A 64,614-nucleotide genomic window follows, 5' to 3' on the forward strand; every position below is an offset into this window, starting at 1 on the left:
TCAACGATGTGCAACATGTTACCTTGAGGGTATTTCTTCGTGCTGTGTCGTGTCTCCTTTACGAGAGGTTTGATATGAGTAAGTTGAACTCCCACGAGTTGTTGCTTCTGATGGCTTACCTTAACCCTGAGCGGACTGAGAAAGTGACCTTTAATGCTCCTGCTATAGTTTGTGCTAGCCTCGCTTTGATGGCCTCCTCTAATACTAGATTCCTGAGTTGTGGTGCTATCGCCACTCGGCTAGCTGAAAAGCTAGCTTCTTTTGAGCCTTCCTCCGAGTACGTTCCTTTAGCCACCCCGGTGCCTGCCATGGATAGAGATTATTTCCTCGACCTGAAATGGTTGAGAATCTTGGCGGATGGTAGCCTAGCATGGAGGGTGTGGGGCATGAGCTGGATGAGGATACCGGCTCCTGAGCACCTCCCACCGACTGAGTCGTTAGATGCGGTAGTGGTAGCTGCCGATTCTGATGAGGAGGATGAGGATGCACCTCCGGCGAGACAGACATACCTCATCGATGATGCGATCCTTCAGGTTATGCCTGAGCCGAGGAAGGGGGAGAATGTGAGAGCTGCGGAGGACAGACCCAGGATAGGGAGGGGACCACTCCGTGTGAGAGAGAGGATGGCTGAGACCCAGCCACAGCCGGCAGCACCACCACAGCACCCGTTTCCTTGTTACCCTTACCTTGATACCCCGGAGACACGAGATAGTTATCTGACTGAGAGGGTGTCTTCTACCTTGACGCTCCGGAACATGCATGAGATGGCGTATTCTCAGGGTATTGGAACATCGGGACCACATCCAGTTTGGTGGAGGGGAGTCGGAGATTACAGCGGGGTTTTCCACTCTTACGGGGTGGATGCGTCCACATGGGGAGCACCTCAGACATATCCCTACGGTGGTTTGACACCTTGGTATGTAAGGCCAGATGCTGGAGCCGGTGGTGATGCGGGTGTTGGTACGTCAGGAGCAGGCACCTCAGGTGGTGGTGGATACGAGTATGATGCCATGGATAAGCAGCAGCAGCAGGAGTGATACTCCTTTCTTTCTCTTTTGATTATGGATGTTGGTTATGTTGGATATTAGTTGTTCTCTTTTCGTACTTTCTATGTTCGGATTGTATTGGTGGCCATAAGGCCGTATTTGCTTTCTTAGACTTGTTTGCAGGATTTATGGTCGGATTATCATCCGACTCGTGGTTATGCGATAGTATATTTATATAGTTTGTGTAGTGTTAAGGGAGTTTTCGGGGCATTTTGACCTGTGGACACTCGACCGAGTGCCCCTCACTCGATCGAGTAGCTTCAGGTATGGCAGCTAAAGAGTAATCTGATTTTGGGCTACTCGATCGAGTAGCTAAGATACTCGATCGAGTAGGGCCAGCTCGACCGAGTGCCTAACCCACTCGATCGAGTGGCACAGTTACAAGAACTTTTCCAAAATAAATTGTTTGATTATTTCTATTTTTGCATGTTTGGATACTTCTAATGGTTATTGAAGGTTAGTAACATGTTTGGGTCGACTTATTAGTTATGCTTGGGTCCATACTCGACTTATAAATGATGTTTTCTGGGAATAAATGTGACATAAAGGTTTCTTTTATTGCTTTCACTAGCAAGCCTAACTTATTTATTATCGAAAAGACTTGTTACTTATTGCGCAGAATTTCTATAACTACATCACGTACAATTGATATGTGCATGTCTTTTATGATTTTTTTGATAATTAGTCTCGTAAGGTAGCAGATGTATATATAGGACTATGTTCGCCGTGATTAATGAGTAATGTCGACAAGGTGCGGTTTGTGTTAGAAGATTTATTTGATGGTGAACTTCGGGGACGAAGTTCCTTTTTAGGGGGGAAGAGTAATGTCGCGAAATAAAAGGCCGATATTATAATAATTTTTGTTGTATATTATAATAATTTTGTTGCTTATTTGTAATGTTTGCTATTACCTCTGTTATATTGCTAGCATGAAGTGGTATTTGTTTTAATCGTTTAATGAGTAATTTGTATGTTTAAGTAAAAGTTGAGTAACTTACAATGACAAGATAGTCATAAAGAGATAAGTATGTCGAGAACGGTAATAAAATGTTTGAATTACGCAGTGTAATAGGATCGTTGTGTGACATGTTTAATGTTGGTAGTTGTGTGTAAGTGAAAGTATAATCTCGTAGCTGCGTGGCTAAATGCTTGGAGTAATAGTATAGTCGTTGGTCGTGTTGGTGCATGTTGTGAGTTGGTAATTCAAGTTGTGAGTTGTAGAAGTTGGTGTATGTGGTGTGTCGGATATGATGATGATGACGTAGGGAGTAATGCTTCTAGAGAATAGTGACCTGTGTCGGAAAAACAGTGATGTTGGCCTTGGTTCCTTGTCTTATGGGTGGGGGGGATGAGTTGAACTTCGGGGACGAAGTTCTTTTTAAGGGGGGAAGACTGTAATACCCGTCCTTTTAGAGACCCGTTGTTGACCAACGTTGACCAACCTTTGGGGACAGGCAATAGCCCTTAGTGATGCGTGTCGGAGTTACTTGGTGTCTTGATCACCTTTAGAAGTGAGTGATACTCGATAGAGTAGAGGCTACTCGATCGAGTAGGGGCCACTCGATCGAGTAAGTGGGTTACTCGATCGAGTAGCGTCTTTTCAGCAAGGGTTTATAATCGTGTTTTGTTAAAACCGCAAATCATTTCCGCCTCATTCCTTCAGATCTATAGGTCGCCTCCTTCCCTTCCCTTCACCAAATACCTTCCACGGGAACCTTTGAGGATGTTAGTGCCTTGGGGATGCGTTGCTTGAGTCGGGTAGCGGTCTTAACGCCGTTGTGAGATGCGTAGGTACGTCACCGTCATCATCTTTGTCTTTGTTGTTCCTTGTAGGGTTGTGTTGGTAGTAATAGGCTCGTATACTGTTTGTATAGGGATTGCTTGGTTTATGTCGTATGGTTGATCGAGGAATCGCTGCTTTTGGTTAAAGGTAGGTTCGCCTACTCAGTTTCTGCTGATTGTCTAGTGAGTCGGTTGTTGTGCCATTGTTGTATTGTTGTTGTGACCGTGTGGTTGAGTATACATGGTAGTCGGTTGGTGTATGCTGTTCTGTTGGTTGTCGTTGTATTGCAGTTGTGTGTGATTGATTGTCTCTAGTTCTCGAGGTGCGTCCTCGGCTGAGTGGAGTCACTTGCGGGATTGGCTTCACGCCCTAATTTCGCCCTCCGTGGAACCCGCCACGGGAGGGGATGTGCACATTAATGGGACAGGGTTATCGCTCGGTATGATGAGCGGGGATTTGGTGGGTACGGCTGTGGTCCCCCACTGGCAGGGCTGGTTCAGTGGACAGTCGGTGATGGAGATTGATTGGAGTGGGCGTGCTTGCGTGTGTGTTTGGATGTGTTTGTGTTATGTGACGGTTGATTGTTGTGTCTTACCTCAGTTAATGATCGTGTCTGGTTGTCTTGTTTGTCTTATGTGTCTGTCGTGATCCCTTATGGTGAGCAATCCGTCTTAGCAGGTGCTGTCTTGGATGCTAGCTGGAGTCCGGGTTGGGAAGAGTCCTCACGAGTATTGTCAGAAGTAGTTCTATAGCTTCGACGAGATGTACCTTTGTTTTAATAGTTTAGGTGTAACGCTTGTAACATAACTGTAATTGTTCTTCTATCGACTTTTGATGATTACTTACCTCGGGTAACCGAGATGGTGATGCCCTTATATGCTAAGGAAGGTCTGGTTAAGACTCCTCGGTATATGGGGGTGTCACAGATACCGTCAAGATTAAGTTGAGGAGTGAGGGTCGTGTATTCGCCACCATTGTCGGAGTAAAAGCGACGGATGGGTTTATTAAAATATTTTTCGACTATGGCGCGAAATGTATTAAACGTGGTTTTAGTGTCAGATTTTCGTTTTAGTGGATAAAGCCAAATATAATGCATAAAATGGTCGACAAAGATGACATAATAGTTAAAGGCATTGGTGGAAAGGACTGGTGAGGTCCAAACGTCGGAGAAAATTAAGTCAAGAGACGTAGTATTGTGTAGCGTGGATTAACCAAAAGGAAGCTTGTGACTTTTATTCAAATTGCAAGAAATATAGGGCTCAGAATTAGAAATACGTAATTTAAACTTGGAATTAATAAGATTAAAATTTTTTGAAGACGGGTGGCCAAGATGGTGATGCCACGAAGCTTGAGTCGGAGAAGTGGCGAGATTGGTGTGCGGAGTGGGGTGCGTCCAAATGTATGAGCCATCAATAAGTTAACCCTGAAGAAGGACCGCTCCCGTCTGAAATTGCTTAACATAAAAAGAGGTAGATTAGAATACCGCATAAACATGATTATCATTACAGAATTGGGAAATAGATAATAGATTGCAAGAAATAGCGGGAACCCTTAAAACATTTGTAAACGATAAGAAGACATGAGAAGAGGGAATAGAAAATGAACCGGAGTGAGTAATTTGAAGAGCGAAGCCATCACCTATGACGAGATCATCAGGGCCGTTATAAGGTTGTGGAGGGAGAGATTATTAAGGTCATTAGTGATGTGGTGCGAAGCGCCACTGTCGACTGTCCATGAGCGTGTCGGAACATGGGTGGAATGAGAGGCGGTATGGGCTTGTGGTGGAGGCCACGAGGTTTACGGGTTGGAAACACGAAGGTGGGGTATTTGGTCTGGATATCGTGGCAATCAGATGCGACATGACCCACTATATCGCAATAGTGACAGCGACCCTTAAAGGGTTTCGAGTAGGCGGATTGGGCAGTAGTGGTATTGGTATTGGTCGATTTTTTATTGTAGTTGGTGTTGCGATTGGGGTAGGAGTTACGGTTGTTATTGTTATGGTGGCAATAGTAGGCAGCATTAGCAGAGGGGTTAAAGGTAGCAGGTTGAGAGTCGTTTAAGGCGGAGCTCATGTTGGATGAGCTTTTCATGTAAAACTTCGAACGATATCAGAGTATCGCGTGCACGGATAGCCTCGCTTACTGAGCGATACTTGGCGAAGTTGAGGCCATTAAGGACTTTAGCGGTTATGTCATCAACATCCATTGGATGTTGAAGTTGGGCGAGGTCATCGGTACATGATTTTATAGCAGTCATGTAGTCGGTAATAGACATATCATCAGTGTGAGAGATGTGGTCAAGACGGTCTTTGATTTGAAGATGGTGACCACGAGAGGAATTGGCAAAGGCTTTGGATAGGGTAGACCAAGCATCATGAGAGGTTTGGCCATTAGCAATAAGGGCTGCTGTGGATGGGGTGAGGGTACCGGCGAGAGCACCGAGTGCATCAATTGATCATGACGGTACCATGTCGTGTAGGCGCGGTTGGGTTGAGTCGTGGGCTGAGTTTCTGGTGGAGTGGGGTCAACCGTGAGAGTGTTGGGCGGGGCGGGATTTGTTCCATCGAGATAGAAAAATAGGGCAAGGCCATTGAGGATAACTCGAACTTGGAACCGCCATTAACGGAACGTGATTGAGTCCTTGAGTTGGATGCAGTTGGCAAAGGTGACAATGTTGAGGGGGTTGGCGGGTTGGGCGGGGTTGGCAATTTGGAGTTGGTTAGCCATCGAGGGAGATTGGTCGGAGAAGGGTTGTGAACGTGATGTATCACTTTTATATACACTTTTATAACTCCTTTCATGTTGGTTTTGATGCCGTTTCTGTGCTTATTATGCCATTTATATGCCTTTTATAGTGAAATGTCGATATTGCCGCTACTTTATGTTTTAATGCAGAAATGACGCATTATGAGGTGAATCAAGTAAAGATGAGCATTGTGGATATGGCATAGCGGAATACACAAGGCATGGCACGAGAAACGAGGAGACTTGAAGATAAAAAAGAGAAGTTAAGACGAAGATAGAGCTGAGGACCTGATTCCTCGATCGAGTAGCCATAGGCTCGATCGAGTAAGTGTCCTCGATCGAGGATCCTTCTCTCTGGCAATTTTCCGTGTTTTCCTAAAACACGTCTTTTTTTATACTATATATCCTAAACTCGGGAAAGTTATTAGGTTACGCTTTTATTTACTTTAGAACTCGAAATACTCTAAGTTGTTAGTCGGCTAGCATTGAGATCTCTAATCTTCCATCTTTAATTATTGTTAAGGTACTTTAATCTTTCCTCATTAATTAATAATATAGTTCATGTTCTTATTTATTGTCTTTAATTATGCCTTTGTCAATTGTTATTCTTGTTAGTCTTATCAATATGAGTAGCTAAATTATTTATCTAGGTTAAAAGGGGAATTATTAATTGATTGTTAGTAATATCGTATAAACTATCGTTTGATTATTGTTCTTATTCTAGTTATTTGATTTAAAGGCTGAATTTATAATTAGTGTAGCGAATTAATACTTTCACCGACTGGGTTAGAATTAATATAGGCTGCGATAATCAAATAGGTTGAGTTTAATTATAGCAATTGCATGTTAAACCGAATCTAAAGAGCATAATAGAATTAATCAATCTTGTGACCTTAGATAGTTTGATTGACCTAACAATTGATAAAGATATACCCCGTATAATTGACCTAGTCAACCGGTATCCTAGACTTCTTAATATGATTATTATTCAACTTTATTTCACTTGCAATTAGATTGCTAGAAAACAAACCAAACAAACCCCCAGGAAATTGTTACTTTAAGACGATCTAAATATTAGCAAATTGAATATTACCGCCTCCCTCTGGATTCAATACTTGTCGTACCACTAGCTATTTTGTTAGTACTGAGATAGGATTTATTTGAGCTAGGTGATATGACTTTAGCCTTATCAAATTTGGCGTCGTTGCCGGGGAGGCAACAATTTTCTTGTTTGTTTTTGTTTATTTTGTCTTTTGTCTCAAGGAACTTTAGTTCCTTGAGACCGTTCTCACACTTTTCTCTTAGTTTCGTTTATGCCCAGGTCAACTAGGTCCGAGATTTTACCAATAGATCCCGTGCCAAAGAAGAATTTTCGCTACAGACGAAAGTTTCAGAAAAAGAAGTGGGTCAAGTAGAAGACTTGAGTATACTTGACGTTGAGACAGAGCATTCAGTTACTTCAGAAAATCCGTCCTGCGAAGAGGATAATACTTCTTGACTTTGATATTCCAGTTCCTGCGATACTTACCATCATGCCTACTTTAGAAAGTCATTCCGAGCCTACTTTGGCTTCCATCCCTAAAGGATTCAAGCTCCCTACAACTGAAAATGGTACTTTTGAGATTCGGCCATCTTACATCAATTTGGTGGAACGAAATCTATTTGGAGGAGGAGCTAATGAAGACCCTGCAAAACATATGAAAAAATTCACTAACTACTGTTGTTCAATCCCTTTATCTGCTGGGGTGACTCAAGATCAAGTCAAACAGGTGATCTTTCCTTTTTCCCTAAGAGATGGTACTGCGGAGTGGTTGCGAGATTTGGATATGGAGGATCATGGAGTTACTGACTAGAATACTCTAGCTCTTGTTTTTTTCAAGAGATATTTTCCACCGCAGAAGACCAATGCTTTGAGGAGTCAAATCACCAGTTTCAAACAAGGCCCCACTGAGGACTTGAATGGGGCATGGGTTCGGTTCAAGAGATTAGTTCGTTCAGTTCCTCATCATGGTTTTCAAAAGTGATTTCTTTGCAACCGATTTTATAAAGGGTTGTATGATGAACATCGTGCTTTGCTAGATTCTTCAGCTAGCGGGGGGTTTCAGGACAACACCAATGATGACAATGCCTGGAAGTTGATTGATCAGATTGCTACCCATACCGCTAACTATGGAAACCCAAGAGGCAGTACAAGGGGTAGTGGGTCAGATAGTGGTATTGCGGCGCAGTTGGAGATTTTAACTGCCGAAATTGCTGAGTTGAAGACTACCCAATCCTTGGGTAATAAGCAAGTGGTTCATGCTATGAGTCATCAGGAGGAGTCTTGTGCACAATGTGGTATGGATGGTCATAATGAAGCTGGGTGTTTGAGCACATTGGAGCAGGTTAATGCCTTCTAATCCTATCGGCAAGGTAACCCTTTCTCTAATTTCTATAATGAGAAGACGAAGGAGCATCCTTTTCTTCAGTGGTCTAGTCAGAATGTGCAAAATCCACGACCGCAACAAACTCATAAAAATCCATATATTGTTCCTCAAAACCGTGGTAATCAACCACAAGGAGGTTATCAAAGGCAGAATCAAGGAGGTCCACAGTACAATAATCAATATCAACAACATCCTCAAAGCTCCTCAACAAAATCATCAACAAGATCCAAGTAATGATATGGCAGAGATGAAGGCTATGTTACAACAAACTCTGATGTTGCAACAAAAGCAATCGGCTCAAATAGCCGAGTTAGTGGCTCATAATAAGATGTTGGATATACAAGTTGCCCAACTAGCGGTTACTAATCCTTCAAAACAGCCCAGAAATTTACCTCCTCAAGGTAAGCAAGCTTATGAGCAAGCTAATGTCATTGAATTGAGGAGTGGCACCACATATCAAAATCCGGAGTTGCCAAGTAATGAAGATAAATTGCCCACTAATGGAGATGATGTACTCTATATGCATCCTAAAGGATTGGGTAATTTGGATCTAAGTGACGATGAAAAAGAAGTTGACGAAAGTGAAACACGAGATGAGAGTAAAAGCGAGAAAAGCAAAAAGAACGGATCTGATAAAGATCCTCGATCGAGTAGTCACGGGCTCGATCGAGGAACCACTGTGCTCGATCGAGTGCTCCCCAGGCTCGATCGAGGCACCACTGCTGCAGATGACGGTGTTTCAAAAGTTGTTTCTAAAGAAAAGGAAGCCGAGCCGATTACTATTGCACTACCTTTTCCGCATTGTCAACAAAAATCTAAGCTGGACAAGCAGTTTGGAAGGTTTATGGAGGTAGTAAAGAACTTACAAGTGAGTGTTCCTTTTACTGAGTTGATCATTCAAGTGCCTACTTATGTGAAGTTTATGAAGGAGATATTGACGTGGAAGAGGTCCTTTGATGAAGTGGAAATGGTTGCATTCACTCAAAAGTGCATCGCTGTGTTACAAGCTATTTCTCCATCTAAGCTAAAGGATCCAGGGAGTTTTTCTATCCCTTGTCATATCGGTCATCTTGCTTTTAGTAAAGCTCTTTGTGATTTAGGAGCTAGTGTCAGTGTCATGTCTTACTCTATCTGTAAAAGTTAAATATGGGTCAAATGAGTGTTACTAATATGACCTAACAAATGGTTGACCGATCTATTAAACACTCATTGGGTGTTTTGGAGGATGTTCCAGTTAGAGTTGGGAAATTCTTTATTCTCGTTGACTTTGTTGTCTTATACATGGCTGAGGACACCCAAATTCCTATCATCTTGGGTAGACCATTCTTTCACACTGCTTTACTTATCAGGCAATCACGGGAAAGAAGTCCAATAAGACTCGGACACGACTTTACTTATCAGGCAAGCAACCTAAACCCTATTAAGGTTTAGGCCCTATATATAGACAAGGAGAAGAAGGAGAAAGATTCATTCAAAACCAACGTGCAAACATAGAGCATTGTGCTAGCTAGATTTCCATCGCTACCTCTCTTGTAATCGTCCTTACATTAAACTGCTAGTGCAATCATTGGAAGGGTATTGTCCCTTTCCGCGGTCGTTTCCCACATTGGGTTTTCCGCGTCACCAAATCTCTTGTGTTAATTCTTATTTGCATCTTTTCATTCATACTCAGCATTCATACAAACGATATAATTCATATACAACAAATAAGACCGCTTTGACCTAATTTAACCTAATTCGGTAGAAAAATACCAAAACAGGTAACTCGAGTTACTCCTATTTACTCTGAACATTTCTACTCGCCTTCCATATTTATTGGTCTTTTTTCTTTTTATTTATTTATAAAGCCTAACTACTAACTATCCATTTTCTTGTACTCTGTATATGACATTTTGTTGTTATAGGATACTCCCTCCATCCCGGTCAACGGTCATTAATTCATTATACAAATGTTGGAAAAAAGTTTGATCCTCTCTCCGTTCACGTCACCTTCATTTGGATACGTATTTTATCGGATACGATACAACACTAAGATACTTTATTTTGGACCAAAATATTGAAAATTTGGCACAAAATAGTCGTATCAGATACTCCAATACGTATTTTGTCGGACACGAGTAAACGAGCCTGAGTAACATAGGATTAACATAACCGAAACGAAGGGAATACGAGATAAGATTGGCAATTTCCATATCATATTCCACATTCACGGATCACGCCTCTTCAGCAAAGTCAGATTGGCCCTCTCTGTCCATCTCATTTGCCATTAAGAGATGGTACGACTTCCCCAAATAGATTCCATCCTTCTCTAGTTCAACAGAATACGTCACATATATACTCGGATCCTAAGAATTTGGTCTTGGTCAAAAGGTAGAAAGACATATTCTACCTTCACAAAGTCCCAACCTGTACCCTCGAGACTCGGGAGTCATGGAAATCAGCAACCAACAATGCACACTGGCACTCCTCCTAGAAGTGATAAACCGAGGTTGTGTGCCCGTGTCACCGTGTGGGCAGGTCAACCGAGGTTGTGTATGCACGCCCGGTGGTCCGCACACAAGCATGTGACTAGATCACTTTGGCTTAGAGGACTCGAAGTGTAAACAGTTGAATCGAGCTAGGATTTGTAAGAGGCTAAGAGCCGCTACTGAACAATCATGGAAGTTCGGAAACAATTTGAACTAACTTCATGCCTCCCTCCATAAAACAACTTAAAAATCAATCACAAGAGCTATAATGAGTAACCTAAAAGTTTGGAAGATGATTTATGAACCTTGAAATTGAAAGGTACACTGAGTAACCTAAAAATGAAGGCAGAAAAATCGATGAGAAATCGATGAAAATGTCGAAATGCCTACAAACAGTTTGTTCAACTGTCGGGAATTAGTGTAACAGACTAAACCAGTAATTGCTAACTGCCTCGCTGTCGCAAGTTCATTACACACATACACATAAGACACATAACAGCTTTGATCCATTGTGGAAATCCTTAACAATGGCTTGTCATGAATCAATACAGTACATAATATGAGATTCTAGCATACTAAATTTATTTGCACATGAACTACTGGTGCGTCGGGAAATTGATCAACATGTGCAGGCGAAAAAGGGCCAGATCTATAGTTATCAAGGCTTTGGCACCGCCGTCTTTAAGCCATTTTTACCAAGTAAAAACCGTGTTCCTTTCACTAATTCCTCCTTAATCATAAACAAGATGGCAGCAGCAACAACACTTTGTACAATTTTTGTGCGCATCCCTTTGTAAAATCCACCTAATCCTTCATTATGAATCATCTTCATGATCGCATCTAATGTTCCTGAGAACATTAAAAACATCAATGATAATAGCATAATAGCATAACATGCTACACGATCAAGGATATAGTAGGCTCTAGAAACAGGTTGGTGCAGATCTGACCAGAAGTTCTCAATTTCGATTTCAAGAAGATCAATGGTCATAAAAATAGTAAAATGTGCAGTGCAGCAACATGCACCGTGCTACTTAAAGTTAGTCACTGCCAGTGAGAACCACTCTTTCTAGTTTTAGATTATAGATTGAAAATGTGATAGCCTCAAATCACCATAAGTCCATAAGCTTCACCTCACTACAAGAAAGACTAATTTAGGCTCAGCCACTATCACTAAAATGACAGCGTCTCAAATCACAGTGAAATCTGAGAGCACTTTAGCAATAAATAGCTAAAACCTTACGGTTCACATAGAGATGCGTTACTTTCTGCATCGTGACAAAGCTTTGGTTTTATACTGTCCTTTATACTCCGTGATGTTTAAGGCTTTGTTGTCCTTTTTTTGACTTTGAAGTATTCGGAGTTCGGCTTTCAAAGCTCACCTAGGACAGTCTTACAACCATACAAGTATGCATCACAAATACACTCATAACTAATAGACAGTAGATACGGGAAAATAAAAAGAAAAGAAGCAACAGTTAGGGAGAGAGAAAACTATATATCCTCTTTCAGCTTAAATAGGCTAACATGATCTCCGAAAATTATCGACGCCGGTAGACTTTCATATAATTTAAGCCCTTCCATGACTAGTTGGTTACCCAGGTAAAAGTCAAACGACATAACTAAAGTTGGAAATTCAGTCATTTTTGAAATCGAGTGTACATAAAAGAGTGGAAACTGAAGTATTACAAACCTTCGTAATGATGCTTCTTGTCTGCTCCAGCAACTTGTTTCGCCTGAAGCCTAGACTGCAAAAAAAGAAGGTACAATTAGAGAACATGCTGGCCTAAGTTTGATAGGATCATGTAAGGTCAACAAGAGTTAAATTTATGTTTTGTCACTCATAACAGAACAGCACAGGTAAATTCAAGTTTCTCCTTTTTTGTAAAAGTTCACTTCACAGGTAACTACTTGTTAAAGAAACACAAATTCTCATTTGTGACGGACAAAATCCGTCACAAGCTTGTAACGTGAGACAAAGGGGCAAGTGGAAGGGGCAAGTGGGAGAGGGTTGTGAGAGGTCACAAGCTTGTGACCGTTACAAGCAAGACGGGCTGGAATAAAAAATTGACGATCTCCCACGAGAAATATATATAGCTCCTTACATCTTAATTTTGAATTCACAGCTGTAATTGAATTTATAGCTTCAAGCCTTCAATATCCAACAATCAGGTCCACCAGATTTTTTTTAGAAGAAAAATAGGAATCTATCTTGGAGGATTCCTTGAAAACTTATTCTTAGTAAGATGAAGTCAATACCTTGACGACCAAAAGTGGATATGTCACAACAGTGGCTCCAAGCTTTGCCACAGCCCCAAGTAAGAAAATCTACGAACCAAAGAGAAACTAAATTCAGAATTTAGGTGGAAAGTTGCTGTTTACAACTTTGATACCAAGACAAATGCCAACCTCTAATGCAGTTACACTATTGCTACCGGTCTTTTTCATTGCACGTCTTTCCTTTACTTTTTTCAACAGGGTTTCATACAGCATAAACTGCATGGAAGGATTGCTTACCTGCAGGTACATGTGCACACAACACCACCTTAATTATAACAATAAAATGCTCAATATACTATCAACCCTTAGCCAACATATGTAAAATATTCAAGTACCATTATTAATGTTGGAATCACCCCTTTCCAAAAGCCCAAAAATCCAGCTTCACTGTAAAGTTCTTGCACCTACAAATTTTATGAATGAAAAATAAAGTATGTGGAGACCATATCATAGCACTAAATGAACAAGCTTGCCGCAAAAGCAAGGCGACCATATAAATTTTGTTAGCGCTTAGCATACCTACGAATCCCATGATATCCAGGGTTTCATGATCCACATAGATTCACTAGTCTATTATCCATCGCTCTTCTTATTTCCTCTTTCTTAATTATTTTTTATTTGAAACTGGAATGACACCAAGTGTCGCCTAAATACAATGTCTTTACTAGTCTTTTACGCTGATAATAGGAATTGCTTGTGGTTACAACTTGCATCCATGCCACCCTATGTTTATGGAGACCAATTATATACCACTCAAGGACTCAACGAGGTCTGAATAATACAGTACAAGATCGAGCATAACTTGGTGAAGAATATATACAAATAGATAACTAATATGAGGTCATGGAATAAGGAACATGCTCAATGACAAATGAAAAACAGTAAATAAGAACAAGACATTTTATGACTGGAGGGAAGTAATGAGACATGGATACTACATACTGCATTGCTAGTTCCATATGGAGGTGGCTCAATGGCTGCTATAATTTCTTCAGGAGTCTTTGAAGCTTGTCGATGGTGGTTCTTTTTGGAGGACTTGGTATGCGTCTGTAAAAAGTAAAGAAGACAGAAAAATAAGCGTTCCAAAAACAGGAACTACTCATTCTATTTTCCACGCACACCATTCAACATATGCGCAGAGCAGCCAGGTTACGCTTTATGAATGCTGTTAAAGAACAAGCTTCAATGGTATGTACCAATGCTGAACAATACAGGATGACATCATGCAATCATATGTTGTCATTCTATAGAGAAGAGATACAGTTCAATCTAATCAAAATTGTTCAACAGATGATACCAGCATGAATTATCTGGTTGATTGAAGAACTTGAGAAAACAAACCAATCACCTCAACTAAGAAATGTTGGAAAGACCCATTTCTGACCACTCACCTCACTCAATTCATACTATGCTAGGAGCCAGGGTGGTGTAGCTGCTCTATCCAATATTTCGTATCATTCCAGACTTATGATCTCTATTAGTCCAAATGTTGGACAGTTAAACTCATGGACACAATCCAGTATAATGTAAGAATGTAAATTCAAACATCACACCACTAGTTATCTGTAATATTGAATGGCGGGTGTTCATCTCATTTTGTACATGTATTGTGCTGACAAATCCGATTCTTTTACAGTCACCAACTCATAAGTCATAATTATTATTCATGTCGACAATATGCATATTAGCTACTAAGAACTTCACTGTCTTGCTTTGAATGTCGAACATATCTTTATTTGTAATAGATAGTGAAGAAAGAGGTTAATAAGAACGGGAGTAGGAAGCAACAACATTAAAGCCTTACACCCTATTCCTAAAATGATTTGCGGAGTGGGAAGGTTGACCCAAGAAAAAGTATGACTCTGTACGTAATTGTAGAAAATCTACCTTGATGCATGTCCAGAGAATTGTTGATTATTAATTCAAAGTTAACTAAATAAACCCGAAATTTTGAGTAGAAAAAAAAGGCCAATTGGTTTGCTACTGACGCATCTCAATATGAGGTGTTCAAAGAAATAGAAGTGTCATGCTACGGTGATAAGCAGATAAGCTAACATTTATGATTTATTCATTCAATTAGACAGTAAAACCGTAGAATTGATGTCCTTTAAAATACCTGCATGCGAGTGACGATTACCCATATAGGATTAGTAAGCAGCACATTTACACACCTAAAGCAACAAGGGAAGAAAACATACTTGATGTTAGTATGTGACTACATATATAAGCAAATTTAATAACACCCAAAAACACCGGCAAGAGGTTCTATGAACAAGGATCATATGTAGTAAGACTTTTCATAGCATACTACTATAATGCTATATATAGAAATCATGCTACGTACGTATTCACAGGAAAATGAACTGGTACACAAGATTCATAGGGGAAAATTGAAAGAAAAAAAAAAAAACTAGACCAGATTGAGCAGCAATCACTGCCAATACTTCGTCCTACAAAGTGGAACCTATGCAACAACAAAGCAATGAAATCTGAAAAGTATAAATCTCAAATGCAGACCTTCAAATTTTACTCTTAGACCAATGAACAACACCGGAAAAGCAAAAAGTTGATTATAATTATGAGTATAATTGACCTTCAAATTTTCAAACCTATAAGTTTAACTTGACTTTTGTATTATGTTTCACCCCCCATTTGCTTTTCACTCTTCTTTTTCTATATTTTCGCATTTTGAGGTGTGAGATCACTAGGGCTGAGCAAAATTATACGATACGGTTTTATCATACGTATTCGATACGCTATACGGATTTAATTATACGGATTTCCGGATATCCGATACAAATTTCCGGATATCCGATACGGTTCTTTAAAAACCGTATCGGATAAGGATCGGCAAAATATGAAACCGGATATACGGTATCCGATACGGTTGCCTTTTTTCTAGAATAAAATATTAAAATATATACAAAAATCACAAAATATAAAATATGTTGGTGTTTAAACCTTATTAGTATTAAACTTTATCAGTTATTTACCTTTATAACTCTTTAAAACACTTTTAAGTTACGAAAAAACCAACAACCACACTTAGAAAAGAAAAAAAAATATATTAAATTACATAAGTGAGGCTGAAAACCGGATAACGGTTTCCGGATATACGGAAAAACCGGATATACGGTTTCCGGATATACGTAAAAACCGTATCGGATAAGGATACTAAAAAAGGAGATTTAAAAAACCGGATATCCGATACGGTTTCCGGTTTTGCTCACCCCTAGCGATCACCCAGGGATGGTTCTAAAAGATGATTCATGTCAGCCGACCCCAAATCATTTTGGGATTAAGGCTCTGATGTTGGTGTTGTTGGTGTTTTGTTGTTGTTGTAAGTGACATGAACAGTAATAAAGAGTGAAGATCTAAACAGATAACAAACAGGTAATCACCCAGATAAAGCAGCCACGACCAATGATGAGAGCATGCCCACTGATCCGTCCCCTTGTCCTCTCTTCCTGCGGTCAAGAGCAATGGCTTCAGCCTTATCCCTGAATATTTGATAGAAATAATAGTAAACACCCTGTATCATAAGCACTAGGATCAAAAGACGATTCAGACAAATAGAAGGACAAAATGCAAAAACATCTTATAATAAGATATAGAACACTGTCAATTCAGGAAATTCAAGGTTCCAATTGACTAACTCGCCACCACCATCCCCTTCTTCTAGTGAGGGAGAGGGGCAAGTGAACTACATATGGAGCTAGACTCCAGAAGTCCAGAGTACCGAAACATTGTATCACCAACGTCAATTGCACATAAGAAGTAGGGACATAAGCGTATATTGTATTGGACTTGTACCATCAGTCTCAGATCTCAAAGCACATTATGCTTCTCCATATATGATATGTGCTGTAGTTAAAGAGGTCATCATATTCTTTCTTAATCTAACCAGTTACAATAAGTAATCATTTTCTCGCACGACATAGGAAAAGAGCATAGGCAGACAGATAATAGTACTAGTACAGTAACAACATAACCCAAGTGCCTCGCAGAATCCCACAAATTGCTGAGTAAAACAATGGATCAGATATACCCAACCTTAGCCATGTCTCTAGAAGACAGAGGCTGTACTAATAGTACATTTCAATAAAAATAATTCAGTCACATGAGCCAGATGAAAATCTAGGCAAAGCTTCAAGATTCCTCAAATCTAGGAATATCTTTTTATTACTAAACCTCACATGCAAATCTAGTTCTAGTAATTTTCTCGGCATTATAATGACTCCCAAGGTTACTTTCAAATTCAATGAACTGATAAGGCTAACTTTAGTTCTCTAATGAAATACAGCTCAAGTACAAATTGTTCAATGCTAACTAAGCTTCTCTAGCAGTTGGAAACTTGGAAATAAATAGTGCACAGATGATACGATAAACTAGGCTTCTTTAGCCGTTGGAAATAAACAGTGGACAAATAATACGATAAGCTAAGCTGCATTATAACAAATCAGCATCAAATTGTTCAAGGTAAACAATAACACCATAAAATGGCCACTTTCAAAACAACACATTACCTGAGAAGCAACGGTGCCGACTAATGACGGAGCTAAACCTTTATACAACCTCCCCCATCCTTCATGTTTCACTACCTACCGATCATTCCACAACCAAAAATATGTTCTCTGTCAAACACCAACCACTTAATTGCACAATATGTACCTCATTATAAATACATATGATTCAAACAAATAATACAAGTATTTACAATGGACAAATTACCTTAGACATGTGTTGAAGAGTTCCAAGTTTATTATTCTCTTTGTTTGTTTCTCGATCTGTTTGCTGCCTAGCATTAACCTAATTCCATTATCAATATAATTAAATCAGCAAATTAAACTGATGTTCCTCAAATTAATAAAAAAATCACTAAACTTACAAACAAAAGTTGATCAGAACATTAACCCAATTTCATTTCAATAACAATAAACTTCAAAATTAGGCTCTAATTAATCAGATTAATCTCAAATTACCCTCTCAAAAGGTCAATACAGGAGAAGAAATTACAATGTCTTTTTTTAAGTAATGCGATTAAATACCTAAAATCATTCTAGTTTTTAATATAAATAAACCAGGAAAGAAGCTAATATTACATCACAGCTCAAGTCAGTCTTAAAATTAACTAAAGTACACAAAAAAATCAATAAAAGAGAATCGATTACAGTTTGTAAGAGATTAGTAAGAAGTTGATAAACATAATTTCATTTCAGTATAATTAAACCAGAAAATTAAGCTAATACCACATCACACCTCAAATTAATCTTAAAATCACCAAAGGTAAATAACAAAAAGTCAATAAATTACAGAATGTATAAATTCATCAACCTGATTTCATTTTTAATATAATTGAACCAGAAAATTAAGCTAAAATCACATTACATTCCAAATTAATCTCAAAATCACCAAAATGACAAAAAATTAAAGTTAATGAAAATAATAATTCACCGTATCTACTACGTAAGGGAAAACTAAAAAGATCATTAACCTAATATCATTCAATACAATTAAACCATGAAATTAAGCACATTGCACCTCGAATTAATCTCAAAAAAATACAAAAAAAAGTCAATAATGGAGAAATTACGAGATCATTAACCTAATATAATTTCAATCTAATTAAACCAGATAAAAAATTAAGCTAATATCACATTTACACTTCAAACTAATCTCAAAATCACAAAAAAAATAAAAATAAAAATAAAAAGTTGAAGAGATTACGGTTTGTAAGGGATAAGTGAGAAGCTGAGCGATAATACCACCGCCGGCGCCGGCAAGGCCGTTGATCAAAGCGTCAGACATCGCCGTAGATGGCGGCGATAGCGGCGGAGATCGAGTTTTAGAGAGAGAAAGAGGGTGGTAGAGAGAGAAAGTAGAAGATCTTGACTTTGGAAGTAGCGCGGGGGAAGGTTGTTTTTATCAGAAGGTGAGAGTAGTGTGTAGTAACATTTCGTTGTTTGATTGAGGAGTGGGTTTGGTTGCGTGAGTTACACGATAGTGTGTGATGGGGAGATTGGAGGCGCGTGTTTGATACGGGCGAGTGAGGGAGTAATGTTGATGGCGGTTGTTTTATGAGATGTTGGAATATGCTGACTAAAGTACCCTTGGGTGTAATAAACGTGTTATGCTTCAATTACGTGAATGCGGCTTATTTTATGTTCATTCGCATTAGAGTTGTCATTCTTTCATCGCATTTGATGAGTGTGACTTCTTGTTTCATTAATCACCAAGACTACCCAAATATTTATGTAAGGTGAATACACAAATTTATCGTAAAATGAAATCGTTTAGTAACCCTTTTTATCCATTAATAGGTGGTTGTATTTGACTTCATTTTACACCTGCTCCGTATATAGTATAAAACCGTTTTCACTAGACTAACTTTCAAAACTAATGCGACTAATTTTATGCACCAAATTTTATTTAAGAAAGCATCTCAATGGTTTCTTTCTGAGACTGTTGCAATTTTTATAAAATAAATAAAGCAAAGTAGCTTTACCATTGGAGTGAGGAAAGATTGATGTAGCTTTTATGAAAGATTGAAATTTCCAAGCATGTTGCTTGGTTTTAAAAAATAAAAATAAAATAAAAAGTAAAATTTATAATTGGAGGAAAATTTTATTGTAGGACCCATAAAGCTATAAAGTGTTATAGCCAACCATTGGAACGATATGTAGTCGAAGAGCAAAATAGCTTAAAAAACCGTATTGGCAAATCAAGCTACAACGTGTTGTAGCTGTCCATTGGAGATGCTCTAACAATATCTTGATTTAAGACAGTCCTCATAGCCGAATTTAAAAAAAGGGAAATGAAAAAAAGGTTGTGGGAGATCTTAATTGATGTTTATGTGCATTAAATGGTGAGTGATTAGTTGTTTCGTTAAAACTAACTCTAAATCTGACAGATGGTACGTATATGTGAATTTTTATTTTTATTTTTTGTGACGACGGAACGCGCAGTCGCTACCTTCGGTGTGCACTGGGTAAATCTTCGGGTATATGTGATAGCCTGTAAAACATGCATACCAGGTAAGGGTGACATGGACTAAGACCATAAACACTCCACACAATTGTTTTTGGGAAGACTTGAACCTGAATTTCCTGGTAATTTCACCCAAGTTTTAACCACTAAACTTCACCCAAGTTTTATACAACTGGTTGTATATACAACTTATTCAATGTAATTGAGCTTTGTTATAAAGTTATCGAGCTCTACTAACAAAATTATCGAGTTATGATACAAAGTTATTGAGTTTAACAGAATAATTATTAAGCTCAATAACTTCGTAAAATAGCTCAATAACTTGTAAAATAGCTCAGCAACTTTGTGTAAGCGCTCAACAACTTTGAGGCGGTTGTACAATGCAACTATACAACTGGTTGTAGGATAGTATTTGTGGGGCATATGTGAATGTTTAATGATGAAAACTACGAGAGTTTATCATTTTGTAGAGCAAAAAGGTAATTGGGTTATTTCATAACAATAATCCATCATATTGGTGGTCTGCAATAATCACTCCATCTTATCAATAATCCCAATTAAATCCAACCTAAACATCATACCTTCTAATAACGAACCAGCTGATATTTTATGATGTTTATGTGTATCAAATAAACCAAGTTCTTGATTTATCACTTGAAAATATTATATATAAACTTCACATATACTAGTTAGGTTGTCCAAAAACTATCAAATATTTCCAACATAAATTTCAAAAAATATTAGTTGGTTCGTTATTAGAAGGTATGGTGCTTAGGTTAGATTTAATTGGGATTATTGATAGGATGGACTGATTATTGCAGACTAGCAATAAGATGGATTATTGTTATGAAATAACCCTTATTTATTTCCTATTGGTTTATGATTGAGTTTCGTTTACACTAAGTGTAACACCCCCTCATACCAAGGTACCTTACCAGGACTACCTAAGCATGAAAGGCTGTTACCATCTCGGTTGCCCGAGGTTAGTATAGATCAAAAGCGTCCGTCCCAAACACATTTATTAAAAGTGCTGTAAAGTATTAATGTTTACAACAATTCAAACCCAAACAAAAACCAATAAAGTGAATACAACTGAGGACAACTACAAAATCATAGCTAAGACTCATGACTGTGATACTACAACTGGTGATGACGACTTCCCCTGACCACCCAAGCTCACCAAATGCAATACCTGTCAAGTCTGCTCACCATCCCCGAATGGATCACCGCAGGTTTTACAAAACAACAACAACGGGGTCAGTACCATTCAATCAATGTAAGACAACAAACAATATAACCTACCGATCATCCTCCATAGTAACCGACTACACACCGAAGTGTGTAGCCCTGCCAGATTACCCATCGCAACAGGTAATCCACTCCGCCAGTGGGTGACCGCAGCCCATCCCCACCAAGTCCAGCTCATCAACGAGCGACTAACAATCCCTGTCCCTTAATGTGCACATCCCCTCCCGTGGCGGGTTCCACGGAGGGCGAACTAGGTGTGAAGCCACTCCCGCAAGTGACTCCACCACAATCACACAAACCACAAAGATCACACTGCCTCAACACCACAACCGTCACCACACAATCACATCACCACCGTCACCACAACACCCATAATCCGATGATCGCAGATAACAACAAATACAACATAACTACAAATCTTAAATCAATTAATGGAATCGAGTAGGAAACCCTACCTTTTCGCAATCCTCTTACGCTGCAATCAATCATACAATAAGCATAACAATTACCACATCGTCACCTACAACAATGATAATCAACAATCACATAACGCACACACTATATGCAAAACCCCATTTCCCCCAAATTCATAATCAAAGACAAACCCTAGGACAAACATCAACAAGCATGGGGAATAAAGACTTACCGACGAAAGGATGAATGATTGAATGCGGTTGCTAAGATTGTCCATACATACACAGAGGAGAGATTGGGAATGATTAGAGCGTCGTAGGTTTTGATTAGGTTTACAAACCGTGTTTTAGAAACTGATTTTCTCAAATTTTATAATCTCTAAAAACACTCCCATCAACCGTTGAATTAATACTCGTCGGGACGGATACTCGGTCGAGTATGATGTATACTCGGCCGAGTATCCTCCACTCGGTCGAGTATTCATCATACTCGGCCGAGTATTCCTCGGCAAGCCAAACAACATACACTTAGCACTACTCGGCCGAGTAGGCTCTACTCGATCGAGTACTTAGCTTAATAAAATCCGTAGTGTTACAATCTTCCCCCTTAAAAAGAACTTCGTCCCCGAAGTTCCAACCCAACCTATAAAACATGGACACCTAACACTAAGTCTACCAACAACACTTACTTCCACAACATGACTCACGGTATCATCCCAACTACAAAGATAGCCTCTCGACACTAACTCCAATATTATCGAATAACCACAATATAACGTTGCCAACCTTGTCTCACTTCCATAACACTCGAGCACTCAATCCACAAAAGAAGATCAATCATCAAAACGGAGTGTTACATTCTACCATCCTTAAAGCGAACTTCGTCCTCGAAGTTTACTCAAATACATAAACATCATCTTCCAACCACAAAACTATCGGACTCATAATCATTATCATACAACTCACAACACCGTTGAAATATTCTCTCATTGCTAAACATCGAATTACTACAAGCACGGTCATGACCTTTAATCAAATCAATTAAAACAAATATCCGTCCTCTATGCTACACCAACACTCTACTTCCAATAATATTACGACATGCACAATCCTCAAACGCTATTTGCCGCATCCTACTCCTCTTAAGACACATGTTACGTCCTCGTAACTCATTAGTACTAAATCCTCGCCTATACCTCTCATTATCTTCATTGCCACCACATGTGAAAGATACACGTGTATAATCTAAACACTTACTATTCCTATATCCAAGGCTCTCTTACTTAAGCAGTTATCATACCTCAACTCATTTTGCACTCCATTTAACCAATACCACACAATCCTGATCAAAACAAACACTCTAACTCTTCCACATTACCGCAACACGACATACCTCTCTATATAAACTATATAAAACTCTTATCGCCAAAAGCATAACTCACGATCCACACTTTTTACGTACACTCACACGAGATCCTCATGTTCTTTCCTTCATTACCGCAAAACTCATACATAACTTAACATGACACTAATTCCCCAACACTCTACACTCACTATCTCAACCCAGGATTATGAACCACCTGCATCTTTCAGGTCATTACCACACATGTTTTACGAATCACTAACCATTACCATTTCTACCAAAGCCTCATCTAGAACAAGATCAAAATTATCAGAACAACCTATCACAATCGTGTCCCCGTCAATGAATATCACTATACCATGATAACAACGAAAACATATACAACTCTCTTTCATATAATCCTCATACCCTCATTCCCAACCCGAAACGGTAAGAAACATCAACAAACAAAACAACAAATTTACATGTCTAACCGAAACTCACAAGAAACAACAAAGAACAAAACAACAATCAGTGCATAATCGGTATGTACTTTCGAAACTCAAATCGTAACCACCCCGTATACTCCACCACAACCGGTGACGCATCGCAACTTCGCCACCAACACCAACCGCACCGCAGCAATTAAAATGCCCGCATCACAATACGAAATACCGTGCCCGGATCACCACCCGAGGCACAACAACCACATCGATAAACATCACGCCCACATATAATTCCCACAAGCACTGACTCGGTATAACTCTCCGGACAAGAAAACTTACTCAAAACCGCTTTACTCGATCATAACAAAACATTTTATACAGAATAAACATACAAGAATCTCATGCACATCATTCTTACCATTTCACGGAATAAACATGTATCATCAATACACATGCAATTTTAACTATCCATGTCAGATCAATCAAATTATTACCTTTTGAACCTTATTCCATTATATTGTCGTACCCAACATATATCACAAACATTCATATAACAACTTTATGACTATCACACCATACCGCTTTCTCTCGTGAGGTCGAACCTCACACAAACATTTATACACATCATAGACCCATAATCACATCCAACCAATCAATCCCGATCACGTAAGTTACCACTTGACAATGAATACCTCTCATCCGGATTTAACCTGGTGCCTTTCATAACATATCCTCTCATACCCACAATTATCACTCCTCCGAAAATTGTAGCCATAACATCGCACCCAACTTCGAGCGAATACCTCACATATCTACATCTTATACTCCCTCACAACCAAACATATTAATTACCCCCACAAAATCAACCTCATTAAAACAACTAACTTCCCTAAAGTAACATCATCCTCAACCACTAGTGACAATACGATGGCACCAACATCCTTCATGTGATCACTCTCTTACTAACACTTCGTAATATCACAATCCGTTTTCTCTCTTTGGTTATCATCCCAAATAAAGAACATCCAATCCATCAACAAGATTTACCTCAATATTCTTCCCAATACTATGCTTAATTGTCATATTACCCGATTCCCCACCAAGATTTCATATCGTGCAAATTCTCTACCCAACTTTTACTTTACTTAGTTCCTCGAAACTCCTGACTAATCATGTTGTTCTGAAACTCCTATATAACCATTAACTCAAATCCTCATACTAGTATCATACATCTCGACGATTATTTCTTACTTTATATCACATAACTTCGGTGAACATTTTCTTAGTTTTACTCCCCTCATTCTTTTCTTTTTTACACTCGACAAAAGCAATTAACCACTCAACTCCTTATTACTTCTTACCTAACTCTTAAGTAATTTGTTTATTTCTCCCATAGCTCCACAACTCTAATTCCATTAATTCATATCAATATCTTATCATTCTTCTTATCATTTATCCTCTCTCATCTTGCTTCTCACTCACCCTTGTCACATCAAGTCTACACACTAATGGTTACTCTTCCATTAGTCGTATCTCCCTTTCGTATCTCTAGGAAACCAAAAATTTATGTCATACCGTTAATTTTCCATAGAATTACACACTAGGCTTACCCCTTAATATTCCAACTTCCCAAACTTAGCCACTATCTACAAATCCACATCGCGACATCACTTCCTTTAAGTTCACTATATACCTCTCTTTCCTATCTTCTTACAACAACCTTCCATTACATATATCCTTAAGCAACTCTATCCTAGCTGTCTTCCTCCCTAAATCCTTACACATCCAAATATGCCACTATTCTTGTCCCATATCTCAATCTTTCATTCTCATGCTTCTTTACACTTACATCACCCTTGTCCATATACACTTACTTTTATACTACTCAATACACGACTATTTCACTCATCATATCTCACAAAACATGCTCTTTACCTCGATTAGCTCATCATTCTTCCCTTTTCTTCTTCCACTATCCTTCACAACCACATTAACACATGTCTTCCTTACCCAACACATGTCCCTCATAAGCCATAATTCTCCATGTCATACCTTCCGGTAACTTACGTATCAAGACCGTCTCACATATAAAAGAATGCATTAAGACTCAAAACATACATGTGTATATACCCTATGACTCAAAACAATGAAAAACATAGCCACCGGCTCAAAACAAAAGTAAAAACATAGCCATCGACTCAAAACAAAAGTAAGAACATAGCCACCGACTCAAAGTGGCCGCCCAACGAGGTACTCGGTCGAGTACATAACATACCAGGTCGAGTATAAGGTACTCGGTCGAGTAACTATATTACTCGGTCGAGTTTCGACTCCGAAGCAAAACTCAATTGTCGCAGAAGGATTACTCGGTCGAGTATTGGGAATACTCGGCCGAGTGGACCTTACTCGGTCGAGTATGAGACTACTCGGCCGAGTTTAGGACTCCAGACGCTAAATAGTATTATCACAGAGAGATTACTCGGCCGAATATGGAACACTCGGTCGAGTACAAAAGACACTCGGCCGAGTAGGGACTACTCGGTCGAGTATCGGCGCAGTTCTCAGCACCGTCCAGTTTTCGTAAAACAGTCATATCTCACTCGTTACTTGGTCATTTTGGGCGTGTGACCTATAGTTAGAATCGTAAGAGGACAAGCTATCACCTCAACTTGGAATTACAGCAATATCATTTCTAGAACTCGACTTATGACAGTTTTAAGACAACCCTTCCAAAATCGGTTTGTATACAAATTAAAATTTCTTAACAAAACAACTTAAACATGCATAAAGCAAACAATAACAACTCAATACTTCTAAAAACCAGTACATAGGTGAACTTTCATCATACTCACATTAGAATTAAACACGACATTCACATATGTAGACGTATGACCTTAACCACATGCTACGACCAACAACCAAACATTAACATCATCATGATTATGTAGACACATCCTACCTCACATTACATATACTCCAATTTCACATTTCGTTAGCACAATTACACAAAATTTTCCATCTATATATGACACTTCACACCCCATTTCAAAAGCCTAGCAAGAACCACATAACATGCTTCGATTCTCACACACAACTACGCAATTCCTTTATCATATACCACCATGGTCAAATCCTTTCATTTCATCCAACAACTACACAAGGCTCAAGTTACAAGTATTACACACACATGACTCAAGCATACAAAATTTCACCCCATGTGACCGGCTTGAGATCGTAAGGGCCTTAGTGCGACTCTGGGACGTCTCCCAAGTCTTTGCGGTAGCTCCAAACAACTCTCCCCTGGTTCATTTTATTTAGACTCCCTAAGTTCATTGGGTTCATTTGTTTTAGGTGCCGGAATCGTCGGCTCTGATACCACTTTGTAACACCCCCTCATTACAAGGTACCTTACCAGGACTACCTAAGCATGAAAGGTCATTACCATCTCGGTTGCCCGAGGTTAGTATAGATCAAAAGCGTCCGTCCCAAACACATTTATTAAAAGTGTTTGAAAGTATTAATGTTTACAACAATTCAAACCCAAACAAAAACCAATAAAGTGAATACAACGAGGACAACTACAAAATCATAGCTAAGACTCATGACCGTGATACTACAACCGGTGATGACGACTTCCCCGACCACCCAAGCTCACCAAATGCAATACCGTCAAGTCTCGCCACCATCCCCGAATGGATCACCGCAAGTTTTACAAAACAACAACAACGGGGTCAGTACCATTCAATCAATGTAAGACAACAAACAATATAACCTACCGATCATCCTCCATAGTAACCGACTACACACCGAAGTGTGTAGCCCCCGCCATTACCCATCGCAATGGGTAATCCACTCCGCCAGCTGGGTGACCGCAGCCCATCCCCACCAAGTCCAAACCATCAACGAGCGACTAACAATCCCCGTCCCTTAATGTGCACATCCCCTCCCGTGGCGGGTTCCACGGAGGGCGAACTAGGGTGTGAAGCCACTCCCGCAAGTGACTCCACCACAATCACACAAACCACAAAGATCACAAAATTGCCTCAACACCACAACCGTCACCACACAATCACATCACCACCGTCACCACAACACCCATAATCCGATGATCAGCAGATAACAACAAATACAACATAACTACAGTCTTAAATCAATTAACAGTAACTGAGTAGGGAAACCCTACCTTTTCGCAATCCTCTTACGCTGCAATCAATCATACAATAAGCATAACAATTACCACATCGTCACCTACAACAATGATAATCAACAATCACATAACGCACACACTATATGCAAAACCCCATTTCCCCCAAATTCATAATCAAAGACAAACCCTAGGACAAACATCAACAAGCATGGGGAATAAAGACTTACCGACGAAAGGATGAATGATTGAATGCGGTTGCTAAGATTGTCCATACATACACAGAGGAGAGATTGGGAATGATTAGAGCGTCGTAGGTTTTGATTAGGTTTACAAACCGTGTTTTAGAAACTGATTTTCTCAAATTTTATAATCTCTAAAAACACTCCCATCAACCGTTGAATTAATACTCGTCGACGGATATACTCGGTCGAGTATGATGTATACTCTACGAGTATCCTCCACTCGGTCGAGTATTCATCATACTCGGCCGAGTATTCCTCGGCAGAAGCCAAACAGAACATACACTTAGCACTACTCGGCCGAGTAGGCTCTACTCGGTCGAGTACTTAGCTTAATAAAGTCTGTAGTGTTACACTAAGTTGCCTATTTCATTTGTTATTTTGCGTGTACATAGTATAAAAAAGTTAAATCAAAATAGGGAATTGATATTTCCACAATCAGTCCTTTAATGCAATCATAGGGTCAATAGTTTCACTTTCTCCCCGTAAGAATGAAACAAATCATTTGACCTGCCGGTTTAACTCTTCGTGAGAGCACCCGAATCAACCGGGGCCAACTTGGTTTGCGCAAAATAACAAATCATCACATATATAAAGTTCTAATTAATCAAAACCTAATTAAGCGAGACCAATGATCTTTCAACGTTTCCCAAAAACCCCAACCCAACTGAACTTCATCTTCTCTTTAAATTTCCCGCGCAAAAAGTTGATACACACAGGAGTACTACTAACCCACCTTAAAAAATGCCCAAATCTTGTTTCTTTACAATCACTTCAAGCTTCCATGATTAAAACTGACCTAATTCAAGATTGTTATTTAATGAACAATTTCATTACTTCATGTTTTTCCCTAAATCAGATAGAATATGCAAATTCAATCTTTACCCAGATGAAATCGCCGAATGTTTTTGTATATAATGCATTGATTAGAGGGTTAATTCGTAGTGGTAGATCAATGGAAGCTTTAGAATTGTACTTGGTAATGTTGAGAGACGGAGTTTATCCAACAAGTTATACTTTTTCGCCGATAATTAAGGCTTGTGGTCAAGTTTACGCGGCGAGGTTTGGGGAAGGGATTCATTGTCAAGCTTGGAAAAATGGGTTTGATACCCATGTTTTTGTTTTGACTTCTTTGGTTGATTTGTATGGGAAATTAAAGAAATTTGATGAAGCATGTAAGGTGTTTGATGAAATGCCTGAAAGAGATTTGTTTGCGTGGATTACGATGGTGTGTGTTTATGCTAGGGGAGGGGATATGGGTTCTGCGAGGAGATTGTTTGATGAGATGCCTGAGAGGAATGTTACTGCGTGGAATGCGATGATTGATGGGTATAGTAGGGTAGGGAATGTTGAGGGTGCGGCGTTGTTGTTTGATCAAATGCCCGGAAAGGACTTGATTTCGTGGACAAGCATGATTGCGTGTTATAGTCAAAATAAGGAATATAAAAGGGCTTTGGCGGTCTTTGATGAGATGATCAAGAGCGGTGTTCATCCCGATGAGATGACATTAGCTACAATTATTTCTTGTTGTGCTCATCTTGGAGCTCTTGACTTAGGAAAGAAATTGCATTTCTACATTGTCAGAGAGGGGTTTTCGATAGATGTTTATATTGGTTCTGCGCTGATAGATATGTATGCCAAGTGTGGGAGGCTAGACAGGTCTCTCATTGTGTTTTTCAATCTAAGGGAAAAGAATCTCTTTTGTTGGAATTCGATCATCGAAGGGCTTGCAACTCATGGACATGGAAGATCAGCTTTGGAAATGTTTGAAACTATGCTAAAGACAAATATTAAGCCTAATGGAGTAACTTTTATCAGCGTGCTTAGTGCGTGTACTCATGCAGGCTTTGTTGATAAAGGCCGGGAACTTTTCCGATCAATGATTGATGATTTTCAGATTAATCCTCAGGTAGAACACTACGGATGCATGGTTGATCTATTATGCAAAGCCAGGTTACTGGAAGATGCAATGGATGTTATTAAACGTATGAAAATTAAACCAAATGCAGTTGTTTGGGGAGCATTGTTGAACGGCTGTAAACTTTGTTTAAACTTAGAGATGGCTGAACTTGCGGTCAGCAATCTAATGGAACTGGAGCCTGAAAATTGTGGTTACTATACGCTGTTGGCTAACATGTATGCTGAGGCAAATCAGTGGAAAGAGGTTGCAAAGATTAGGGCTATCATTAGGGAACTCGGTATTGAGAAGCAATGTCCTGGATCGAGTTGGATTGAAATGGGAAATGAAGTGCATCAGTTTGTTGCTGCTGATAAATCTCACTCTGCTTCTACCGAGATACATCTTTTGCTTGATAATTTGTATTGGCAGCTGAAGCTAAATACTTGTCCCCTTGAAGTTGAGTGTGCTTTGTGACGAGACACTTCATGTTATTTCGGATATACTATGAACTTCGTGTCGGTCATCTAGGTTCATGTTTTCTCGGGTTGTGTTTTGACCCCCACCGCTCTTAACCCTAGCTAGTTACCACAATGCTCCTATTGGTTGCGGTGCCCATAATTACCCTTTTGCCCTGGCCATTGCCAAGTGTGATGAGGTTGCTCTTGGAGCAAAACATGAGCTCTGGCACTCCGCTTGGTCAGAACCTCCAGTTGATGACACTCCTTGTGAGCTGAGGTCTCAGGTTGGCCCCAATGGCGGGCGTTGTTTGGGCTGTAACAGGGATGCTTGGTGGTTTCAGGTTTGATGACGGGTTGAAGTATGAGGATGCGAAGGTTGCTGAGAGCTTTGACGATATTTACTTGGCTCCATCCTCTACAAGGATAATTTCAGTGAGTACATTTCTGATCACTAATAGTTTCATCCAAGCAATGTGAATGAATGAATGTGTTTCTAATTCTTTACTTCTATTGGTTGATTTACTTGTGTGTTATTATGGGAACAGTTAAAATTGAGTACGGTTATAGAATAATAGTACTCCATGCTGTTTATGCCAGTAGAAAATTTGTTCCTGTCTGACTGTAAGATTCTTCTGTAATTTTTTTATGGGTTTATAAGCAATGTGCTAAATTTATCCATATTGGAATAGGCCTAGCTTAACATTAGTGATAATTTGCTATGATACTAGATGTAAGCTATATATGTTTGTATCAAGCTTTCACAGGGTATATATGATGGATTGGTGGTTGATCATTATCTGTTGCTACTAATGACTTCTAGAGTTTATTTTGGCCATGACGTTTTTTAGAGTGGAAGGAGACGTTCAAGAGTTGAGCTCAAACTCGAAAGATGATTTATTCCGTTGTCTTGCTTTTCTATTCTCATTTTTGTAAGGAGCACCCTCTTGTTTGCTGTAGTTTTTACTACGATAATTTACTTGTGTGGGTAATGGTGGTAACATTAGAAATGATTTTATGAGTCATAGAATTAACTTGAATTTGTCGAGTTTGCTTGTTATGTTTGCATGGAAGAAGATGAAAAGTTCACAAATGAGTTTTATGATAGGAAAGGATTCTGTTTAGCATTAGGATTTCACACTTTGTTTTAGCTAGTGCAAAAAACATGTTTACCATGTATTACCTTCAGCAGTTCAGTGCTATGCATCAGAGTATCCCTACCAGAGTGGCGTAGCTTATTACAGAGTACTACTTGTCCAGGTGCTATTTGTATTTATTAGAAGCTTGTACGAGCACATACACCCTCCGCCCTATTTGTATTGTCTCTATTTGACTTTAGTGGTCACACGCGCACACACGTGATCCTTATTATCTCCTTTTCCCTTCCACTGCCTCTTTCAGTTTTCATCACTCAAGTATGGTTTCAGTTTGTCACCATCTTTTAACATCATTCTTTCCATTTGCATTTTGTTTTGATAATCGTCTTTTTGACTCTTTTTCCGATCTGTTTATCATGATTCATACCATTTATAGCCACCAATTCCATTGATTGTGTTTTGGATTTATTGTTGTGATTCACACAATTCTCCAATATTTGACTAATTGGTGGCTGCTGACCTGCCTTTAATTGAAACTGAAAGCAATACAAGTTATACAACTACAAGGGGACGCGGATTTAAACCTATGACCACCTATGTATTCTCTCTAGTGAGTCTAGTCTCTACCCTAAGACAGGAAATCGTTAAGCGTACTCTCACATACGAGGCCTTTCTTGTGGTTGTGGATATTAATGATTGTTGCAGTAGTAGCGACCATGTGAAAAGAATTTTCAAGTTCTTTTCTTTTTGCTACTGGTTAGGGAGATGCTTAGTTAAGACGTAAGAGATACGGGGAACGGCTTCATATAAGTTCTAATGAAGTTCTCCAATTATTGTCAAAAGCTATATATTTGGTAGGGAAGGCCGGAATCACTTCATTTTTGTGTTTAGCTGCAGCTTAATGCACCATTAAGGTTGTTAGTTAACAATGTAAATTGAAAATTTCGGAAATAACTCTGCTTTTATTCTTTTTTCCAAGGCATATTATTAGTCCTGTTGAAACCGGTCTGCATTGGTGTCTTTCTGAGTTGTAGATTTCTCATTCTCATGTTAGCTGAAACTTGAAATCTTTGCTGATGTCAATACTACTTCCTTACTACCTGCGACAACGATATGACATTTAACAGCAGAAGTTATCATATACAACCGTCTACCATTAGTTTAAAGTTGCGCTTGAACTTCTCGAAATGATTTTTTTTTGTAATTGTTAAATGCATCTTTTCAAGTGACTAACTGAACATGCGTACATAACTATTTGTGCTGAATACACATGTTTTTCTTTTGAACTTTCAGTTTGCTTTCTCTGTTCACTTTTATTAGTATATAGTTGCTAAAAGTGTGTGTGTATCTCATCACCTTGCAAAACACGATCCCTATTCCGTACCACTTTTTTTTTTTTTTTTTTTTTTTTTTTTTTTTTTTTTTTTCGGTTCCGTCGCCTGCTTTCAGTTTTCATCACACAATAATAATGGCTTTTACAATCTCTTAACATCATTATGTATCCATTTATACATCTTTGTGATGATTAGATAATAATAGTCTTTGTTTTTGTACACTTTTCCAATCTATTTATCGTGATTCTTAAAATTCCATTGATTGTGGGTTGGATGTGATTCACATGTTCCTCCATTTTTGACTAAAACTATGACCCTCACTTGAGTTGGTGGGCTACTTCTCAATTTTGATTTGATTTGTTCATGTTTTTATAGTGTTGATGTTTACGCTCTTCCTAGTCATTTCCTTGAATGTGCTCCATGTTTTTACTCCTAAAGGGGATTTTTTTTTCAAATGTTATCAATTCCCGCACATTTTCATTTGTGACGGAGAAATGTGATCATTTTATGATAAAATGAGTAATTTTCTAATAAATAAGAATTTGTGGATGATTTTTTTTATCATAAAATGGTCATTTTCTTTGTCACAATTTGTAACATGTCATAAGAGAGACCAACTGATCAATTCCAAATAAGGTAAAAGTTGGTAGATTTATGGGGATATAGAACATGTTTTTTTTTTTTTGGCAGCAGTAAAAAAAAGGGTTATATGCTTGTATATCCATCATTTGATGGTTTTATGGAAAGGAAACTGGGTTATTATATGCTTGTATATCCCAAGTCAGTGGCCTGACTGCCGTCGTATGCCACCAACACATTATTGTCAGCCGATGTATTTACCTTGTTGTTTTAGATTATGTTATTAGTAGTATTTTCGTGTTTTATGCTGTTGTTTATAGGTATGGTTTAGTGAGCCGTACCACCACAATGTAAAACACTTTCTTTACCGTTGCCAAAGAAAAAAAAAAAAAAAAGTTTAAAATGCGACCAGTCTATCTCTTTCTTTCATACGAGAGAGAGCGATACTGAGTTAGAAGTGCACTATCAGCCCATCTCAAAGGAGTAGGAGAACAAGTCGGTAAGGGTTTCGTATAAAAAAAAACAAATCGATGTATTTGATGAATGGATATATGATTTTGAACCATGGAATTGGAAACATTGAATCAAGAACTAGTTGTCAGCTTATTTAATCTTGAGTGAAAATGCAGTAGGAGGTCAGGAAGTAACCACGCTTCCAGAATGTGATTGCCATTAATTCATTGAGTGAAGCTCAGTCAGTTAGCAGCATGCATGGCCTTTGTCCTTGACCTCTTCAATGCTATAAACTCTCTTGTGAGGTCTCTATGTCTCATGCTATTTTTATGGGACCATCCCTTTTTGTTAGTACATACTTCATATTAATTCGCAATAAAAATGTACGACGGTCTTAAAACTGTGAGACAATACTAGTGTTTCATATCAACTCTATAGTTGTATCGTAATTACTAACTGGGCATGGCCGTTGTCTACTTGTCTAGTTGTCTTCCGTCCAAAATTTTATTGTTGTACACAACCCATTATACCTAAATAACTTGAAAATAACTGACCTGAAAATAACCCTATCTGACCCTTATTCTCGCAAATCCGAAACGCGACTAGACCCGAACTGATCCGATCCGTACGGATCCGACCAGTTCACCCTTGATAGTGACATGACAACCCAAAATTTGAGATGTAGTATCATTTTTTTTGTTGACTAGGAAGTATCCACAGCTCTTTCGGAGTACTGAAGGCAATTTAATGAGTTGACCCCTTTTAAATTTGGCTTTTTTGATTCGCAAGAGTCAAGAATCAAATTCCTGACCACTTATTTAAGGGTGTGTTTGGATAGGAGGATTTGGAGGGAAGGGGAGGGGAGGGAAAGAGAGGGATGATAAATCCTTTGTTTGGTTAGCAAAATGGAGGTGAAGGGACTTTGAGGGGAGGGAAAATGGATCCCTCCATTTCCCTCCTCTAAGCCAAATTATTTCCTCTCTCCAACAAAGGCAAGATTTGGAGGGAAAATGATCTCCTCCATTCTCCCTCCCCTTCCCTTCCATCCCTTTCTCTTCCCTCCTTCTCCCTCCCCTTCCTTCTCCCCCCACTTTTGCTATCCAAACACACCCTAAGAGATGAGAGTCCTTACCACTCACACTACTCACCCTATTCAACTTTAGTTGAATGTATCATTTATTATAAACTTGCAATCATCTCAGAAATAAAATTTTGGGGTAGCGAATTTTTCTAATGTTGTTTTACACCTATGTTAAGGTGCATATTTAAAAAAAAAATAGGGTAGCAAAAGTTGATAATCTTAATCATTTTCTTGAAATTTGGGGTAGCGAGTGCTACCCTTTGCTACTATGTAGGTTCCCCCTGATCATCTGGAAAGTTGACATGGGCGTTATTTTAGTTGGCAACAACTAAATAATTACAGGGAATTTTGTGAATAAACTGTGACCTCTCGGAGTCTCAAGCCAACGTTATATTATCATGGGTAGCGTTGACTTCCATTGAATCCATTTTAGTCACATCTCAAAAGTCTAAATTTTTCTCACAAATCTTTCACAATATAATATTTCCTCCGCAAATTATTATATAAGATGGTTTTCCACCATAAGACGGTTTATTTTTGAAAAAAAAAATCATTTATTACTAATAAATTAGTTTTCTTTTTATTTTATAGACCGTCTCACTATAATACAGTGTTACACAATAATTCCTACTGTGTAATCACCAAAGACCTCGTCTCACCAAAGTCAACTATGTTTAATTTCACAACAAAAAAATATAGAAATAACAATAAAATATGAGAAGATAGTGGGTAATGATTAAAATTAGAATTAGAGTTATGGCACAAAGGATGTCGATAATTAAAAAAAAAAACGCAAATTACTAAAAATAAACGTAAGTAGAGATAATAATTAAAGGACTTGCATATTTAGTTTCCCCTTGCCCACCCGCATATTATATGTCATCTACACAGATTTATAACCCGACCCAAATTAATTCGACTTAAGCCTAAAAACCCAACGACACATATTGCATAAACTCGGGGTCAGATTCAAGACCGGCCATAGTCTCGGGCGACAACACGACTTCAAGATCAACACTACCTCCGCCTTCACGACCGGGAAAAGCCGAGATCTTCCCATCAAACTTATTAGCCCGTCCGCTCCTAACAGCGACGGGTCGACCCCACCCGAAATCATTATCATACATAGGAAACCGTGGAGAACTACCCATAGTAATCATCCCACCATCAAAATTACCTAAAGGAAAAGTCCTCGGATTACTCTCCCAATCTCCTATAAATTTTCTCACGGTTTTATCGCCGTGTGCCTTGACGTTCGTGTTCAGCTGTTCCGCGGCCCACCGTAAGTCCTTGGAAAGCACATCTCCCACCGTTGCGAAAGTCGGGATGCTTTGAATTGCGTTTCCGAAGTACAGCGGGTCTAATTTCGGCTCCAATCTATGACGGCAATTTACCGCCATCCTAAACGTTGTCGTTTTATTACTGTCCATTTTTCTAGCGCGTGTCACACACCGCCATAACAGGGCGCATAAAGATTGAAAAGAGGAAACTTCCACCTCGGTCGAATCCGTTTCGTTTACGACTCGTGGTTTCGAAACGGCTACTGCGTTTCGAATCCAGTTCTCGAGTTTCGAGACGGTTTTTGTGTCCTTTTCTTTCCAGGGATCGTTGCTCTGTTTACCGAGCAATTCAACTGCGGAGATTCGATCATTTGAAATGATCGAATCTCCGAATTTCTTATAATTGACTTTAGATTTCAATTCCAAAATCGATTCCCTACTGAATTTAAAAATTCGCTCTCTCAACGGTTCGAATTCATTGAATGTAACAACCGGACCGCCTTCCGGAACCTTCAACACGGCTGGCGAGACCAACACGGAGTTACGGCTGAACTCCGGAGGTTTCGTAATCCTCCTCACACCTCTACAAACCTCAGCGAAAGTATTAAAAAAATTCCAAAAGGAAGTTCCGTCAGTAACGGAATGATTTACGGAGCAGCCGATGAACAAGCCATCGGCTAGCTCCGTAACTTGAACAGCCAAAATAGGCTGAAAATGTCCCTTATAGCTAACAGTTCTATCATAAGTGAAGAACTGTTTAACTACATCAGGGACGTCCTGTTCTCCCAGGACGTCCCTGATGTAGACACACTTCCCCGCCGCATGGACGAAATCCACGCCGGCGTCATTACAAGTAATGTAAACATATCCGTCGGCGTCGGTCTTCAACCGTCCAGCAAGGGCGGGGAAGTGTGTCAACGTCACAGACAAACCCTCCTTCAAAAGGGAAATCACTTCTTCTGTAGCGAAAGGCGGGCGAGTAAATAGCCCGCCTTTCTGGATATAGTGGCAGGAGAGCATCGGCAGGTCCGAGACGGAAAGCTTGAGGTCTCCAATAGTGGAGGTTTGGGAGGGAATTACAGTTGATTTTGAAATGATGGTGACATCATTTGGAACCTCATCAGTAAAACAAGTCATTTTCGAGTTCTGTGATTCTTATAAGAGACGGTCTCACAATAAGTTAAAGACAAGACGGGTTTTGTGTGTTGTAAGAGAGATGTTTGGAAGAGGTGAGTGTGAGGAGAGTGAGAGGTGTAGAGGTTGGTATTTATAGGGAGAAAAGGGAAGGTGGGATGGTGGGTTTGGGTTCAGTGAACATTATAGTTGATGAGGTGGAGATTTGCATTTTGCTTTGCTTTGCTTTGCTGCTTATTTAGTGAGTAGTGTTGTCTTCTGTTCAACATTTCTCTTTCATAATATTTTATTGTTTTAATCATCATTATATACTTGACAGGGTTTAATTCTATATCCTTGTTTTGACCATTTTATAACAATAATTTATGATAAAGTTTTGTATAAGAATCTAATTATTATTGTGTAATTATTCATAATCATACATATAGTTAGTTTACTAGTTTAAGAATTTGTGATTAATTAAAGGCACTATTAGGATATTGTATTAGAGATTAGAAATTTAGAATGGTCAAATCCCTGTGATAGGAATTAAATTTTTTGTTATAGTAAAAGATAACGGTATAGTATTTAGTTTTACCTTATTTGAAAGATTCGAGACAGATGTTAGCAATTTAGCATTCTAGTATGAGTTTATGAAAACCTTATCATTGACAGTTTGATGGAAAGAATTATTTTTACATTTAAAGCAGTGGATTTTCATTTATCCAATGTTATCTCTGCATATTTGCATAATATCATGTAAAATCTGGCAACTTTTGTAGAGAATTACCGTATTGATTAAAATAATCATATCCAATTTTTTTTAAGGTGGTTTGAATGTAAAGAATCTTCTCTATTTCCTTCCATCTAACCACAAGAATGGATCAAATTATTAGTCTTTCATGAGTTGATTAATTTAGCGATTTGTTTGCCTTCTTTTCTCACTTTTGTTTCAATCGTTTATTGTTTTCCTTACATCATGTGCCTAGGGTGCAAAAAACCTGATCTGAACTTGATATGGGCTCGAATTTTGAGCTTAATTTGCAGGTCATCGAACTTCACTTAAACTCAGATCGATCTCTGCTTACCCATATGTTCTTTCATCTTCTCACTTTTAATATTCTTAAAAATATGTATATCTCAAAATTTGTCTTCACACTTGCATGAGTTTTGTCCTCGTACCCGATTTGGGTCTAAGGTTAAAGATAGTCTTAATTTGCTCTTTTATGTTTTAAAAAAAAAAATCAGTCCTGAAATGTCTCTAATCAAAATTATTTGAAAATGATGATTAACTAAAACTAGTGTGATTAGGAAATTGGTCTCCACATTGTATGGTGTACTTTTTTTTTTACCCACTAAATTACAAAAACAGAGATTGAGATTTCACTTGTATAGTTATATGTCCACATTGAAATGATGTTGTCTAGTGAGCATGGGACCTAAATTAGTTAAAAAGCAACAAGTAATTGATCATTGCATGATTAGATTGATTAATTGTTGTCTATAACATATAAATGCAATATCATGTGGTATGTCTATGCTAAATTTTGCAAAGTGACAAATTGAATTGTGAAGTGCTTGGTCGCTTAATAAATGTTATAAACAACACGTTAAGATAATCATTAGGTTATAGATGGGTATATACAACAAAAATGTTGAAGAAGTTATATATCCAAAACCTTTTTATGTAAGCAAGTCATTAGTTGGGTTAAGAAGGCGTTTGGTTCGCACTATAAAAAGAAAAAGGGAAATAAAAGAAAAACGAAGGAGTTTTTTTATATATACTCCCTCCCAGTCACTATATTGTTCTCATTTGATATAGGCACAATACTTAAGGAAAAGTATTAAAATATGAGTAAAAGAGTTGCGTGGGATTGGTGATAGGAGTGAAGGATGAATTATTAGTAGTTAAATAGAGAATTGTGGGGCCAAAATATAAAGAAAAGTAATAAAATAGGAGTAAAAGAGTTGTGTGGGGTTTGAAAATAGGAGAGAAGAATGAATAAAATAAGAGTAAAAATTACCAAAAAAGGAAATGAGAACATTAGTTGAATAATCCGTTTTGGGAAAGTGGGAGCATTATAGTGACTGGGAGGGTGTATATTCATACCTGTTTAGTTGGCAAAATCTCATTTGTGATGTTTCACAAGTTTGTTTCGCAACCGATTAAAATAATATAACAAAGAAAAGATAATTGTGAGAGATGATAGATACCTTTTCATCACAAGCAAGACTAACTCTGTCTAGTTCATATACTCCATAATAGGTAAAGGTATGGAAATTAAAACTAAAATTATTATAACCACTGTCATCACAACCATCCCTACTACCTCCCCTTACTACAGTCGCCGTCAACCTCATTACGAGCAGTCCACTTCGCCAGCAAACCCTCCATATACCACCCTATACCAAGGTCGAAACCCCACCTCAATCCTAAAACACCACACCAACAACCAAGAAACACCCAGCCCATCACTGAAACCCCTTCCCCTACTCATGTTATTACTCAACTTATTATTTCATTTCAACTACTAATAATTTAGTGTTTTTTAAAATAGAAGGTTGTAACCAGTAACTGTTGTATAACACAATCCAATAGCATAAGATAATTCCGATAAAATAAAAGTTCAAACTTTTAGTTCAATATATTAACTAACCTCTTGATTTTATTTTGATACTCATATGTAAAAAAAACAGTTAATGCATTATACAACTGGTTATATATACAACTTATTCATTGGAGTTGAGCTTGTTATAAAGTTATCGAACTCTACTAACAAAATTATCGAGTTATGATACAAAATTATTGAGCTTAAAAGAATAATTATTAAGCTCAATAACTTCGTAAAATAGCTCAAAAACTTGTAAAATAGTTCAACAATTTTGTGTAAGAGCTCACCAATTTTGAGGTGGTTATACAATGATGCTATACAACTGGTTGTAGGATAATATTTGTGTAAAAAAACCCAAGATATGCAAATATGCAGGTTATTAATTTGAAATATTACATTAAAATAATTTTTTTTTCACATTTTTACTACATAATTTTATAAGACCAACTATTATTAAATTAGTCTTTTACTTTTTAAAAAAAAAAAAAAAAAGAAAAAGAAAGAAAACCGTACACACCAATTCGTGCTCTCGTATTAAATGGTACTCGACTACTTGTACTTTATCTCTAACATAACATGTTCGATAAAAAAAGTATTTTTCCTTCTTCAACTAATCATATTGCTCGTTTGATAAAAAGTATTTTTCCTTCTTAAACTAATCATATTGCTCTAAATTTTAGGTAGGATGATCTTATTTAGTTACTTTATGTTAGAAGTCAAGTCAAAATCTGAAATCCATGCGTGGTCATTCAGAATGATATGAAAATCAAGGTGGGAATTGGGATTACCTAATTTATAATTAATTTTGATTTGATGATACAAGTAACAGAATTTATCGGTAAAGATGTTTGTCATTGGACCAAATATTATGGGAAAATAAACTTAGGATTTTGTATGTTTTTTTTTTTTTTTTTTTTGACAACAATAAACCGATTATATTAAAACAAAGAAGTACAAATACATAACATATTACCCAAAGAGCTAAACTAATGACTGTAAGGGGTAAATGACGAAAAGGTGGCGAATTTCATGAATAGAATTCCGCACACTAATTGGTACCGGCGATGAACGTGCGAACAAATGATAGTTTACGACATGAAATGTAAAAAGAGGCAGAGGTAAAAGCCGCTGATCGGGCCTTTCGCATTGCGATTAGTAAAGCTCTTGTCGAAGCATGTAGCATATTGTCAGCTCTGATAAGAGTAGTATACTCTTCTCCAGTATGAGAATCTGAGATGGACGTACGGTAGCAGTTATTCGGATTAAATCTACGGACCAACACATAGAAACTAACAGATTCAAAGCTGATGTGGGTAGGTTGTCGGCTTGGTGCAGGAGCTTGAGGTAACGAAAATAAACCGGCTAGAGAGCTCCACGTTTCCGGGAATTTGTTATAGGAAGAAAAGAGATGTTCAGCAAGTTGGCATATACGTGAAGGATCCACCGGACACTGTTGGAAAATTATGGAATTTCTGACCGACCGCATTGCTTGCAAGACACAAACAAATAAAGAAGAGGATCAAAAGCACTTGATGTATGATGCGAAAAGTAGTACACTAAATCAGCCAACCAGTGAGAAAAAGGCACCGTCACATTTGCGTGGGAAGTGAGACCAAGCATCGATGATTGCCATACATGTTGCGTAATGTTACAAGAGCGGAATAAGTGGTCTGCATTTTCCTCTGAAGAGCCGCAGAAATGGCAAGTGAGACCGAGAGACACTCCGCGTTCCTTAAGATTAGCTGAAGTAGGCATTATATTGTGTGCAAGGCGCCAAAGCAAGAGGGGAAATTTAAGTGAACCAGGTGATTTCCATATGCAAGACCATGGAAAAGAAGACTTCAAGGATGAGGACGAAGTAGTAGATTTAAGCCAAAGGTGCAAATAGCCCGTTTTAACCGAGTAGCTACCATCCTCAGTGTATTTCCAATAAAGGAAATCGTCCGTATCAAGAAGCGGAGGTTCCATTGTGATAATTAATTTAGTCAGAAATGAGCAAAGCGCCGGAAAATAGTCAAGTGTTCCAATCACCTGAAGGATGTAGCAAATCCAATAAACTAGGATCAGGTTCCGTGTCTGTCCTATTCCGAATAGGAACAGTACCATGCACCCAACGGCTGTTAAACAAGTTTGTCTGTTTTCCGTTTCCAATTTTCCAGCAAATTCCCGAGGAAATCTCTGTTAATAATAGAAGGGAGTATAACTGAATGACGTGAGTATTATTGATAAACTGATTACAATATATAGGAGACTATCTTGCGGAATACTCCAAGAATATTCCTCAGTATAATATCCTACCTATAATATATTTTCCTAATAATAATATTTCTAATATGATATTCTCTAATATCCTCTAATACACCCCCTCAGTCAAAACGGTAGTTGACGGACGCTTTGACTGGACGAAATGAAAAGATAGTTGAGGATGCCGTTGAAAATGAGCCGAGTTCGAGTTGACTTTGTCAGCGCGCTAACCGGTTGAGGTGCCTTGCCCTTGTCTGATCTGGCCATAGAAGACGAATGCCACATAAACTAATAACAATAAAAATACTAATTGTGCACGAGAGTCGAAACAGCTCGTGAGACACAAAACTAAAACGTCAAGGTGCACGAGGGCCGTAGCAGCTCGTGAAACACCGACAATAATTAACAAAACAAAATAAATGGTGCACAAGGGCCGAAGCAAACTCGTGAAACACCGAAACTGTGAGGGCCGAAGCAAACTCTACAGTACAAACAAAATAAAATCAATAACACTAAACCAAAAAAAACAAATCACACGTCTGGCGAAAGTAATTGGCCGACGATGTCATACCACCCGGCCCGTTAGGCAGGGGTGGTTGCTGGGCGAACCCGAGGCGGACGAGGAGAAGCCGATGTCAGACGTGACAGTGGTTTAGATCGGGCATCGTAGCGGGATGCAATGGCGGTGGCGGTTGCCGAAGCAACATGGCAGATAGGGTTGTTTTAGCAACCAAAGACAACACGACAAGATGAAATGGCGGCGGCGGCCTGTTTAGAACCAACTTAACGGCAATCGTCGTCGGCATACCAACATGAAGAACGAACAGAGGCGGAGAGAAATTTATTTACTAAACTAACAATCTAAGCTTAGGATATGGGCATGGGTGGCGATGGTTGTTCGGAGATTGATGGCGGTGAACCGGGTGAAGGTGTGGGATCTGGGTGTGAGAGGTGGTGGTTCGGAGGTTAGGCAGCGGGTAAGGTGGTCGGATGTGGGTTGTTGATGAAGGTAGATGGAGGCAGGGATATGTTGAAGGGGTTGGTAGAGGGTGATGACGGGTGTTTGTGGTCGGAAATCTGGCGATGGCTGGTTGGTCCGATTAGGGTAGTCATACGGTAGGTTGTTAATAATAGAAGGGAGTATAACTGAATGACGTGAGTATTATTGATAAACTGATTACAATATATAGGAGACTATCTTGCGGAATACTCCAAGAATATTCCTCAGTATAATATCCTACCTATAATATATTTTCCTAATAATAATATTTCTAATATGATATTCTCTAATATCCTCTAATAATCTCATCAACCGCACGACAGATACCGTTCCAAAGGAAAGATGAGTTTGAGACACGAGACTTGGCAGTAGGTATAGGTAAGTCACGACCATATTTAGGAACAAGATACTTAGCAAGCAAGCCATTTGGATGTAGGTGGATTCCCCAGAAGTTTTTAACTAGCATTGCTTGACTCAGAAGAAGAGTGTTTTTAATACCTAAACCGCCATATTCTTTTGGTGCCTGTAGAGTCTCACGCTTCAGCCAATGAATAGAATGCCTTTTCCAATCATGGCGCCACCAAAACGCAGCAATTAGAGAGTCAATTTTCCGACAAATCCCGAGTGGGAATGGAAGAGCCGCCATCAGGTGAGATAGAGGGAAGCAAGTAGAACGGCAGAGATGACCAAAAGCTTACTTGATTGAGTAAGATGCAGGGAAGATAGCGATGAAATTCGAGTCGTCAAGTTGTCAATATAAGGATGAAATACTTGAGAGCGGTTTCTTGGGATGTCAATAGGAACACCCAGGTAAGTACCAAAGGTAGAGGAACTCTGCATCTTAAGTATAGAGGTTAAATGTGATTTAAAATCAGACGGAGCATTTGGGCTAAACTTAATAAAAGACTTATTAAGGTTAATCATCTGCCCCGAAGCCGATTCAAAGTCTTTGAACAGATCCCTTAGGGTTTCAAATGCTTTTGGGGCAGCTTTGCAGCATATAAGTGCATCATCCGCATAGAATAAGTGTGAAACGGTTGGAGCATAACGGGAAATTTTTAAACCCGTGAGCATCCTCATCTTCTCAGCTCGAGCAAGCTGCCGAGATAAAACCTCCATGCAAATAATAAATGTGATTTTGTATGTTTTCAATTCAACTTTCCCAATTCTTTCCCAGCATATCGCACATATCCGCCATACCGAATTCCCAGTTTGGTAATTCCCATGCAAATAATACGAAGTAATTACTCATTTCCTAGTCAACGTTTTACGTGTATTGCATGTCCTCCTTTTATAGGACCATTTTTGTTTTAAGTAATCTATTTTGGGGCGATCGACACGTGCTTATTTGGGTGCAAGAGTCTTATATGAAGACAAAAATTTATAATTTTTTTTAATGATATCGGTATGTGTGAACACATTTTATTATGGAATATCTTAAAACGATCTGGATAACAACTCGATTTTCTGAGATTTACATATTTAAGAGTTAGTAATGTACTCCGTAGAAGATATTGCCCTTCGAACCGGAAATTATACACAGTGTATTTGATTTTGTAGATGAATTGTCAAATTAGGTGAATGTAACAAATTTTCTATTGAAAACCTGAAGTATTTATAAAATTACGAGTAATTGTTATTGAGAAACACTTTATTGTCAACAACTCAATTAATATGTACACTTAGATAAATTTTTTAAAAAGTCGATTTGGAATTGGAATTGTATTCTAGGTTTCCATAACTATCTTCTTAGAGCATCCGCAAAGGTGAGGCTCCCCTTATTTTCTCTTTCCTTTTCTTATTCGTCCACCTCATTTTCCACTAACTTTTCCATTTACCCTCCTCATTTCATAACTACATCTATGCAACAATGGGGTTCCCCAACAAATATTTATATTTAATAATGGCCCACTTTTTTCTAATTAAGCTAAGTGCAAACTGCTACTTTTTTTCTAATTAATCTACTGCAATCAGCCATGTGCAAGAATCAAGTACATATTGGCCCACTTTTTTCATTTGGGAAGCTCCTTCAAAAATAGAGGAACCCCAAATGTTGGGGAGCTTAGTGCAATAAGGAGGAGCCTCATAGGAGGAAAGAGAGTGTATATGGGGAGGTCCGTTTCCACCTTTGCGGATGCTCTTAGTTAACAACAATAATACTCCCTCCGTCCTGGTCAATTGTTGTCCTTTTGTTTTGACACAAAGACCAAGGAAAGAGGAAAAGACCAATAACTAAATGAGAAGTGAAACAAATTGAATGAGAATGATCAAATTACTCATCAAGTTCATTCTTAAAATAGAAAGGACAACAAATGACTGAGACACCCAAAAATGAAAAAGGACAACAAATGACCGGGACAGAGGGAGTACATTTTTGAGTGAAAGGCTGGTCTTGGAATATTGATAGAGAAAAGAAAACAGAATGACTTAAGCTCTGTTCTTTTCGACTGAAAATAATTGAATTGAACTGAATGTATTGTTACTGAACTGAACTAAAGTAAGAGCTAATTTGTGAAAAGATGAGGTGAACCGAATTAAACTGAATAAAGCTGAACTGAACTGAAATGAGCTGAATTAAGTTCAGAAAACAGGGTTACGCCTTAATTAATAAATTAGTCTTTAACATAAAAACCGTCTTACACAAATATTTCACTCCATATATATATCACCATATGTATTCGATGGAAAATTTGGTCCCTAGTCAATAATATAATTTGGTCACTCCATATATCACCATATGTATTCGATGGAAAAAGACATGAAAAGGGTAAATTAGTTTGCTTAATTTGCTTCTAACGATGAAAAGTTGCTTGCTAACTTATTGCTAGTCTTTAGAAATGATTGTTTGTGTCTTATTTTACTTGAATGGAAAGCTTGAATTGAGTCTGTGAATTAGTTGCATTTAATTTAATCTAATTAGACTTAAAATACGTTCGAAATAGTTGCATTAACAAATATCATGTAATACCCCGAAAAAAATTAGTTTTAAGATATATATAATAATAGGACCATTAGAAACTTTATAGACTAAACTCGTATATTTTTCTGTATACATGAAGACGGCTCCATTTTAGTATTTTTTTTGTCTAAAAGTATATGAGTCGGACCCATTACGATTTTTACTACCCTATAAGATAAGTATAAAAAAAAAAAAAAAAAAAAAAAAAAAAAGAAGCAAAATTTTACACAAACCCACGTATACCTTTCTAGTGTGACTCATCATATATAAATGGGCAATAGGTCTTGGTATAGACGGGTGGGGCGAACAGACGGGTAAAGACCTCTAATAAAATGGGTAGGGGGGGACAAGGTGGGGCACCCCCATGTGCTTCCCACTTTATGGTAAATGAGTATTTTGTGAGAGAAAATGGTATCCGTCTATACGTATAGACGGATAGTGTCCGTCTATAATGAAAATTTGTGATAAATGGGTAAGGACTAAGGAGGACCAAAACTCAACCAAAAATGAAATCAACATTTTAGATTAGTAAGAACGAAGGGAGGCAATAAGCAAGCAAGCGTGGGATTAACTCATTACCATACTACCTTTACGAGGAGAGAAAAATAATTATGGGCTAATACTAAGAGAGGCTATAAGATCTTTTATATCCTAAATAAGGTATGATTTCGGGACTCTTTGTCGATATAAGTAATTCTTTACATTTGAAATAAGATATTAGAAATAATCGGTTTATATTAGTTTTATTGTTAATTTCGTCTTATGATTGTTATACTGCTCATATGTTATATTATTTACCGTCTTATAAAGTTATGACTCTGATAAGGGTACTGTCGTTATAATGCATCATTGGCCAATTGTAGCATTTGGGATACGATTATTGATTTGAGGTGACATTATGTCGTAACCTGTGTACACAGAAGGGGGCGTTGGCTCCGGGAGTACTCCAAATATATATATAAAGAAATGGGTGTTGGCCCATGAGAACTAAGGGGCGTTGGCCCGACTGAAATTATTCTGTTCCTGTGTACATGGAGGTGGGTCTTAGACCTGGGTGAGTGTGGATCTCCATAATGTTTCTCAAATTCAGTAATGGTAGACCGGCATTAATGTCATATGAATATATATCCTGTTGGTATGACAGTCATTTAATGTTTTTGGGATACCGGGTTAGCCTCTGGCAAGGAATACTGTATTCTGTTAAGTTATCGTTTTGGGGGGGTTCACGATAATAAGGAGAATTCTATTGAATAATGGATATGACATAAGGCCGGGGGAGGGAACTGGAGTCATACTCAGCCTGTGGTTGGCTGATTCCGTTACTTTCACTCTTTTTCAGGTACAAGTATCGGGGAAGGTCAAGTGTGAGGAATTTCACCTAGAAGATAAGACCTATAATATGTATAGTTTATAATTATAGGGTTTTAGTTTTACTTTTGGAGGTGTATTTATTTTAATTGTTTAGCCTTGTATTCTCCGAAGGGGGAATACGGCGGTGACGCCCTTGTAATTCCGCTGCTACATTTTGTTAATAAAAAGAGCTATTTTGAGCCACCTGCTTGTTTTTCGGGGCGTTACATATCGTAAGACAGAAAGATATGGGATATTTGGATAAGTGGCCCCAACTGGCCAACTTGATACTCTCGTGGTATAATTGTAAAAACAATAAGTCTTATAACCGTCAAAAGCTTGTAATCTCTTATAACTCTTTTTCCACGTACCCTCACACTTATTCTCCCATTCGGAGCTTGTGAGAGGTCATAAGCTTGTGATAAAAGATGTCCGTCACAAATGAGAATTTGAATTATATAAATTCAAATTCGAAATAAAGATGTTAAATATTCTCTCTGTTCCGGTGAATAATTATTTATTTTCATTTTGGAATGTATCATTATTTTATTATCTATTTCTATTTTGGGCAAGTATTGAACAAGTTGTTAGTGTATGCAAGTGGGAATACTTCCTTTATTTTATTAATTTGAACAATAGATAACTACTCACCGAAACAGAGGGAGTAATATAGTTGTAAAGTTATGAATTGTGGAATGGTGGTATCTAGTTATGACTTGGATTCAAGTTCCATCGGTAGTAAATTTATCCTTGCGACTCTCTTTTAAGAAAGAGAAAAAAATTTAATTTAAATTATTTTAAAAAAATGGCAAGTTAATTAAGGCTCTGTTTAACTGATGTTTCAGCTACATAGTAGTTTATTTGGATTTAATTAGCTCATTTGGTTAAAAGTTTAACTAGCTTATATTTTTGTGTGAGTGTTTGATAAATATGTTATTTAACTAAATAAATTAGCTGAATAAAGGTTATTTAGGTTAGCGTGTGAAAAATAAGCTAATTTATTTTATCAAAATATAGCTTATATTATCTAATAATTTTTTATTTTTTTTTGTGCGAAAGAGGGGCAAAGCCCCGAAACTAACTACTAGTTATTACACGGGGGGTAGTAACCCCAAAAATGTCCTCCCTAAGGATAGGACGAAGTTCATTAAGAGGAATATCTAAATGCGTAATTAACGGGTCCGCGTTTACTCCCTTGTTGGCCAAGAAATCAGCTGCCCTGTTAGCTTCCCGATAGGTATGCTCCAGCTTGACTCTCCATTGTCCTCCTCGTATTAAATCCTTACATCTCTTGACGATGAATTTGAAGCCATTGCTTACTAGTTGATCTTCATTAATGAGCTCGACACATGGGGAGTTATCCATATTAATGATAAGTCTTGGAATATTGAGTGACTTGGCTCGCTCTAACCCCGCTAACAAGGCCAGGAGTTCCGCCTTCATAGAAGAGCACGACCCACACGAGAAGAAATAAGCAGTAATAAAGTTACCGGTTTCATCCCGAATTATTTTATCTAATAATAACAACTACATTTTCAACTAGTTTACCAATGCGCTTTCTCACCAACTTCTAATTTCCAGCTTTCAGGTAACAAACAGTTTAATTAGCTAATTTTACCAAACATAGCCTACATAACTGAAAATGAAAAATCAACTTGTTTGTTTCATCATAACTTTCATGTTTAACTTTTTAAGATAGTTGTTTATTATAAATATATTTATAATATGAAAACATTGCTTATTTATAATGTTTAACTTTTTAAGATAGTTGTTTATTATAAATATATTTATAATATGAAAACATTGCTTATTTATAATATCACATGTCTTATTAGTTTTATAAAATTATATTCCAATACAAATATTCTAAAGAATGTTAATCCAAAGGGTTGTAAATGATCTTAGCCTGCTCCTCGACTTCACAGAATCGATTCGGTCAAAGTCCGACTTTAGCTCAGTCAAATAAGATCAAGCTCGACCAAAATTGACCAATTCATCCAAGTTGATTCTGAGCTCAGCAAAACATGGATTGAAAGATTGTTCTAAAAATAATTTAAAAATTATAAATTATTTTAAATTATACTTTGTACGTTATTTTGATATTTATAACTTATAATATAAATACTAGTTTTGGAACCCGTGAAAATCACAGGATCGTTAATAGTTTTTTTTTTTTTTTTTTTTTTTTTGCAAGAAAATTAAACTCATTTTATTCATCCAAATGGGAAGGAAAATGAGAAGGGATCTTACAAAAACCCAATGACCATCATGAACTTACAAAGTTACCAAAACAAAAGGAAACCTAACGGGTGACAAAAGGCGTTAGCTTTTTGAAGCCAGCCAAATCTGCGTGTATCTATCACACCTATCTGAAAGCCTGAGTTTCAAAGTGTATTGAAGCGTAGTAGAAATCGATCGGGCGTAGAAGCCGCCCACCGAAGATGCGACTGTTCCTCTCATTCCAAATAACATAGACCATGCCCGCCACGCAACTAGCTGCGACTTTGTTCCTCCATTTTCGTTTTTTAGTACCTCCCATGAGCTTGTAAAGGTAGTCCTTAACATCAGTGTCCTCCCCTATACCAGAAAACCCCAACCATAAAGACATGTTACGCCTCACCTGTAGCGAGTAATGACATCTGAAAAAGTGTTTAATAGTTGACTGTGTTTAAGTGTTTAATTTGTGAATAACTTATATGGAGTAGTCCCCCTCTCTCAATCATTTGTTTAATTTAATTAAAAACCACTCACAAATAATTAAAAAAAAAAGGTAAATAAATGAACACGACTGAGGGAGCGGTATTTTAAAACAAAAGTTTAATACACTCCAAATTTTTGATTCGGGATGATATGCAAACAAAAATGTGAATTTTCCGGTACTTCTGATCTTATGGACAATCTTGACGCCATAGAAGTATTGGAACATGAATTTGCGCTCTATTGTTGTCCCCTGTTTTCAAAGGATTTAAAAATATGAGTACAAGTTTATACCAATAAAACAAAACATTAAAAGAAGTCACCCTTTCATATATGAACAAATTGCATTGAAATTTATTTTCTACTCCATATGCAGTTAAAAATCTCTTAACTTCAAAATATATAGCGTGATTACTTTTCATTCACTATCCTTTCTTTCTCTACAAAAATATAACCTTCTTATTACTTCACTTATAATAAGTACACTTATAGATATAGGATTTAAATAAATACTCCCGTCAAAATCCTAAAACTCGTACAATATGGATAATTATGCTAGGCTCGTAAAAATATTTCTTATTGGGTATGCAAAATAATTACGCAAAGTTAAAAGCACGTCCATGTTAGGATCGCATTAACATATACATAACTCCTACAATAACATCATTAATTAAATTATCAAGTTAATTAATTAAATTAGCACCTCCAATTAAGACTAATAAATATAAATACATGAACAAAAAGAAATAAAGGAAAAAGGAGACACAAAATTTCAATAAAATACTCTAAATTACAGAGAGAAGAAAAAAAAACAGACTTTTGTAAGGATGAGTAATGTTGGTTTGGATAACCTGGTATCAAATAAGACAATATGAATTGGTATTTTGATGAGATTTTATAGAAAAAAAATCAATGACTCTCAATTTTCTCGTCTGAGTTGCGTTGCTAATGATTCTTCAATTGTCTGTTTAATTAATGTTTCTTCAATTGCCTCTTTAATTAGTGATTCTTCAATTGTCTCTTTATTATTTGACCATTGCTTTGACCGGTCGTGAACTTTTATGTGAGCAACTTTAACAACTATTCCGAATAATTCCAAGGAAAGGTTACATATATTTAAAATATCACATTTTGTATTATAATAATATACTTTGTAGTATATATAAGATAGATTTGCGACAAAAAGTAAGAGAGTAAAGTAAGGATCAAAACTTTATAGGTGAACTCTAATAATTATTATTAGTAGTATAAGTTGAGCAAAACTAATTACACATTTCTCGGAATCACGCAATAAATAGAGATTTATGCATATACGATTCTAAACATAGCTTCTTCATATTCGATCATTCATCAAAAATTATAATCAAAATAATACTATTATACTTCATACGAAATATTAGCCTTTCCTAATTCAGGAGAAAATAAAATATAAACAAATCATTCAAAAAAATATTTATCCAAAAAATATTGTGAGTTAAAGAATATTATATTTGATGAAAAACAAAAAAAAAATGATTTAAAGGCTTAAAAGCATTGGAATTGGAACAATGAATTGGAAAACAAGAATCGGTTTCTAACTAATTACTATTTATGCATATTATAACACTATGATAAGATCAAATTGACATATGTGCATCGTACTTTAACAATTTGGCTAAGTAATTTGATTTGTAACCTGTTTGACAAAATAAAAATAGAACATAAGTGTTACAAAGGAGACTAAAGTGTAGGAAAGAGTGAAGGACAATAATGTAACAACATGTCAACAACTTATTAAAGTTTTTTGCTACCATTCGATATTTCAAATACACCATTGTAGAAAAAAGAAAAACCGACAAAAATGAAAGAGTCATCCAAACCAAGAAAAAAAATATGTAAATAAGATCCATAGCCATTATTTCGAATCTCGTGCATTGTTATTGATATGTGAGTATGTCATCCTCCTATAATATTAATACAAACACACACACAAAAAAATAGCTAATAAAATTCTAATTAATTCAAAACATAATAAAAATAAAAAGTGAAACAATTAATTTAGTTCTCATTGTATAGTTTACCTACCAATTTTTTGAATAAAGTTGAAAATTCATTCTCCTGCAATATTAATATAAACAAAAAAAAATAACTAATAAGATTCTAATTAATTCAAAACATAATAAAAATAAAAGGCGAAATAATTAATTTAGTTCTTTAACTATACCTTACCTACCAATTTTTTGAATAAAGTTGGAAATTCATTCTCCTAAAATATTAATACAAACACAAAAAATAATAACAAATTAATATAAAACATAAGAAAAATAAAAAACGAAACAATTAGTTTACTTTTCTATGTATACTTTATGTGCTATTTTTTTGAATAAAATTGAAAATTAGGGTGAATATAATAGTTATATATATGAAAAATTCTATTACAAATTCTCTCAAAAGTTTATGAATGAAAGAAAAATAAAAAATATGGTACATAAATACGGAGTATATATAGTAATGATGAAAAGAAAGTTAAAAGGCCAATTCATTAAATAATGGAAATAATGGTTAAATAAATAAGGTAAATAAATAACAAAAATTATGAGAGGAGATCAATGGTTTACAATTATTTTTTCTTTCTTTTTTGTGTTTATACCTTATATTTTTTAATTTTATTAAATTGGTAATCCATATCACTTTTTTTTTTTTTTTTTACCATGTCACATTAAAAGTTGTCACGTCACAATTAAACTTGCCATGTCATATTTTTTAGGTAAGCCTTTTTTATTGGATTTTATAGATAGAAACTATTATAGGTGTTATAGGTTTTATATCCATTATACAACCATAAATTCCAATATTTTAATTTTATTTTTAATTTATTTTGTGGTATTATTTAATTACATAATTGATTGCCGAGAAACTCAAGAGGTGATTTAAATAGGAAAAAAATGTTAATGAAAATTATGGGTGTTAACTGTTAAGTAATATAAAGAGTTTTAATCAATTTATTAACATATTATATTATAAAAACTAATTAAATAGGAAAAACTTTTAATTAATTTGGTGGGTGTTAAGTATTATGAAGAGTTTTAATCAATTTATTACCATGTTTAATTAAAAAAATGAATTAAATAGGAAAAAAAGTTAATAAAAATGGTGGGTGTTAAGTAATATGAAGAGTTTTAATTAATTTATTAACATGTTTTATTACAAAAATTTCAATTAAAATTTCAATTTTAATTATAAATTATAAATTTTATTAACATGTTTTATCAAAAAAAAATTCAATTAAAATGTCAATATTAATTATAAATTATGAAATTTTGATGTAAATTTCTAAGGGTTACATAAATTTTGGAAAACAATATGTTTAGTATACAAAAATCATTTAGGAATATAGATAATATCTTTTAATATTATAGATAAGTGAATTAAATTAATTTATAGATAAATGAATTAAACTAATGCCATGTAATAATTGGTCATTTTAGGATAGCCTTTTAATAATATTTTATAGATATTATAAACTATTTTTACATATATCGGTTTGGTCAAACAGTGCGAAAATGAAATGAATATAATGACAAATCGGACTTGTATCACGGTCAAAATTTGAAGCCAATCTCAAACATACCGAATTAGTTAGTACGTACTCGTGGCTGAAGATATACACAGGGCTATTTGTGGAAATTTATCACGCCGAAATTATACATTTTACGCATGTTGAAATTGTTGCATTCTTAAGTGTGGCTGCTCATTTTGCGGCTTTGTTCGTACTTCGTAGCCAACGGTCTCTTACGAATTTTGCCATTTTGTAAATATGATAAGATTCGTAGATAGAGTTTTTGATCATTTTTGTTTGGTGCATGGTTTGCCAAACATTTTGTTTTATGTGGAGTACGATTAGGATATGTATTATTGCTAACATAGACACTCCTCTTAATCTGTCGTCCCGTGTCAAAGAATGAGATGTCGAAATTAATTGATTATAAGATGAGTTTGGGTGAGAAATGATAATTAGTTACTGTTAAGGTTAAATTTTCCATTTACTTATTTAAATTTAATATCAAATACATTACAAAAATAAAATGTATGGGGTCAAAATGTCAAATAACATTATTATTATTATTATTTTTTTCACAAAAGCATTCTTTGATTTTCTAATTGTTTTTTTTTAATCTTTTATACGTTTAAATTTTGTGAGGAGGGATAATTTTAATTACAACTAATCTTACACCACATTTTCTTCGTTCCTTTAGCTTATAAGCCCGTTCATTTTGTCTACAGGGTGCGTATGAAAAATTAATTTAACAATGTGTACACAAGGGTATAATTATAATGATCATTCATAGTTCAACAATGTTATTACTCAGTTGACTCTGTCTAGACAAAATTATGATGAATAATTGATTAAGTCTCAGGTTTTTTTCTTAATTTAACGAATATTCTAAAATGTCGAAAATAAATGGAATAATTCGGAAAAAACACATGACACCCTAACACGAGAGATATAATTCCCTAAAATTACGAATATCGGTTATTAATGTTTTTTCCCATGATCCATGGGAGTCAAGTAAATTAGTGAACTCATAAAATATTGTCATATTGTATTATTAAACTAATATTATATTCCTTATATAAAACACATACTCTGCATCAAATGTTATTAATCAGAATCCCCTAATGCAATCACAAATTACGTATTGTATGTTGGCTGTCATTTCTCTAAGAAAAAAAAAGGTCGGTAATGGAATCTCTTAATTGACTTAATTTTAACTCAAATCCCAACTGTCTTGTACTACTAATCCAACTAAATATACCCAATTAAAAATGCCACACTTGAGATATTAATTAATTAATTACGGATTAATATTAATTAATTATAGTTAGGCTCTGTTTGGCAAAACTACCTGAAAAGGTAGCTGAACCCTAAAAAGGTAAGCTGAAAACTGAAAACCTAACTGAAACCTGAAAAGGTAGTGATAAGGTAGTTGAAAATTATGAACTGATAAGGTAACTGATTATATAAAAATGTGTTTGACAAACTAGCTGATGAAAAGGTAGCTGATTTTGGTAAAATGACATAAAAAGATATGAAAATTATTTAAAATTATAGAATAAAGGGGTAAAAAATGGAAAATAAGTCATTTCAGGTACCTGATTTCTCAAATGCTACCTGAGGTAGCATTTTATTTCAGGTACCTTATTTCACCAAATAAGCTTCTTGCCAAACACTTGCAAAAAAAATCGGGTAGCTGAAATTTTGGTCAAATAAGCTACCTGAAGTGTCGTGCCAAACGGAGCCTAAACTTTTCTATGAAACTGTCCCATTATGTAGAAGGACGACTTATTTATTACCAATAAATAATTCTTGTCACATGGCGTCACACGTTGTGAAACCGTCTTACCTTATAAATTGTGAATTAGTTAAGCTTATGTTTTAGTTTATTTATCTACTAATCCAACTAAATAAACTAACAAAAAATGTCACACTTGGAATATTAATTACGGATTAATATTAATTAATTAAGCTTATGATTTAGTTTAGCTATCTGTTGACATAAAAAGGTCGGTTAATCGAATCTTTCTAAAAATACCCAAGGAAGGAAGGAAACCGTCATTTCTGATACGTCGGCGACACCTGAATTATTTAATGTTTAGTACTCCGTAGTTATTATTATGAGAAGGATACAGAATCTCGTATCATTGATGATGATTGAATTGTGTATTAGTGTTTTGAGTAATTTGTTTATTATTTGACTTTATAACTAAGTTTTCAATTTCTTTTGATTTCATGCTTTAAAACTTATAATAAATTAATTAGATCGAAACTTGATCGATTTTGCCACTTGTTTGCCAGTTAAACACCAGCAACTAACACTCACCCATGTTGATCGATTCAGCTTAATATCAAATATCAAATCAGGCGAGTTTTGAGTCCGTATATTACTAAATTTGGTTAACAAACAATTAACTTAATGATATGTTTGAGAATCTAGAATTGTAATCGATTTCCATAATTGAGATTTGAGACATTTGAAGCGTTTGGGAACCCCAGCAATTTGGAATTGGAATTGCACTCAATTCCTTATCAATTCCAATCTAGTTAGCTTTTTTTATGAGAAAATTAACCTTTTAGTCGGTTTAGCTAAAATTGATTTAGTGATTCGAGTATATGTCTTTCGAGTATGTCGAATTTAGTTTAGCCTGGATTCATCAATTCAGATTGAGCCGGGTATAACTTATGGTTTGCTTTCTAACTCCAACCCTGTTCTTTTCCACTGAAAAGAGCTAAATTAATTTTACTTATGGTTTGCTTTCTATAACCATCGCAGTTTTACCTTAGTTATACTAAAAAAGTTACCGGCTAGCAAAAGTTCAAAGTATCTATATTTGATGAAGAATCTGTTGGGTGAAAACGTAGATCCAACACAAGTTACACAACATGATTTAATTAATCTAAGTGTTACATGTACAAGTATTGATGATGTACATGTAACATTAGGTGCTAAATGAATGTGGAAACATGTTTGTGTAGGTTTACGTAGAAAAACAAATGAATTACTTTTAATTCATTGTGTGGTAACGTGAAGTGACCTTATGACATTAAAATATAACGTCACTTTACAAGGCTATATAATAAAGGATATAATTCCTTTGAAAAATATATCCCACAACAAAATATCAAACAAGGTGACTTAGCTTGGTAAATAGCAAGTCGGGTTTGAGGGTGAGAGGCAGTATAACGGGTGTTTTTATACAATAATTTAGGAGGTTACTCTAGGGGTAATATTAGTGGCATTGACTAATATTACTAGAGGGCTAGAGGTTGTTATCTTATATTATTGTGGGTTTCGAATTGGTATTTAATTCGAGACGGTTACGTTGTACTGGTACTATATTATTATAGTGAATTCTAGTCTATTTGGCTAGTGGGTTTTACTTCCGGTTTGGAAGGTTTTGCCCTGGGTTTGACCCTAAATATTGTCTCATCTTATTATTGCTTACATTTATTTACTTTTACGGTTTAATTGTCAATTGATTGCTTCCGTTGCGCGTGGGAGATTGGCGCTAATTTCCCAACAGTGGTATCAGAGCCACTAGGCTCGGTCTGGTGGCTGGTTTAATTGGCAAGGATGTCAAATATGAGGTCTCAATTTGCAGTACCAAAATTTGATGGTAAAAGTAGTTTCACCCTTTGGCAAAGAAGGATGAAGGATCTCCTGGTACATCTTGGCTTGGCTAGAGCCTTGAAAGGAGATGATGGTAAGCCGGAGAAGATGAGTGATGACAACTGGGAAGAGGTTTGCACCAAGTGTGCAAGTACTATTAGGTTGTGCATCTCGGATTCAGTCATCAATTGTGTTCTTGATGACGACTCTCCATCAGTGATATGGGAAAAGTTGGAGAAGCTCTATATGGCGAAGAGTTTGACCAACAAGTTGCTTTTGAAGCGACGGTTGTATCGATTAAGGATGGAGGAGGATGAAAATTTAATTGGGCACGTAAATGTGTTCAATGGACTGTTAGACGAGTTAAAGAAGATCGAGGTGAAGCTTGAGGAGGAAGATAAGGCGTTACTACTCCTCAATTCTCTCCCGGACACATATGAGACTTATGTGGATATTATTCTGTGCGGGAAAGACACCATCACGATGGAGCAAGCACATACAGCTTTATTGTCCTTTGATGCGAGGAAGAAGGATAAGGCTGGAATACGGAGCGACAAAGATCGGGTACAATTGCGGTTGCTCGGGATGGGAGAGGTCGATCGTTTAACGGGGAGGATGGATCGAAGCATGGCGGTGTATCGGTCCGGGGAACACTTCTAGGAATAATGATGTGAAGTGTTTCAAGTGTGGTGACCTTGGGCATATTAGGCGGTTCTGTCCTAACAAATGCGGGAATGAAGAAAACAAGGGCGACACCAACTTGGTTGCCGGTGAAGGAAGTAGTGGTTGTTTCCTTACCGATGGTAGTGACATATTTGCGGTCACGGATGTAAACGACGTGTGTTCCAAGGAAGAATGGATATTAGATTTTGGTTGTGTCAACCACATTTGCACCCGAAAGGACAGTTTTGAGGAGCTCCAAGAAGGCGTGGCTAGGAAATTGAGTTTGGCTGATAACTCAATAGTTGATATCATGGGTATTGGGGTGGTCAAAATCAAAATGTCAAATGGGGTGGTGCACACTTTGGACAAGGTTGCTTATGTTCCAAAGTTGCGGCAGAATTTAATTTCACTTAGTCAACTAGACTCCGAGGGTTATGGGTGTAAAGCTCATGGGGGAGTAATGAAAGTGACTAAGGGTTCTATGGTCCTCATGAAGGGGGAGCTACGTCGTGGTTTATACCGTCTGGATGCATATGCAGTAAAAACCTCACAGGATGGCTGGAAACGGAAAAATCGTGCACGTGTTTCGTTCTTGGAAGAGGCGACGAAGGTAAATTGTTTTCAGGTTACAGACGGGCGCAAAGGTAAAATTCCTGCTGGTAGAAAGGTGGAGAGCAAGAGGTTTCTCTCTGGAGTCAAGTAACGTCATTGACTGGGTTTAGGCTGCACACGGTGCATTGGCCGTGATAGATGAGTTAAGGTGAGGACCGGATACTAACTCGGGTGTGCAGCTGGTGATTTAAAAAGGCTAATGGTTGATTCCTCGGTTATGTTCTCTTGTGTTGGAGGGGGAGATTTGTTGGGTGAAAACGTAGATCCAACACAAGTTACACAATATGATTTAATTAATCTAAGTGTTACATGTACAAGTATTGATGATGTACATGTACATGTAACATTAGGTGCTAAATGAATGTGGAAACATGTTTGTGTAGGTTTACGTAGAAAAACAAATGAATTACTTTTAATTCATTGTGTGGTAACGTGAAGTGACCTTATGACATTAAAATATAACGTCACTTTACAAGGCTATATAAAGGATATAATTCCTTTGGAAAATATATCTCACAACAAAATATCAAACAAGGTGACTTAGCTTGGTAAATAGCAAGTCGGGTTTGAGGGTGAGAGGCAGTATAACGGGTGTTTTTATATAATAATTTTGGAGGTTACTCTAGGGGTAATATTAGTGGCATTGACTAATATTACTAGAGGGCTAGAGGTTGTTATTTTATATTATTGTGGGTTTCGAATTGGTATTTAATTCGAGACGGTTACGTTGTACTGGTACTATATTATTATAGTGGATTCTAGTCTATTTGGCTAGTGGGTTTTACTTCCGGTTTGGAAGGTTTTGCCCTGGGTTTGACCCTAAATATTGTCTCATCTTATTATTGCTTACATTTATTTACTTTTACGGTTTAATTGTCAATTAATTGCTTCCGTTGCGCGTGGGAGATTGGCGCTAATTTCCCAACAGAATCTCTACCGTCTACATAAGTCTTTCCATTATTGCTTTACACGGATAAATATCCGTCAAATATAACTACGTACGAGTATTACTCAATTAGATGCATACCCTTCACAGATTATAAGAGGCAATTTAGAGTAATTGATTACTCCGTACTTGATATTGGTATAAGACAAACCAAAAAGTTGAACCTAACGAGGTAGCATGCAATATAATTCAGTGAATAGAACGGGAATCAAAGATTATGACACATTCGTAGAATGTAATCCTCCCTACCTAGCTAAGTAGCTATTCATAACTTATGGTTTTCTTTACTTTCAAAGGATTCAATAACCTAACATACACTATCACCACTATATAAATAATAAATAAAGTTATTTTTTTTATATAAATAATTAAATAAAGATAATTTTTTACCAATATCTTGTAGTGAATCCATATATGGTCCAGATTATAAGATCTGAAATTCTCATTTCATATCTAGATCCTCAAGAACTGGACTGAATCTGAATTTGTGACATATACTTAAGGAAAATGAGATAGCGCCACCGGATGATACTCACATTGGGCGCCACCAAGGGTATTAGAGTAAATTACGTAGCTATATTCATATCCCTCCACTAAATTTGAATTCCAAGCTGATTAGTACAAAAGGGTAGTTTAGGAATTCAAAATTGCATGATTAATTAGAAATAGCAAATATTAAAAAAATAATCGCAGATTTTTCCTAATACTTTGCCACCTTTTGAGGAAAAAGGTTACAACAAACAAATTGTTCTCCATTTTTGTTCACGGTTTGATGCCATATTGCCCCCTTCATTTAAAAAGAAGTAAATGTTCTTAATGATGTTGATGTTCATATAGTTACAGATTTTGGTGGAGTGGTATATGGGAAAGACAGTGGTGACAAATTCTCCATGTTTTTTTTATTTTAATTTTTCTGTTTGTTTATGGGAGTAATAGTTTACATTCGTTAAATAAAATAAAAAGAAGATGAAGAACGTCAATCATAATTCATGAAGAAACGTAAATATCGACGAAAATAAATTAGTGTAAATCAGGTTAATATTAAATAAATGATTAATGATGTTGTTGTAAAATATTATAGATCGATTTTAGTTTAGTTATTTAAATTGAAATAAATATTATAGAAACAAAATTACATATATGCCCTTCAAATCTTGACGCAAAAATGAAAAACTAGAATTTTATTTTTTGTTTTTATTTTCTTTAATAATGGTGGCGCCAAAATTCGATATCACCGGGTGACGCCGTATCGCTGTCCCTTACTTAATATACCATTTTTTTGTATTAGAATACAACTATTAAAGCTAAAATTGTAACAATTTCAAAACAAAGTTTTGTAAAATCAAGTCTTTTTTTAATAAAAAAATGTAAATGAGAAGAATCTTATTTTAATTTACGAATTTTTTTATAAAAGCATACAATTAATGTTTTTTTTTTCAAAATATAAAATAAAAATGGATGTGATTTGGATCTTGACAAAATGGTCCATATTTAAATTTCGTATCTATGCATGGATCCAATTCATGCCCCATTGGCCATATTTACTGAATCCAAAATATTGCATTATAGATTTGATCCGTTCGATCTTGATCCTTGACAGGATTTTGTTAGGATTATAAGGGGGAGATGATAATAAGGGAGAATGTATTATTAATTGATGTTCTTTTACATCGATATGGTGAGGTATTTATAATACCTCTCAACTTAATGACAAACCCTAACCCTAATGGCAAACCCTAATAATAGACATCCATTACCATTCCTAACGACAAGTTTATGTAAGAGGTGTGTGTAAATATGTAGAGTAATTTACTTAGGACATTTAAAAGGGCGTCACCGGGCCTGACACTCAAGTTGGGCGCCACCCTCTCATATAGAGTGAGTGATGACCCTTTCAATTAAGAATGCATGTGAGAGAGTGATACTCAACCAATTTAGGTGGCGCCCTATCACTGTCAATTTACATATAATATCATTTGTTTAGCATTGCCCTAAAGTAGCCTTTGCATACTTGCGCTAGCTAGATGACGGCAGGAGTCAAAAAAGAACGAGTTTTCTACTCTAGGATTAAGACCATTTTATTTTTAAAGCATTTTAGGTAGGCTGCCTTTAAAGAAAAATATACCAATTTTTATAAACATTATTTTTGTTTATAGTTCAATGTTCATAGTACTTGCTTAGTTTCTTGGTCATTGAACTAACATGCATGGCTACATATCGCTATATAGCCAGCCTTAGCTTATACCAACCGGCCATGTATAAACATTTTATTGATAGATAGGCTAGGTTCATGATGCTTAGCTTGTTGATGTTGATATTTAGCATCACTCTCTTATCTTGGAATCTTGCTCTTTAGGTAAGCATGTACAATGTTTCATTCAATCATTGGTGGCCCCTAAATATTATTATAAGTTTTAGTCATTGTTATTGAATAAATTATACTCCCTCCGACCCAAACCAAAGGTAACAGTTACCTAAAATGGACGAACCATACCAAAGGTAACATACTATAAATGACATATTTTTGGACAATATAATCCTTATACCCTCCTCATATTTACACAAATGTCATCATGGCCCACCCACTAACTCCTTATTTAACTCACCTAAACCCATTTAATAATACCCACTACCCAAGTGGCCCACTCACCAATCTTTCCATCTTTGCCCTTCTTTTTACCTCTTTTCTTAAATAACCCATTTTTCACCATGTTACCTTTCGTCTGGGTCGGAGGGAGTATATTATTGGAGTATACAAAAACAATAATGTCTATGTCTATAGGAGTGTAATTTGGAGACTCTTTCATTTTTTTGATCACCATTTCTGATTTTCCGTCCATTTTTCTCATCGGTCCAACAACTTTTTTCCTGAAACGATTTAACTGTCAAAATTTTAAGTAATGGATGATGAGAAGATTGTGAGATAAGGGTAACATAGAAAATTAGATTAATGTATTAAAGGACCGAAATGACTAGTAATGGGAAACAATATCCTGCTCGAGCTCAAGTTGAGCCAAAAACTTTTTTGAATCCAGTTTATGGAGTATTTATACTTATTATTATATTTAGTTTAAACAATATGTATTATCTTTTTTATGAATTTATGTTGAAAAAAATATAAATAATCTCGGTTTAATCCGAATTTCATACTCCCTTCAATCCAATCAAAACTGCTCACTCACTTTTTAAATTTTGCCATCGATTATATTTAATTAAATTTTTAAAATTTATATGTAAAATTGACATATTTACGTTTATTATAAATTAAAAAGAGGTTTCGAAAAATTATAATTTTGACACAAAAAAATAATATATAAATGAAGAAAAATGTGGTCAAGTGTCGTCTTGTAGACCGTAAAAAGTTAAATGGGTAGTTTGTATTGGATTGAAGGGAGTATATATTTATAATTTATTTAGTCTAACAACATGCTTCAATTTACAAGTGATATGATTTTGGATATATAAATTACTCTTAATTTAAGCAAACCCTAGTACATTTTAAAAAAAATTAACAATAAATAATGACATTATTTTGGAAGTAAATAAAAAGAGAATGAAGAACTATAATACACCTAATTAAGTGTACTCTAATTCATTGTCAACTAGAAACGGCTACTTAATTAATTCAAAGCGTCTTGCTTGTGACGGGCTAATCCCGTCACAAGCTGAATACCTCTCACAAAAAGGGAGAGGGGACAAGGTGGGGCACCCCCCATATGCTTACCATTTATCTCTCAATGAGTATTTTGTGAGAGGACGGATATCGTCCGTCTTCAATGAGATTTTGGGTAATTAATTACGTCTTGTATAGTTGTATGCTATGCATACATGTCTAAGTTTGTGAAAGAGACGTAATATCAAGAGAAGAAGGACGAAGAATCGCACAAAAAAATCCGTCTGATCCGTACCCAAAAAATAATTAACAAATTAGTCTTTAATTTTGGGCGGCTGGCCTTTTAATACCTCGATTAATCTGCATGCATGCACGTACATAAATTGTACATTTGGCACATTTTACCAAAAAAAAAAAGAAAAAGAAAAAAGTGTACATTTGCGTTTAGGATATTTTTATAACATTGGAGAAAATGGGAAAAGCGGCTTGTCTATATATGTGAATAATAATTGTTTTTCTCTTAAATACGGAGTAAGTGGAAATGAGTTTGATTTCTGTCTCTTGTGAATAGAAAAAAGTTAAATGTTAAATGAGCCTGTCTGTTTATGAATAAAGTTATCTTCAGTATTCTAAAATAAACATTATTATCTAGTCGTCGATATGAATACTCTTAGTCATCGATAAGACGATAATAAAAAAAAAAAAAAAGACAAGGGCTAACTTACCTAGCTGTACGGCCTGTACCAGCGAAGCATCAATTTTTTTAAAGGTTAATTACATGTAGTTTAATAGGCCTAATTGCTGATTAAGGCTCGCTAATTGAGATTTGTATGTAGCCATGTGCTCTTACTTATTGAGCCACCCTATGTATAATCCTTAAACAGTGAACAGTATAGGTAAAAGACAAACATAGGGCGTAATTTTTAAGTATTTTAGTTAGCTTGTTAATCAAATTTCGAAAGAAATATTTATATAATGTAATTAAGTTGCTTGTTAATCAATTTTCAAATTTCGAAAGAAATATTTTAGTCATTAGGTAGCTTGTTAATCAATTTCCAAAAGAAATCTACAATCATGTACTACTAGTTTGTATCAATAAAAAGGTCATAATTCAATATACATTCAAAATGAATTCAGGTACACTTTCACAATTTGATTTATAGTTTGCGACGATTTAAATGTTACCCATCAAATTTTACATAATTCCTTATAATTTAAAGAGTTAAGAACTCGTACACCTATAAGGAAAAAGGGGTGAATTAGATGTGATTAAATTTTTTGACTTAACTTTACATTTACAATTTTTTTTTTATTTTTTTTTATTTTATTTTATTTTATTTTTTATGATTAGACAAATACTTGGAGAATAATAATGGGTATAATAAGTGATGTATCTAGTTGCATGAAAGTTGTGTTCCACCAACCTCTATATAGATAATAGGCATATGGGTGATTACTGATTTGTCTTTCATTTATTTATTATTATTCTTTCCTAATTAATTGATCATCAGTCTAATCACTTTAAGAGAATCTGCTAATCGATATGATTAATAATGGCTTTTGATATAAGGCAAAAGTCCTATATATATGATTCATTTATCTTTCATTGAAATTGAATTGATGTGCTACAAGTAGTTAAACGATTTAAAACGATGATGCAATTGTTTCATTATTATCTAAAATAACAAAGCGTCTTGCTTGTGACGGGTTAATCCCGTCACAAGCTGAAGACCTCTCACAAAAAGGGAGAGGGGACAAGGTGGGGCATCCCCCATGTGCTTCCCCACTTGCCTCTCATGGGTATTTTGTGAGAGGAAATGGTATCCGTCTTCAGCTTGTGACGGATATCGCCGTCTTCAATGAGATTTTGTGCTAAAATAATTGCATACCCCTATGGCCTTATCAT

The 64,614-nt window shown here is 36.5% G+C and overlaps 5 protein-coding genes across 5 annotated transcripts; 2 read left to right on the plus strand and 3 right to left on the minus strand.

The window, feature by feature from the left end:
• The first annotated feature begins 8,240 nt into the window (after positions 1-8,240).
• Positions 8,241-9,146, plus strand: LOC141614732 (uncharacterized). Its single transcript, XM_074433478.1, has 2 exons — positions 8,241-8,601; positions 8,761-9,146. Exons 1-2 carry the CDS (start codon positions 8,241-8,243, stop codon positions 9,144-9,146), a joined length of 747 nt encoding a protein of 248 aa, XP_074289579.1.
• A 1,597-nt stretch (positions 9,147-10,743) lies between these two features.
• LOC141612404 (peroxisomal nicotinamide adenine dinucleotide carrier) lies at positions 10,744-18,928 on the minus strand. Its single transcript, XM_074431170.1, has 11 exons — positions 18,478-18,928; positions 17,482-17,559; positions 17,277-17,351; positions 16,152-16,282; positions 14,867-14,921; positions 13,693-13,797; positions 13,086-13,154; positions 12,880-12,987; positions 12,730-12,798; positions 12,164-12,218; positions 10,744-11,319 (listed from the first exon to the last, which is right to left on the minus strand). The coding sequence occupies exons 1-11, from the start codon at positions 18,556-18,558 to the stop codon at positions 11,129-11,131; spliced, it is 1,017 nt and encodes a 338-aa protein (XP_074287271.1). The 5' UTR covers positions 18,559-18,928; the 3' UTR covers positions 10,744-11,128.
• Positions 18,929-28,148: 9,220 nt separating this feature from the next.
• LOC141612402 (pentatricopeptide repeat-containing protein At1g06143) lies at positions 28,149-30,705 on the plus strand. Its single transcript, XM_074431167.1, has one exon. The coding sequence runs from the start codon at positions 28,204-28,206 to the stop codon at positions 29,944-29,946; it is 1,743 nt and encodes a 580-aa protein (XP_074287268.1). The 5' UTR covers positions 28,149-28,203; the 3' UTR covers positions 29,947-30,705.
• A 4,481-nt stretch (positions 30,706-35,186) lies between these two features.
• LOC141612403 (putative acetyltransferase At3g50280) lies at positions 35,187-37,079 on the minus strand. Its single transcript, XM_074431169.1, has one exon. It carries the CDS (start codon positions 36,886-36,888, stop codon positions 35,398-35,400), a length of 1,491 nt encoding a protein of 496 aa, XP_074287270.1. The 5' UTR covers positions 36,889-37,079; the 3' UTR covers positions 35,187-35,397.
• Positions 37,080-43,365: 6,286 nt separating this feature from the next.
• LOC141614733 (uncharacterized) lies at positions 43,366-43,839 on the minus strand. The gene has a single exon (XM_074433479.1). It carries the CDS (start codon positions 43,837-43,839, stop codon positions 43,366-43,368), a length of 474 nt encoding a protein of 157 aa, XP_074289580.1.
• Between the last annotated feature and the right edge of the window lie 20,775 nt (positions 43,840-64,614).

This window comes from Silene latifolia, chromosome 11 (assembly GCF_048544455.1).
Source record: "Silene latifolia isolate original U9 population chromosome 11, ASM4854445v1, whole genome shotgun sequence".
NCBI classification, from domain to species: domain Eukaryota; kingdom Viridiplantae; phylum Streptophyta; class Magnoliopsida; order Caryophyllales; family Caryophyllaceae; genus Silene; species Silene latifolia.

Excerpts from the sequence above, each read along its gene's own strand:
- LOC141614732 (XM_074433478.1), top strand. The coding sequence starts at position 8,241 with ATGGCAGAGATGAAGGCTATGTTACAACAAACTCTGATGTTGCAACAA. Across the intron at positions 8,602-8,760 it reads AAGTGAAACACGAGATGAGA|AAAAGGAAGCCGAGCCGATT; the intron begins GTAAAAGCGAGA and ends TTGTTTCTAAAG.
- LOC141612402 (XM_074431167.1), top strand. The coding sequence starts at position 28,204 with ATGATCTTTCAACGTTTCCCAAAAACCCCAACCCAACTGAACTTCATC.
- LOC141614733 (XM_074433479.1), bottom strand. The coding sequence starts at position 43,839 with ATGGAGGTTTTATCTCGGCAGCTTGCTCGAGCTGAGAAGATGAGGATG.
- LOC141612403 (XM_074431169.1), bottom strand. The coding sequence starts at position 36,888 with ATGACTTGTTTTACTGATGAGGTTCCAAATGATGTCACCATCATTTCA.
- LOC141612404 (XM_074431170.1), bottom strand. The coding sequence starts at position 18,558 with ATGTCTGACGCTTTGATCAACGGCCTTGCCGGCGCCGGCGGTGGTATT. Across the intron at positions 16,283-17,276 it reads TCGGCACCGTTGCTTCTCAG|GGTGTTTACTATTATTTCTA; the intron begins GTAATGTGTTGT and ends CTTATGATACAG. Across the intron at positions 11,320-12,163 it reads CAAGAAGCATCATTACGAAG|GAACATTAGATGCGATCATG; the intron begins GTTTGTAATACT and ends TAATGTTCTCAG.